The 72,089-nt window shown below is 39.1% G+C and overlaps 2 protein-coding genes across 2 annotated transcripts; both read right to left on the reverse strand.

Annotated features, from left to right (window-relative positions):
- Nucleotides 1-7,793: 7,793 nt before the first annotated feature.
- ACRALDRAFT_212014 (uncharacterized protein) lies at nucleotides 7,794-25,713 on the reverse strand (the record flags this gene model as incomplete). Its single annotated transcript, XM_071023814.1, has 3 exons — nucleotides 7,794-8,039; nucleotides 16,714-16,750; nucleotides 25,703-25,713. 3 exons carry the CDS (start codon nucleotides 25,711-25,713, stop codon nucleotides 7,794-7,796), a joined length of 294 nt encoding a protein of 97 aa, XP_070874275.1.
- Nucleotides 25,714-32,980: 7,267 nt separating this feature from the next.
- On the reverse strand, nucleotides 32,981-42,302 carry ACRALDRAFT_212015 (uncharacterized protein; the record flags this gene model as incomplete). Its single annotated transcript, XM_071023815.1, has 4 exons — nucleotides 32,981-32,995; nucleotides 41,823-41,866; nucleotides 41,971-42,244; nucleotides 42,282-42,302. The coding sequence occupies 4 exons, from the start codon at nucleotides 42,300-42,302 to the stop codon at nucleotides 32,981-32,983; spliced, it is 354 nt and encodes a 117-aa protein (XP_070874276.1).
- Nucleotides 42,303-72,089: the final 29,787 nt, after the last annotated feature.

Raw genomic sequence — 72,089 nt, forward strand, 5'->3', positions numbered from 1 at the left:
AGGGAAAATCTTAAAAACCCTTATTATTTTGGAGTATATAGTTATTGAAAGCAAAGTTCAGAAGACCTTTGATATCCAGGAAAGCCCGAAAGCAAAAAACCTATTTATACCCCCTTATAAAGAACTAAAAACAGTAAGTATTAAAGCCTTGTATATCAAGTCTTTAATATTATTATAAAGTGCAAAATATACTCGGGCGGCGTATCGTCTTTGTAAGCTAGGTTTATATAACTACAAAGAGTATTATAAGTCTCTTTTACTAAACTTTTAGTCATTATATCAGCTATATTAAATTTTATATTAATATATACTATCTTTATAATATAATTATATAGCTGTTACCTATAGTAGTGATACTGCCTGTGAATATGCTTTACCCGTTTATAAAATTCAGGGTTTTCGGCTAGCTTCTATACACTCTTACTATCTATTAAGATAGTAGGAATTTCGAGAGATTTACTATTATTATTATTATTATTATTATTATTATTATTATTATTATTATTATTATTATTATTATTATTATTATCATTATTATTATTATTAAATAAGGTCGATTAAGTAAATAAACGTGAGATTCGGGACCACCGCCGCGTAACACGAGTAAAACTAATAAAACTAATTAAACAAGGAATCTAACTCCCTCCTTTACACCGTGATAGCACCGAGTAGAAGCCGTGACGTAGGCGCGGGGGCAGATATGATAAAAGGGGTAGTAGCGACCGGTCTATTACCTGAAATTCTTTTAAATCGCCCTTACTAATAGCGATAACTACTCGACTCTTACTACCCGAATTAGGGTAAACCCGTAAATAACTAAACCGAGTCCGATATAGGAGCGCCGCGGGCTCCTAGAATAAAACTCTAATTAGTTAAGGCCTTAATCTAAAGTCTACTACCTAATAAGAATATAATCGATTAGGTCGTGGAGCTAATAAAGGAGCTTATTAAACTATACTGCCTTAATAGCTAGAGTCCTATAATAATACCGATTATATACCTTTATACTACTTTAAGAAATATAATTAAGGAGGAACTCCGAAAAGAAATAAAGCCGACCTAGGCTATAATAGCCATAACGCTACCCGCTATAGCACCCCCCCGGGACTTAGCCCCCCTTAAAGTAATCCTAGCTAGATACTATAAAAAACTAATTATTAAATATAGAGATTAGCTAGACCCGGCTTTTTAAGCCCGGTCGCTAAAAGAGATTATTTAAGTAATAAATATAGCTATTAGCTATATCGATACTATAACGGTATAAGGACTGCTTAGCGGCGATATATATCTAACTTTTACTAAAAGGGTATAATAATAGTTTGCCTTTACTAACTATTAGGTCAAGTAAGCCTTTAGCGCTAAAGCTAGAATAGCTACCCGAACCTACTTAGTCCTAATAAAAGCTATCCCTTACTTAATCCTAAACCTACTTTCCGAAAATAAGCTTTTATAATCCATATATATTATTAATCCTAATATAAAAATATACTAAAAAAGAACCCGGCTCCTTAGATATAGTACTAGTAAGGTAGCGATACTATTTATTAAGGCTACCTTACTAGAAGGTATAGAGAGCCTTATATAGAATAACCTCCTTTTTAAAGGAGGTAGCTATCTATATAAGCCTTATAACCTAGATATAAGCCTTTTACGGTGCTTTAACTACTTATAGTTTGGGTATAGAGCCGCTTAGTGCTTAGAGGTAGAGAGGCGGTGCCGTTATTACGCTAAACCCGAGTCTACTTATCAAAATAGGTTTATGAACTATCTAGCGTTAGCCCTAAAAGACGCCTAGAGGTACGCCGCCTATAATAGGACCTATAAAGCCTTTAATAATACGTACTAACTTAGGAAATGAGAAGTTGTGAGAGCCCGGGAAGTATATAAGTACCGGGTAAAAGAATTCGATATTATAACATAAACTAAAGCGGCGTACCTATAATCCCGACCGCCCTAACCCTTACCCTTACCCTCCCTTACCCTATTATAGGCCGCCCCTACTCGCCGCGGCCCTGGCTATTTACTAAAGAGACCCCGCGAGTATCCCTTAGCGTCTAGACCCTTAGAACCTTTCCTAGTCCCCCGCGGGACCGCCTTAACTCCGATATAAGATACCTAAGGGGCTATATAAACCGAATGAACTCTGAACCCCTTCCCCGCTAACTAATAAAACTCTGTGTTTTAATATAGAATATAGGAGCTAAATAGGCCTAAGCGGAGCTTCTGTTATAAGCTTATACCGAGTATAACATAATAGCGATCTAAGAGCTACGGCTAAACCCCATTATAAAGGGCCCTAAAGCCCTAAGTAAGGCCCTATATCTCTTAATCTAAGGAGGCGGTAAAGCCTTACTTTATATCTATAAACGATCCCCCCTTAGTATATAGATATAACGGGCTTACCGGGACTCCTATACGGTTACCTTTAGAGTAAGAGACTAGGCTATTATAATCTAGTTAATTTACTTTAAGAATTACTAATCTGCCTTTATCCCATAGTATACCCCCTTAACTATTAACTTTATAGGAACCCCCCCTAGGGCCGCCACGTCCTCCTTAAGGACTTTAATCTTTATTATCCCCTTTATGCTAATTACCCTAGATTCTATCCTAGGTCTAGCACCCTTTTAGATCTAACCCTTTATTAGAACCTTAACCTTATTACCCTTCCCGGGATAACCACCTAGTATAGGCTAGGTAAACGGCTAAGTATTATCAACTTTATTTAAGCGTTCTAAGGGCTCTGCTATAGCTATAACGGTATAGATAGCGAGGTTATTGGATTAGACTACCCCTCCTAAACTATAACTATTTACTTTAATATAAACCGCCTTACTAATATAGCCCTATAACGGCCCCTTAACCGCCTATACTAGGTCTAAAAGGAATTCATGCCATCCCTCGCCTTTTAGGTAACCCCCGGGATCCTAATATAACTAGGCCCCTTAATAACGCCCCTTAATATAGATAATGCCCTTAACCGTTTAACTAAGGACCTTACTAATATTACCGACTAGGTAGCCCCGCGATACTAAACCGGTCCCCCTAGCCGCCCATCCTACCTATAATAGACCGATAAGTCAGTAACCCTAACCTAGGAAGCCCGTAGGCTATATACGTAATATATATTAAGGAAATCAGGGAATAAGTAGGAAGAGTATAGGTAAGCCGAGCTCCGCTATAATAAAGCTATTATAGTAATAAAGAGGTATTATTAGCGCTACCTCCTTTACTTAACCTAAACGAATAACGGATTTTTTTAAAGGCTTTAGATATAGGCCCGAATTAAAGGATACTAACTGCCTAAGCCCTTTATAATACCGTTATTATACTAAGATTAGGGCGACCCGGCGACCTTTTATAGCGAGAAAGTAGATATCCTATACGCTAAGTTTTTCCCCCCTCCTAGAGACTCGGATCCTAGACCCCTAGGGCGGGAATACCCCCTCGGCTAGGATATAGACCGAAGCATTACCGCCGCGGATATCTAGGGCCGCCTATGCTAAACTTACCGTGGGCCGCGCCCGGCCCGGATAGCTACCTAGTAGGCCTCCTAAAGGCTTATAGCCTAGTCCTATACTAGGTCCTAGCCACGATTCTCTTAGCCTGCTTATCCTTAAGCCACTTCCCGTGATATTACCGTACCGCTACTATTATAATTATCTAAAAGGAGGGCCGTTTATAGAGCGACTATAAGATAGCTAAAGGCTAAAGGCCGATATCCCTCCCTAACACGATAAGGAATCTATTTAAAGAACTTATAACGGACCGCTTTATAGCTATAGTAGAAGAATATCGCCTTCTCCCCAAGGGCTAGATAGGGAATAGGCCAGGGTATAGTATAAAGACGGCTATATAGTAAGCGATAAAAGCCATTAAGGCCGCCTAGGCCCTAGGCGGTACCCCCGCGATACTTTAGCTAGATATACGCGGGGCCTTTAATATTATCCCCTATACTAGACTCTTTAAGTCCTTTAAATATAAAGGATTCCTAGACTAGGCTGTTTAGCTAACTAGTAGTTTCTTTTAAGACCGAATAATCCACCTCCTTTTTAATAGCTAGGCGGTAGCCCTATAGCGCCTCCGCGCTAGCGTCTAGTAGGGATCTTCGGTTTTACTAATTCCTTTTATCCTATATAACTTTACCCTATATAAAGAACTCGAACGCGTTATAAAAACCATTATTATTGGCTTTACCGATAATACGAATATTATTGCTTTTAGCTATATAAAGCCCTAGACGCGGCACTAGCTTCCCTCCGCTTAGCGAATACATAAGATATAGTCCCTTATAAGCGGCCTTTAATTTAAACCCTTAAAATACGTGTTTATCCCCTTCTTAAAATCTTATTCCCCGTCCCCGACGCCTATCCACTTTAATACTATACCGGTCCCGCCCTTAATAAAGACTAAGTTCTTTAGACTATAGCTAGACCGGAAGATAAATTTCTTATAGTATAAAAAAAGGTTTAGAGTAAAATAGGGATATAAAACTATACCCTAACCCGACTCGCCGCGGTAGCCTAGAGCTATAGCTTCGCTAATACCCGACGGTTTTATATCGCCGTAATCTGCTTAGCTATCTCCAACTACGCCTTTACCGTCTATAGAATCACTAATAAGCCTTACTATAGTCTCACCGCGGCTCTTTATACGGCTCAGAATAAATGCCTTAGAACGATTACGGGGGCCTATAAAGCAGCTCCGATTCGGATCCTAGAGAAAGAGACGTATATCCCTCCCCTTAATCTATACCTTACCCGCCTTATAACTAAAAGAGCCCTAGACTATTAGGGAGCCGGAACTAAGGGATTTATCCTAGCCGGCGCCTAAGCCATAATAAGAGTATTTATAGTATTAAGGCGTTATTACCTTACTTAGCGGGCACTCGCCTACTCTAGATATCCTTTATAGCCTAAGACTAAGTAAATAATCGGACCCTAGATACCGCCCTCCGCGAAGAATAAAAGAAAAAGTAAAGAGGTAGCGGGACTATAGGAGATCCGATTTATACTATAACGGTACTAGACCGAGGCCCCTAGAAGAAAGACTTATAGAGATATAGAGGTCTCTTAAAGCTATAAAGTTCTATTCCTACCTAGATCCGCACTAAGAAGCTAGGTCTTAGGGCCTTCCTCTTTAAAGTAAGGGTCCCGGGCGTCGCCCCGCTATAATACCCTTATAGAGACGGGGGATAGAAACGGCGGAGTATATTACTTTATAGTGCTAAGAAACCACCCTAAAGATATAGAGGGACCTTTATAACTCCGTAAAAAGACCGCTTTTAACTAAAGGAGACCTCTTTAACGCCCTAGAATACCTAAAAGAAACTGAAGTAATTACAAAATAGTTTCTATACCTTAGCCGCCTAAATAACTTCTGCCTTACCCTAGAAATTATAAGAAACTATATACCGGGGGCCCTATAATAAGCCGGCTTAAGTATAAAAACTATAGAATAAAGATAGCACCTAACCTTAATTTCGTATTTTATTATATGACCCTATAAGCTAGGGCCTTAGCGGCACTAACGGGGTATAACTATAATAGTATTAACCCGCTTTCTTAGCCTTTATTTTATCGCCCTCCGCCCTATTACTGCTGTTAGAAGCGCTATCGCTATCTACTAGTACTATACCCAGAAAATCAATATATCTATATACGGTATAGTACGATATACGAAACCTCCTGTAAGTCAAAGACTTCCTAAGTCCCCTAGGGACCTCCGGAGTCCCCCAGGGACTTCCCGAGCCCTCCCGAGTCCCCTAAGGACTTCCTGAGTCCTCCAGGGTCCTCCTAAGTCCCCCAGGGACTTCCTGAGTCCTCCAGGGTCGTCCCGAGTCCCCCAGGGACTTCCTAAGCCCTCCAGGGTCCTCCCGAGTCCCCTAGGGACTTCCTGAGTCCTTTAGGGTCCTCCCGAGTCCCCCGGGACCCTAGGTGGACCCACGGATCCTCAGGTAGGCTTACGGACCTCCAGGTAGGCCCACGGACCTTTAGGTGGACCCATAGACCTTCAGGTGGACCCACAGACCTTCAGGACCTTCGGAGTAACCCAGGGACCTTCAGGACCTTCGGAGAAACCCACGGACCCTCACCTATACTTCGAGGGTCTGGATACTAACTCAGTAGCTTAAATAAGCCGTAGGAAACGGTTATATATACCAGGCTACCCGCCTCCCTCTTCCTTTCCTTTTTCTCTCTCTCTCTGTATCTTACTTCTATAGTCTTCACAGTCTTCCATAATTCAAACTGCCTCTTTTCCTCTAGATCTTCCTCTTCCGTTCCATCTCTTCGTGACCGTTATAAACTATCGGTATTATATTCGCGTCCCTATCATATTATATTAGCTTTATTATACCGTTAAAGGACTATAACGACACTTATAGCCACTATTAATAGGATAGCGATTATACCCTCTAGCCGGTTTAAGCGACGTTCTAGACTAGCCAGGGTAGTATTACCGCGGCGGCGGCTACCAGGGCGAGCACGCCTAGCGGCGCGCTGAAAGGAAGCTATTACCGCTATAAGTTAACCTCGGGCCTGCCCTAAGTTAGCGCGGTATAGCTTCGGTACCTCTATGGGCACGACTTATAACCACTCCTTTATTACCTCCGTTAACCGCCTCTATAAACTCTTAATAGTATTCTAAAACACGCTACTATTACCTTATGGCCGTGGCCGGATCCTGCTCTAAATTATTAAAACCCCGTTACTCCGTTTCGGTACCCCTAGGATACCACTATAAAACCGACTTATATCCTTTTAAGGCCGACGGCTATTAGCATATTAATAGCACGCCGCACCCTTCCCGGTAATATTAGCGTAAAGCTTTATATCTTCGGGCTTATCGCCCCCGAGGCGCTTAGTGTATTTAAGATAACTAATTAAAGTTAGTAGCGGTAGCCCAATATTATTACCCTAGCGCCCTAAGGGCACCCCCTAGGAATACCTATAATAGGACTTAAACGGCGCCCGCCTCGTAATAACGAGTATTCTTTTTCTTCTTAGAATTCTTTTTAGGCAGTATCTTAAGAAGCAGCTAGTACCGAACACGGACCTCATACTCGCCCTCTACGGCGCCCCCTCTACTTATATTAACGGAATAGAGTTATTAGTTATTCTTAATTACTTCTTTTAACTAACTATAACCTATCTTATTAGCCCGCCTTAAAGCCACCGGCCTCCTGCCCACGCTATTACGTATAAAAAAGCCATAGCGGAAAAGACCCTATCTAGTACTACGACTAAACGCCAATCGTTAGTAACTACGGTATAGAACCGGCGGAGGAGGCGGGATTAGAGGGGCGGCTTACCCGAAAAACTTATGAAAACCTGAATTAAGGGTTATAAAAGGAAAAATAAATAAAAGGGCGGAGGCCTTTAAAAATTTTAATTAACCTAGCTATTATTATAGAAGGCTACCGAATACAGCAGGCATATATAATAAAGGCAGGTACTCCTACTAAACCCCCGCCTAAGGGAACGCGTAAATAAAACCGGCCACCCCGGTATAAGGAGGAATCCGGGAGCGCGGAACTGCTACGGTCCTTTTTCGGCCCCCTATATAGGGTGCCGCCCCCTAGGCCAACTCGAAACCCCTAGGGTACTACCTTCCCGTTAACTACTAGACTAGAGGTAAGATCTAGATACGTATTAAGTCACCACCGGGGCCACTATAGCCCCGGTGCGGCACTAACCCTTATAAGGAGAGGATAGGGGTTTTTTTACCTAAAAGGGTTTTTCCCCCCTATAACTAACTAAGAAGGACCGTATAGCCTAAACAGGGCTCCTAGATTAGATTAGATAGGATAGCGGAGTAAGAGATTTATTATTATTATTATTATTATTATTATTATTATTATTATTATTATTATTATTATTATTATTATTATTATTATTATTATTATTATTATTATTATTATTATTATTATTATTATTATTATTATTATTATTATTATTATTATTATTATTATTATTATTATTATTATTATTATTATTATTATTATTATTATTATTATTATTATTATTATTATTTTCCACCTAAGCTTTCTACTCTTTTATAGCTATTATAAGCGTCGTTTTAGACTTATTTAAGAGCAGTTATACCCATAGAAACCGGGTGGAACGGTCTAGTATAAACAAAGTCCAACGCTTTTTATTATAAGAAAAAGGTTCGATCAGTCTGTAAAGATCTATATAAACCTTTTCTAAATAGGAATAGTCTTTATATTTATTAACTAAATATTCATTCGTAAGTATAATAGACTTACTTCTTTTATAGGTATCATAGCTCTGTATTTCAGTTAACTCTTCATTCATTATATTATAGTCTGTTTTAAAGAGTATTAGTATAGAGACTTTTTAAGGTAGTAGGGTTAATATATTCTATTCTATTATACCATAGCGTTATATTTTCAGTTATAGCAGTAGTCCTTCGACGGCTATTATGCTCGCTTTGTTTCTAAAGCCCTTCTCAAGGTTAAAGAGGTTAAGGTTTCTTTATTATATTATTTCTTTATTAAGGTTTAACTAACCCCTTTATATTTCTTTATTTATTTAATTTCTTTAAAACCTGTTCTTTGAACTTTTGAAGCTTCTTTATTCTAGTTAAGTCTTAAGACTGTTCTTTAGCTAAAATACCTCTTTATAACACTGTCTTTATGTTTTTTCTAGTATTTATTATATTTATTTTTAGATACTTAGCCCCCCCTGTACGATAGTGCCTGTGCTATAGCATAGTATAGCCTGTTATGAAGCAGAGCCGTTATATAAAGAAAGAGGGACTCTTTATTATTAAATAATAAGAGCTTTTTATTTCTAGTAAGACCGCGAGCTTCACTATTAAGACGAGAGAGACTAATAATATTTATGCCTATTTCCAGTATATAAAGGCACTCTCTTAAAAGCAGAAGCTTTCTAGTATCTCTGAATTTTATCACGTAGTCTCCTTCACCTTATATCTTTATTTCTTTTACCTGACCCTAACAAACAGTTATCTCTTTGGTAGAATAAGTACAAAAGAGTCTTTTATTTACAATAACATACGCCGTAGCCCCGATGATAATCTGATCTATATCTATTAGATCCTTTATAAAAGGATTCGGACGGTTTAGAAGAGGAAAAGGAAGAGGGAGGACGTCTTTAAAGATAACGCCGGCCTCTTTATCTTTATCATCGTCTGCCTATTCTTTTTCTTTTTCCTGCGGTTTATCCTGCGGTTAATTCTTCTAATCTAAAATTATATTAACCGCAGCAGATTCGTCGTTATTCTCTTCTTCGTCTAAAGACATATCTAAGGCGTGCTATTCCTTAGCCTTTAGTACGAGGTTTATTATACGCTTCTCTCTTCCAGAGAGACTTGTCTTTCCTCTTTTCTTTTCCCTATCCTTTTAAGAGGACTAGGATTTATTGACCCTATTTTAAGTATTTTTCCTTAATCCTGAATTATCCTTTATTACCTAGTTCTTAGGTGCTTTTTTAGGATATAGAAAATAATAGTCGGCATATAGCCCGGTTTATTATAGTTCTTATAGAATAAACTCTTCATTTTCTTCCAGGGTTTCTTATTCTTCTATAGTTTTAAACGTTATATAAGGAGAGTATTCGACGGGTAATCGACCTTTCTTAAACCATCTATTAATTACGCTATTAATTTATCTAGTATATAACTGGTTATATCGTGACGGAGAGCTTAATTTATTTATCCTACTATCGATTCGTATCTTTTATTAGGACCATTAAGAATCCAGGTAAAGACCACCCTATCAGAAAAGCATATACCTCTTTACCTTAAGGTAAGTAGTATCTTTTATATTTTATATAAATACGCCTTAAGATTAGGGAATTCTAAAGGCAAGAGGTTAAAGAAAAAGTCGGGATAATATAATCGGCCTAGAATCCCTTTGCTTTATATAAATCCTTTAGTTTCTCCTATATATTTATAAGCGGCTGGTCATAAGTTATTCACAGAGTAAGGCCGAATAATTGAATTATCTAAAGCTAAGGAGAAAAGAAGGAAAAGGAGAAATCTCTATAGGCACTTACGACCTAAATATAATATCGCGGCGACCCACCAGACGCGCGGTATGATTAGTCGGAAGATCCGGTGCTTTACCGGATTATCTCCACGGGGTTAACCCGTAATATTACCCCCCTCCTCCCCTCGGTAAGCCGTTAATTTTCGGTATATTAGTAAAGCGTTATTATTTAATTAAATAACGTCTCTTTATTAATTAAATAATAACCTTTAGCAGCTCCTTTACCTTAAATAACTCTTTTATTCGTTAAAGGGCTCTTAAGACGGGCTTTCTTTATAGTTATAAGGTTAATTAACGTGTTATATAAGGATATTATTATTATTCGTAGACGGGTTATAGGACCGTTCCTTCTATATAAGGAACCGATATACGTAGCTTCCCTAACTATATAACTCGCTTATTAATAATACTAACTTTACCGTTACCTCTATTATTCTGTTTTTTCTTCTTTTCTTTAATAATATCCTTTCCTATTAGTAGTGCGTTTTCTATCGCCCACTACCCTTTCGTACACCGTTTTATCGTTCTAACCCCTTATCTCTCTCTTTAGAAGATATTTAAGTTTTTAGGATTATCTCCGGCCCCTAAGGTACGTTTCCCTATTCTTCTTATAAGCCTTATACGACGTTTACTAACTTATATATATAATATAAGGGGCTAATAATAATAATAATAATAATACCGGTAAGGAGGCACCTACGCCCGCCCCGGCTAGTAAGGAGATCACTACTCCTACCTTAGCTATAGACCGCCGCGCCTAGTTAGCCTAAGCCGCTAAAGCTAAGGGTAAGCGTTCTGCGGGTAAAGCTTTTATAATAGTTAAAAGCCCTATAAAGCGCGCTCGTGGAATAAAATATCCTCCTAAAAGGACCCGTTTAGTCTTTTACTTCGCTTATATAAAGGTAATTACTAATAGCTAGGATAAGCGGCGCTACTATAATTAGTCGGGACCCGGAGTAAGGATACCCGATCCTAAGTGCTATAACTACTTAAAGGGTAGTTATAAGTGTATTCCTCCTCCGCCTAGGATAACTAGTCCGTTAATAGCACTCTTAAAGGCAGCGAAGGTAGTTAATGATAACCCCTTCTATAGTCCTAAGGCGATAAAGGCGCTTATAGCGGCTTATTCTGCCTTCTAGAAAGTGTCCGGGGTTTCGAAAAAGACCTTTAGTATTTCGTAGGAGAATAAGCCTATCTTAACGTCTATTAACTCGGGTACTAATAAGCCTTATTTATCGGTATAAGCCACCGCCTCCCCCCCCCCCCCCCCCCCCGCGGGGACTCCCACGTTATAATAAGTGGACCTATACCTATCACGGCGCCTCCTACTATCATTACGCCTATTCTTAGCGTGATAATTACCTTTACGGGGGTAAAAGGCCTACGCCGGCTTAACCGGTTCCTATAGGTGGTTAGGAATATCGTAAGGGTTATAGTTAAGGTAAAGGATATTAAGTCCTTTAAAGGAAAGAAAATAAATAGGCAGGCCAAGGTCGTAGCGTTTATATTATCTCCTATTATCGCGGAAAGCGTTAATAGTCGCGAGGATATTCGTATTAATATTAATCTCGACGCCTAAACCCGGTAACTAGGGGCGGGGCTTATCCGCCGTAATTTAATTAACCTGGACGGTTTTACTATTATTCTAACCTTTATTTAATCCTTACCGCCTGTCCTATAACTCTTCTTCCTTTCGTAATATTCGTACAGTCCGTTATTAACTTTAATCGGACTATACTTCTCTTTATAGCAGTCCAGGGCGGTTAATTCTTATAAGGAGTCTATCGGTTCCTAAGATATCTAGGCGTATGCTTCCTACTTCACTAACGCCTCTCTTACCACACCTCTACCTACCTTCCTATTCCCAGCGTATAGGATTTCTTCTACTATCTATTCGTCCTCCTCTAGACCGTTACGAATCGGTCCGGGTTAGGGGTTATATAGGATTTAACCAGGGAGCGGGTCTTTACTCGTATATTATAGGAGGTCTATATAAAGCCTCGGGTATATATTCGAAGGTATATCTAATTCTATAATATACGGGTTAATAACCTTAGTAACCCTATACTTTTAGTATAGCTAATTTAATTTACGCGATAATCGTGGAGTAGAATCGTTTATAAGTAAGAGCTATATAAGGTCGCCTTTATAGAGCCGTTTAGTAAGGATATAACGTTTATTCGCTAACTCTTCCTGTTATAGCTATATAGCTGCTATTAAGGCTTAGGCGAACTCCGTGGCTTCTTAGAGGCGACGGAGTATGTTATAGGCTATAAACTCCCGGGCATCGCTATTTAGTTCCTTATAAATCTAGATCGGGTTAATATAATATCCGTGTTCTAAGAAGAACGGACTTTTCTTAGTTATAGAGCTTTCCCGGTTATTTAACGCTAATTAGGCGGCGGGTGGTAACTTATCCTAATCGTCTTAGGCGTAGTAAATAAAGGCTTAGAGGTACGCCTATACTTCTTAATTCGCTTATTCGGTGGCTTTATTAGTCTAGGGGTAATAAGCTATACTTAATCGTTATTCGATTCTAGCTAATTTATAGAAGTATCGCTAAAAGCGACTTATCTAGTTACAACCTTTATCGCTTATAATTAAATAAGGCATACTATAAAAACAAAAGTGATAGTATAGGAACTATTCGGCGCACGCTTCCGCTTTTATAGAGTCTATCGCTTTAAGGGTAATAGCCTTCGTGAGTCGATTAGTTATAACCTAAAGGTACCTACACTTCTTCTCTTTAGTAGGAGGCAGATCTGTTATAAAGTCTATTAATAGGTCGCTCCTTATTTATTTAGGGATCGGGAGCGGTTTTAAGAGACCTTATTAAGTATTCCTCCACGTATAGCTTTAGTTATAAGCGTCGTAGTTTCGTATAAACCTACGTACGTCTTAGTTTATTCCCGGCTAGAAGAAGCGTCTCGGTACGAGGGTAATTATATTATCTTATCCTGGATACCCTCTAATCATAGAGTCGTATATAAATTAGATTACTCGTATTTATAATATACTCCCTTCTTAAGCTCCCGGCACCTATAAGCGATCTCGGAATATTAATAGTCCTTAAGAGGTAGTCCCGTATTCGGTAATCTAGGCTTAGAGACCTAATAAGGGAGGAAACTATCGATCGCCCTTAGATACGGCTTATATAGCTTAGCGATACTATTCGTCTTCTTCTATTATAGCGTCCTATAGCTATTATAATTCGTTATCGGCTTCGAATACCCGTGGGTATTCGCGAAGGAGGCGGATCTTTAGGGGGATTAAAGTCTCTAGGATTAACTATATATATTTTACTTATTCCTGTTTATTAAAGAAGTCTTTTAGTTTATCCTATTCCCTTCGCGAGAGAGCGTTAGTAGTATAGTTATCGGTACCCTTATAGTATTCTAGTATAAAATCGAACTAGGCTAGCTCGCTAGCCTATTAGCTTTACCTCTTATTAAGTATCTTCTTCGTTATAAAGTATTCTAGGGCCTTATAATCGGATAGGATTATAAAGCGATTATAACTTAAGAGCTCCGCTCTTTAATACGTTATATAGCTTATAATCGCTAATATCTCCTTATCGTGGATAGGGTAACTATACTCGGCTCCTATAAGTCGCCTCGAATTATAAGCGACTATATAACGATATCCCTATTCCTCTTCTTAAACTAATACACCTCCTAGTATAAATCCCGAGTAATCGGTTTCTATAAAGGTCTTATTACTTAAGACCTATTACCGTAGGATCGGTTCTTCCTAGAACCTCTTCTTAACTTCTTCGAAGGCCGCTTATTTATTAGGACCCTAGGAGAATACTCGGTCCTTTTTTATTAGTCTTATTAAGGCGGCCGTGATATAGGCGAAGTTCTCCACGAATATACGGTAATAGTTATAAAGCCTAAGAAGCTTCGGACTCCCTTTACTAAGGTTAGGGCTTCTTACTCTCTAATCGCCTTAAGCTTATCGGGGTTACACGAAACACCCTAACCGGCGATAACTATAAACCCTAAGTACTTCACGGTCTTTACGCTAAACTCGTACTTTACCGGATTAAGCGTTAACCCTACGTCGCTTAGTAACTATAGTATTATATTAACCTTCTTCTTATAATCGCGTAGGGATTTACTCGAGTAGATTAGGATATCGTCGATATAGGTAGTAACGAAATCGTTAAGGTAACGCTATAGCGTTTTATTAATATATCGTTAAAAGGACGCGGGGGCGCCGCTAAGTCTAAAGGGGTATACTAACTATTCGAATAAGCCGAATCGGGTTTAGAATACTATCTTCGTTTCGTAGCCGGCGGCTATTCGGATCTTATAGAATATAGTAATTATATTAAGTTTTATAAACCACTTAGCTTATTCTAGGTTTCGGAGTGTCTTTATAATTAGTAGGAGAGGGTAGCGGTCTTTTTATATAATCGTATTTAAAGCGAGGTAGTTATAGCAGAATCGTAGCCTACCCCCCGGCTTCTTTATAAATAGAATAAAAGCTCCGGCGGCCAAACTATTACCTTATATAAACCCCTTATCGATTAGGTTAGTAAGGGTCTTCCGCAGGACTAGCAGTTCTTCTCTGCATATATTATAAAAAGGCCCTTAGGGTAGTTCTGGCTCCTTACCGTCGGGCCCTTATATAAGGTTCACTTTATGGTTTACCCCCGGTTAATAGGGTAGAAGGCGGTTCGTTTACGAATCGGAGAATAAATTAGGGAATCGTTATAGGATCTTTTCCGGGATATACTTCCGGGGATCGACTAAGGACTTACCTCGGAGGGCCTTATCGATATCTTTAATACTAACTACGTAAAGCGCTAGCTCCTCTTTTTTAAACCATTACTTCCTTTATAACCGTTATATAATACCGGCGAACACCGACCCGGTCACTACTTAAGCTCCGCGAATAGCTTTAATATTATCGGGCTCCTTTTCGCCCTAGAGTCGGATATTAATCCGAGCCACTCCGTGGTAGAGGCGACGCCTTTTTACGTAATAGGTGATATCGTTATATTTTATTTAAGGTTTTCCTAGCAATATATTATAATCTAGTCCTGGTATTATATAGGTGAATAACCGTTATATATATTTACCGATCTTAAGATCGTATATAGCGATACCGGAACTCTTAGTGGACCCTATAGTATCGGAGAACCCTAAGAGGGGTCTTCTGGTCTTATCGACTAATAGGAGGCGGAGGGACTTTATAACACGTTCGCTTATAATAGCGTAATAGTTATACCTAGTATCTATAAAAGCGGTAATTAACTTCTTATTTATCCGCGCTTATATAAGAGCTAAATAACTATTTCGCGACTATAATATAAACTCTTTTTAATCCCTTTATTCCTTTATAGTAGGCTCCGGTGCCCGTTTTTATACCAGAGCTATTCTTTTTCCGAGTCTTCGTTATTATCTATAACCCCTGTATAGGTTATCTTATCGTCCAAGGTGGCTAAGACTTTAGCCACGCGGCTCTCCTTTAGATCTTTAGCGTCCTTCTTCTTTAAGCGGTATTTCCTAGTAAGATATCCCTTTTTTCCATAGTTATAGCACTCTCTTATCTCTTTCCTTTTAGTCTATACTCGATTAACCCCTCCTATCTTCATATCGCCGTCGTGATCGCGGGCATAGTTATTATTATTATTACTATTATAGGGTATTAAACTAAAATATAGCCTCGTGGCGAGGGCTTCGAGTCTCTAAGTAATACTCTATACCTTTACCACCTAAGCGTGGTAATTATTTAGGAGTTTCGTAGTAATAAAAGCGGCACGGAGGCCACTACTAAGAGCTCCTTCCAGGAATATGATCTTCGCCGTGTTATCCTATTAACCCCCCCCCCCCCCCCCCGCGATAGCTAGCTATTATTTAAAGCCGGGTATAAAACTACCGAATACTTAGTCTTCGCGTTATCGTAACGTTTATAGGGTATTAGCCGCGCGAGGTTATTCGTTAACGTCCTTATATATACGATTAAGGTAATTAAGGAAGTCTTCGGGGTCGTATTAACTATCGGTTCCGCCCGCCGCCTAGAAGGAGGCGACGACGCGGCGAGGGGCTTTATCTAGGTAGGCGTTAATAAAGTACCACTTCTCGCGAGGGCTCTAGAAGAGGTATTAATCTAATAGGAGCTTCTTATATATTTCGGATAACTAGCTCGCGTACTCTAAGCGTTTTCTATTAAACCTTTATAGTGGTAGGAGTGCTTTGGTTTATAGGTTCATAGCGGGCGTCGGGTTAGGCGTGTGTATAGGGGTAGGCGTTTAGGAGCCTTATATAACCTCCTTTAATAGGGTGGTTAGGCGCGGCGTAGCTATACGTTATTAGTTTTATATCGCTTATAGTAGTTAATTAATAGCGCTCTGTTATTCTTAGATCTAGGTGGTTAAGGTGGCGACCTAAGTCTATAAAGGGTTAATAATCTCCCTCCTCTACTCCGTAGCCTCGGGCGACTCGCCCGCTAGGCGTAACGGAGGGCCGGGAGGTGGATTAAACTAGTAATCTATCTTTATAGGCGTAGCGTATAGGTTTCGCTAAGCTTTAGATATATAAGCGGCTGGTTATAAGTTATTTATAGAGTAAGGCCGAATAATTAAATTATCTAAAGCTAAGGAGAAAAGAAGGAAAAGGAGAAATCTCTATAGGCACTTACGACCGAAATATAATATCGCGGCGACCCACCAGACACGCGGTATGATTAGTCGGAAGATCCGGTGCTCTACCGGATCATCTCCACGGGGTTAACCCGTAACAATATTCGAAGCTTCGTTTATTCCTTAAACCTAGGTTAAAGGACTATCTAAAAAAGCAGAGAGTATATCTCTAGCTAACGTTAAAGATTCCTCCTTCTATTATATAGAAGGATTTACTAGAAGGGGTTTATAACGTCGTCTAGATATATTCCTTTATAAGCAAAGTAAGCTTATATTCCTATAGTCTAGTTTTAATAGTCTATACTACCCTAAAGCTTCCGGATAGAGATTCTTTAATAGATTTTTATTAAGCTATTTTTAACTAGTAGAATGGTATTATTTATTATTTATTTAAGTCAGAATTAACTAAGTTCTTTAACGGTTTATTTTAATATTTTTATTAGTTTTTCTTTATTCCTTTTTCTTTATTATGTTATTAATAAAGAATAGAAATAAAGAATACCGAGCTAAAGGTATATTTCTAGTTAATCTAGCTTCGAAAAATAGGTCTAAAAGTGGGTCTAAACGGTGAAGCTCTTTGTAGATCTCGCGGCACGAAGCAAACCGATACTTATACTAAGTGAATAATAGGATTTCTATAGGCGGACTTTTACTAAAAGCTTATATACTATATTATAATATCCTATTATTATAAGCAGCGCGGTAAGTTAAGTGGCTTAATTATTATAGCTATTATTCGTAGAGTAGTTATAAGAGCTTTCAAACAGCTACTACGTTTAATCCACGTATTCGTTAATTTTCTTCTTTTTTAAAAAGTTCCTTTATAAATAAAGGAATAGTATATCCGATTATAACAAATAGTCTTATTCCGATCCCGTGGTTCTTCCCGGTTAGAAAAAGCTTACTTAGCACGGCTCTTAATAACCGTATTAAGAAGAATGAAGAGGTTTAAACCGTGGTATCGGTATAAATAGTTCGATTCGATTAGCTATTTTCGGGAGATAGAGGAATTTCGTATAGTTAGAAATAAGGATCTACAACTAGGTGAGGATAAAGGGATAGCCTAAAAAGACAGGTAAGAGTCTTTTTAGTATTTCAAGTAGAATAAAAGAGTAGAAAAGAGTAGATTTCCTTCTTTACGGACCCGGGCTTATAACCTTTTAATAAATCAGGCTATAAGTAATAGGCTATATGCGCTAAAAAGAGGATAATTAAGTAAAAGCTATTAAATTCGTAGATCCGTAGGATTACTGCTCATTACGCGAGTTTATAAGTATATATAAAGAGCTGACTTCTAGGATTTCTTCCTGGATCCGGGGCTAGCAAAACACCTGAAACGATTAGGTCGCGGCTATTACGTAAACAGCCTACGCAACGGTTATCACGCCACGTTATTAGCTTAAGTTATAACGAAGATATTGTATTTACGATACCTAGTATATTTATATAATATACAAAGTATATATACACATATAATACTTATAGTATTATAGTATAGCTTAAGCTGGTTACTAAGTACACGTCTAGTTATATAGCTATAACTATATACCATTGATTTTAACTTAGATATTATACTTATAATTATTATAGTTATTACTTATTATATATATAATATTAATATTAATCTCTATAACTAATACTATATATCTTAAGTCACTATATTATAGCTATTTCTGCCTATATATTTAGTAACTCTAAGGTCTTTAGAATATATAATATCGTTATACTAAGCACCTTACTTATAAACGGCTGGTTATAGGTTAATCGCACTAAGTAAGGCCGAATAATTATATTAGCTAGAATTAAGGAAAGGAAAGGAAAAGCTCTATAGAGAAGGGCAGGATTTACTAGGTTTATACGAATCCGCGGTAAGGGTAACGCGAGGTCTAAGCGTCGGATCTGCGTGCTAATTAGCGGTTCCGGCCTTATACCGGAACTATACTCTCGAGAGGTTAACCCGTGATATTCCACCCCCCCCCCCCCCAGGGCTATAATAACTAAGGACCGAATCCGTTTTACTTAAACGTGTCGCGAGCGAGGCGTGTATCCTCCCTTATATCGGGTATATTTAAGTCGCGCGGCGTTCGCGGCGACTTTACTCCTAAGTCGCTGGCGTTCCGTGTTATGCCGAGCGCCTACTCTTTATATTAAAAACGCCTAGTTACTCCTTCTTTTGTATTTATAAACTATTATAATAAATAGCTCTATAAGCTTTTATCGTATTACGTAGTTTAATATTATAGTATAAGCGTAGTTTCGCCCGGTTTTTTATTTATAGTTAATTCTTCTTTCTATAAGCCTATAATATCGTTTTAATAATAAGCTCCGTTATTAGTTCCGTGCTAAGAGTTATACTATTCCTTACTAACTCGCGGAATAATCGATCTATACTTATAACTTTTTATTAATCCTATAATTTTTATCTTTTTAATTATTTAATTAACTATTATAAGCCTCCTAGTAAGTCCTTACGCCGATTTAGTTAGGTCACGGCTAATAGAGTGTGTTTAGATATCCGCCCCCTGCTATAGCGCCTGTTATACCCGCGAGGGCACTGTTAAAGAGCCTCTACCTCCTAGCGACGTCGCCGCTGCCCCCCCTCCCCCTCTATAAAGGACGTGGCCGAGAAGGCTATCGCTATAATAGCGAGTACCGGTAAGCGCCTTAATAAAGAAAAGGTATACGACTAGAGTTTATACTTCGCTGCGAGGGCCCTACTAACGCTCCGGTAGTCTATTACGCTTAATAAGCGATAGCGCGGCCCGAGCCACCCTCCCGGTTATTACTATAATAACTTCTATTACCCCTACGCTAATTATATTACGGGTATTAAAATAAAGTTTAATTAAACGTGTTATAATAAATTTAGGCCTAGCGCTACCTAAAAAAGCCTAAATACTATAACTCCGCTATAGGATCTTATATATACTTACTAATAAGTTCCTTATAATCTATAAGCTAACTAGTCGCGACTAACCCCCTTAGCTCCCCCCCGGCGCCGCTAAGTTTATCTATCCTATAGCCGCCACGGGTCGCGCTATATACGATAATCTAGACCATAATAATATAAGTATTCCTAAGCCTTTTATTAGGTCGCCACTAACTCTAGTCTAGCTCCGCCAAGCTTTTAAGTTAGCTCGTAGTAACTATTATACCTTACTATTTAAGGAGCCCCCCGCCCCCGCCGCCACCACAATTAATACCGCCTCCGCCTCCGCCCCCGTTAATAATAGTAAGGGTCTCCGCCGCGAGGTGGAGGCCCTCCGCTAAGAGGTTCACGACTAAGGTGTCGCGATAACGCGCCTCCTAGAGGGTATTCTCGCCGCCCTTTAGGGGGGTAGTAATCCTACTACTAGTAATAGCAGTAATAGTAATAAGGGCGGCTCGGGTAATAATACCGCCAATTAAAGTCCTTTACGGATGCACTATCTACCTCTCTAGATACCCGGGGGGGGGGCCGGTGAATTCCCTCCCTTTAATTAACTTACGGCTATAAGCCGCGCCCTTTTCGTACTAAGTTCTTTTTATCCTCGCGTATTCCTTATAGTGTATTCGGGTAAAGGTCTGTTATTCTTAGTAGCGGGGCCGTATTCTGCTTTAAAGGCGTCTAACGCTTTAGTCTGCCTTATAGCGTCTAGTGGTTCCTAAGTAGGTTCTATATAACCCGCCTAGTATACTAGTACTTTACGTCGCACGCCGCGACCTTACCGTTTATTCTACGCGTATAGGATACTCTTTATTTCCTACTCCTTATCGCTATTAAGGGTGTCCGGGATCGGTTCGGGCTAAGGGTCGGTCACGACTTATCCGGGGAGGGGGTCGCGGCTAGCTTATTTTAGGATATCGATATAAAAGCGGGGATATATCCCTAAGGCCACGTCTAACTCGACGATATAGGAGTTAATCGCTCTTATTACTCTATACTTTTAGTATGACTAACTTAGCTTATTTAACGGCCTAGGCGTAGAATAATTAGCTATAGATAGCTAAGTAAGGTCTTTTACTTCGAAGCGTTCCGCTAAGAGTCGCCGCTTATCCACGGTTTCCTTATTTTATAGTTACTTCGAGGCTATAACTACCTATACGCACTTTATAGCCCCTTATAAGTGACTTAGTAGATTATAGGCGGTAGCTTTTTTTAAGTATATAGGCGAGGGGTTATAGACTTAGATAGGGTTAATATAGAACCCGTGTTTAAAAAAAAAAAGCTTAGCTAGGTTATTAAGCTTTTCCTGCTATTAAGCGATAACTACGCGGCGGGTAATAGGCGACCTTGGTTATCCGAGGAATAGTATATAAAGGTATAAAGGTAGGCCTAGATATCTTAGTTTAGTTTCTCGGGTCCTTTATTAGTTTAAGGGTAATAAGCTATACTAAGCCGCTATTTAATCTTTATAAGTTTATAAAAGTATTACTAGAACCTCCCGGTCTAATTCGAGCCTTAATCGCTAATACTTAAGAGAGGTATACTGTAAAACCTAAAATAGTAGTGTAGAAAGCGTCTTGCGTAGGCTTCTGCTTTTATCGTTTCTATCGCTTTTAATATTACTGATTTCGTTAGCCGGTCCGTGATTACTTATAGAAAACGCGCCCTATCCTCGCTAATAAATAGCAGGTCTATTATAAAGTTTATTACGAGGTAGCTACGAATTCGCTTTAGTATAGGTAATAGCTTTAATAGTCCGCGCTTTATATTCTGCTATTAATTACTCCTATTATATAGATTATAGTTATAGATAAACTCCCTATAGCCTTATTTATACCCGGCTAGAAAAACTATTAGGCTACTATAGCGATTATATTTTCCTTACCTAGGTAGCCGCCGATAATAGAGTCGTGGATCGCTTATACTAAGCGTCCCCTTAATAGCGAGTCTTCTTTAGAGCTCGGGACCCAGAGACGATCCCGGAAGGTTATATAACCTACGGGGTTAAGGCAGTATTCCGCGATCTATAGTTATAGTCTAAGGGATAGGTCGAAGCTATAAGCTCTCGCGGTGATCGCGGCGAGGATACCTTAATACTAAGGGTCGGTCGCTATAGTCTTATCCTAAAGTCGCGAAAGGTTTTTATTTACTTCGAATATACGCTTAATAGAAGTCCTTTATATAACCGACTTAGGGACCGTTATAGGGATCGCGGTATTAGGTATTAATTAAATCACTTATCCTTATTCTTAATTATTTAAGTAATCCTTTAGGGCGTTCTGTTCGCGATAAGAGAGCGTATCCGCTATAAAGTTCTTAATACCTCGCCTATACTCTAACACGAAGTTAAACTAGGCTAGTTCGCTAGCTTAGCGGTTCTGCTTTTCGGTAAGGGACCGTTTAGTCATAAAGTACTTAAGCGCCTTATAGTCCGATAATATTATTAATTATCCGTAGCTAGTTAGTTCTGCCTTTTAGGTAAGTATATAGCTTATAATAGCTAATATCTCCTTATTATAAATAAGGTAGTTATACTCCGCTAGGGTAAGCTTACGCGAGTAGTACGCGATAATAAGCGATATCCTTATTCGTCTACCTAGGATAGGATACTACCTAACACGTAACCCGAGTAGTTAGTCTTTAATATTGTTTTATAATCGGGGTTCTATAATTATAGGACGGGTTTTATCTAGAAAAGTTGTTTTAGCTCCTTAAAGGCGGCATCTTCTTCGGCTCCCTACCTAAAAAGCCGGTCTTTTTTTATTAATACTAAGAGGGGGGCCATAATACCTATAAAGTCGTAGATAAATATCCGGTAGTAATTCGTAAACCCTAAAAAGCTTCGTACTCCTTTTACGGGGGTAGGCGCCTCTTAGTCGCGAATAGCCTTTAGCTTCTTAGGGTCGTAAAACACTCCCTTATCTATTATAATAATAAACCCTAGATATTTTACTAGTCTTATACCAAACTCGTATTTAGCCGGGTGTAGGTTTAGGCCGGCGTCTATAAGCCTGCGTAATAAGAGCCGGACCTTCGCTTTATAATCTCTTATAAGATCTATTAGAGTAGATTAGGATATTATCGATATATATAATAATAAAGTCGTTAAGGAACTCCTATAGCGTTTAGTTAATATAGCGTTAGAAGGTAGCGGGTACGCCGCTTAGTCTAAAGGGGTATACTAGCTACTTAAAAAGACTAAAGCGTGTTCTAAAGGCTTTTTTACTCTTATATCCGGGAGCTATACGGATCTTATAGAAGGCAGCGACTAAATCGAGCTTTATGGACCACTTAGCGCTAGCTAAGTTATATAGGGTCTCGGTGATTAAAGGAAGGGGATAGCGATCTTACTAAGTAATCGCGTTTAAGACTCTATAGTTATAATAAAAGCGTAACCCGCCCCCTGGCTTCTTCACAAATAGGACTAGTATAGCCACCGCTAAGCTATTAGCTTATATAAATCCCTTATCTATTAGGTTATTAAGTATCTTCTAGAGTATTAGTAACTCTTCCCTTAATATACTATAAAGGGGCCCCTATAATAGGGTCCGCTTAAGTCTATTAGGGCCTTACTTTATGGTGATTTTATAGTCGGTACCTAGTCGGTGGGGGGGTAAGTTATTAGCCTTATTAGGCGTAAAGAGGTCGCCGAACTCTTATAGTATATTCGTAGGGATATAGTCCTAAGGGTCTACTAGTTCCTTTTTACGGAGGGCCTTATCGATATCCTATATATTAACGGCATAGATTAAGGCGTTAAACTCGTCTCTTTCTTTTCCTTTTAACCCCCTTTTTATTTATGATATTATAGCCGTAAACACCGATCCCGAGACTAGCCTTACCTCGCAGATAACTCGTATATCGGCTAGTTCTTCTTCGTCTATTAGTCGTAGGTTAAGATTAGCGACTTTATAGTATAGTCTATAATTCTTCGCGTAATATATAATATCGTTATATTCTGGCTATAGCTTCCCTGGGAATATATCCTAATCTAGTCCTTCCACTATATAGGCGAAGACTTATTATATATAGCCGCTAATCTTAAGCTTAAACGCGGCGATCCTAGCGTTAATAGCCGGCTTAGACGTATCCCAGAATCCTTTTAATAATCGTTTTCTTTATCGACTAATAGTAACTAAAGTCTTTAAGTAAAGCGTTTATTTATAGTAGTATAGTGGTTATAAGCCGTATCTATAAAAGTATATATATATCTTTTATTTACTCGCGTTAATATTAGGGCTAAGTCGCTGCTAGCTAGGTATTTAAACGCCTGCTACTCCTGCCGTAAAGCGGCTATCGGCTCTAACGCCTATTTTTATATTAGAGCTATTCTTTTTCCGACTCTTTATTATCCGAACTATCCGAACTTATAGCGATATCGCTATCCCCGGCCTAAACCTTCCCTACGCGGGCGCCCTTAGCCTTTAAGCCTTTAACCCGGGACTTATAGTTCGGACGGATATATCCCTTTTTCCTATACTCCTAGTATTCTCTGTTATTATAAGGTCGGTCTATAGTTATATCGGGCCGGACCTAATTAATCCTGTTTATCGTAATATCTCCGTCGGCGTTAGTCTCCTAGTTCTGGGTTTAATTCGGTATATAAGTATTCCTGCTAATTACGTATAGGCCTTTTAGCTTTTAGGCGATACTCTAGACTTCGGCGACCTAATTAGGGTAATTATAGGGTAACTTCGCGGTGACTAAGGCGCTATATAGCTTTTGGCTTAGGGCTCCCTTAAGGAATATAATCTTCGCTAAGTCTACTTACTCGCTACCGCCTACTTAAGTAATCTGCTTCTCGAATTTCGGTAGGAACTACGCGAAGGCTTATTCCTCGCGCTATCTAAGGGAACGTAGCGCGAAGGCCGTATAAGGCTATTCGTTCTAGTCCTTATATATACGCTCTAGGTAGGAAAGGAACGATTCTAGGTCGCGGGTACCCCCCGGCCCTTTAGCGGCGTAGGAGGCTAATACCACTTACTAAGCACTCCTTTTTAGGCACGAGTTAATATAGTAATATATTTTAGCTTAGTTATTAAATAAGTGTTTATTTAGCTAAAGCTTTTTATATATTTACTATAACTAAATAGCGTACTCTGCTTATCTTCTACTAAACTTCGCGGGGTACGGTAAAGGCTTAGTACGTAGCGGGCGTGGTTCCTACGGGACTTCGATTTAAGGGGGAGCGGGGGTTACCGGGGTAGGAGGGCTTACTACTAACTCTACGGGTATATCTATAGGGGCTCCCTTTAAGGGAGGCGCGAGGTTAGGAGTAAGTTACTACGGGGCCTAGGCGTTCACGAGACCGTTCACAAGTTATTAAAGTAGCTCTTATTATTACGCCATTTATTCTTATAAGGGACTAAGCGTTATATTAATAGCTTCGGTAATCCTTTTATCCGTCTACTTAGCTAGTTCGGCGGGGTTTATAGGACCGCCGCTACTTACCGGCGCGTTCGTATCTAAGGCTATGCTAATATAGCGCGTGGGGTTCGCTAAATTCTAGCTATATAAATAGCTAGTTATAGGTTAATCGTATTAAGTAAGGCCAAATAATTATATTAGCTAGAATTAAGGAAAGGAAAGGAAAAGGTCTATAGGGAAGTGTAGGATTTACTAGGTTTATACGAATCCCCGGTAAGGGTAGCGCGAGGTCCGAGCGTCGGATCTGCGTGCTAATTAGCGGTTCCGGCCTTATACCGGAACTATACTTTTAAGGGGTTAACCTATAATATTACTATACATTATATAATCCTAATACTCGAGTCACGTAACTATATTATAGATCACGTAATCCTGATTATCTACTCTAACGTGTATAGGTATAAAACATTTATAGCTAAGATCTTACTAATACACGCGATCGTGTTACCTTCTTACTTAGAGTTAAGTGGACAGTAAATACCCAACAGGGGGCATATAAATACCGGTACTCGTTTTTTATAACGGTTCGTATAGAATTAGATCACGGTAATATTAAAGGTATCACGGTAATATAAGTCTACGACACGAGACTCTTTAAATAGGGGGCAGTGTAATAAGATAACCGTAGAGCCGTCGGTATATAATCGGCCCGATAGTCGCGCACAGACCACTCATCCAAATCTATCCCTGTACGCGTTAAGGCATACAGTTTAATCCCTTTAGTTAAAGTCTTGGTTTAAAGTTATGGCTTAGTTAACGAATATACTACAGCTACTCTAGGATTCTAAGCTATCGAGCCTTTTCTGTGATATCTTTTCCTTAACTAAAGTCTGCGGACTTTGCTTTCGTTATACTAAAGAAGGTCGTGCTCTTAGCACTGTTCTGCTAGTATACGATATTTATCTATAGACTCTTTCTATAATAGTTATATAGCCGTTATCGTGGCTTAGGCGAACTGCATAGCCTTTTAAAGACGATATAGTAAGTTATAGGCAGTAAGCTCCTACGCGCCGCTACTTAGTTCTTCGTGGATTTAGAGAGGATTGATATAGTATCCGTGCTTTAAGAAAAACAGGCTTATCTTTATAGTTAAGCTCTCTCGGTTATTTAACACTAATTATACTATAAGTAGTAGCTTATCCTAATCGTCTTAGGCGTGATAAACGAATACTTAGAGATATACTCATGCCTTTCAATTCGCTTATTCGGTAAGGATATCGGTCTAATAGTAATAGGCTATACTTAATCAGTATTCGATTCTAGCTAGTGTATAAAAGTATCGCTAGAAACGGTTTATTTAGTTAAAGTCTTAGTCGCTTATAATTAAACGGGGTATACCGTGGAATCAGAAAGAATAATATAAGAACCGTTTAGCGTAGACTTCTGCCTTTATAGAGTCTATCGCTTTAAGGGTAATAGCCTCCGTTAATCGGGTTATAATAACCTAAAGACATATATACTTCTTTTCTGTAGCGGGTAATAGGTCCGTTATAAAGTCTATTAATAAATCGCTTCTTATTCGTTTAGGAACCGGTAATAGCTTTAAAAGCCTTTATCTAGCGCTCCTTTAAGAATGGCTTTAATTATAGATATCGTAATTCCGTATAAACCTATAGCTATCTTTATTTATACCTAGCTAGAAATAGCGTCTCGCTATAAGGGCGATTATATTTTTTTACCCCGGGTAGCCTCTAATTATAGAGTCGTGTATTCCCTAGATTACTAGGGTTTATAATATATACCCTTCTTAGGCTCCCGGAATCTAAAGGCGATCTCGGAACGTTAATAGGCCTTTTAAGGTGATCCTATACTCCGTGATCTAAGCTTGGAGACCTAATAAAGGGGGAAACTACCGTTCTCCTATAGATACAGGTTAAATAGCTAAGCGGTACTAGTCGTCTTCCTTCGCTATAGAGTTCTATAATCGTTATAATTTATTATCGGCTTTAAATACGTATAGGTTCTCGCGAAGGAGATAAATCTTTATTAGAATTAAGGCCCCCAGGCTTAATTATATATATCGGGCTTATACCCGTTTATTATATAAGTCTTTTAGTTTATTTTATACTCTCCGCGAGAGAGTATCGGTAATATGGTTATTAGTACTTATATAGTATTCTAGTATAAAGTCGAGTTATACTAGCTTACCGGCCTATTAGCGCTATCTCTTATTAAGTATTTTCGTTATTATAAAGTATTCTAGTGCCTTATAATTAGATGGGATCGTAAAGCGACTATAACTTACGGGCTTAGCTCCTTAGTATATTATGTAATATATAATCGCTAGTGTCTCCTTATTATAAATTGAGTAGTTATACTCCGCTCCTATAAGTTTTCGCGAGTAATACACGATTATATAGTAGTATCCTTATTCGTCTTATTAAGTCAGAGCACCTCTTAATATAAACCCGAAGTAGTCGGTCTCTATAAAGTTCTTATTACTCAAGACCTATTATCTTAGAATTAGTTCTTCCCAGAACTTCCTCTTAACCTCTTTAAAGGCAGCCTATTCGTCTAGACTCTAGATAAACGCTTAGTCTCTGTTCGTTAATCTTATTAGCGTGGCTATAATATCAGCGAAGTTCTTTACGAATATACGATAATAGTTTATAAGGCCTAAGAAGCTTCGGACTCCCTGTACTAATATTAGAGCTTCCTATTGTCGGATCGCTTTTAGCTTATCGGGGTTATACGAAATGTTCTAACCAGCTATAACTATAAACCTAAGGTATTGTGTAATTTCCATACTAAACTCGTATTTTATAGATTAAGTATTAACCTGGTATCGCGTAAGAATTATAGCACTAGCTTAACCTTTATCCTATAATCGCTAAGAGATTTATTTAAGGAAATAAGGATATTATTAATATGTATAGTCACGGAATTATTAAGATAGTATTAAAGGGTTTACTTAATATATTGCTAAAAGCATATAGAGGTATTATTTAATCCGAACAGGTATACTAACTACTTAAATTAACCGAACCGGGTCCTAAACGCAGTCTTTACTTCGTGGCCTATAGCTATTCGGATCTTATAGAAAGCGGCGACTATATTAAGCTTAGTAAACTATTTCACTCGCTCGAGGCTCTAAAGTATCTTAGTTATTAAGGGGAGAGGGTAACGATCTCTCTATATAATTACGTTTAGGGTATAATAATTATAATAGAATTATAGTCCGCCTCCTGGTGTCTTTATAAATAGAACCGGGGCTCTAGCGGCCGACTTATTTATCTTATATAAACCCCTTATCAATTATATTAATAAGAGTCTTTTATAGAATAAATAACTCTTCTTTTAATATATTATAAAGAGGGCCCTAGGGTAGTTCTGGCTTTATCCTATTAAGTCCCTATATTAAGTTTATTTTAAAGTGGACTCTGGGTTAGAAGAGTAGGAGCCGGTTCGTTTATAAGTCAGAAAATAAGTCGGGAAATTATTATAGGATCTTCTTTAGACCATAGTTTCCGGCATTAACTAATAACTTACCTCAAAGAGTTTTATTAATATCCTTAATACTAATTACATAGAGCGCTAACTCTTTATTTCTAAACTATTATCCTTTATAGTCGATATATAACATTGGCTGATACCCACCCCGTTATTAGTTAAGCACTATAAATCGCTTTAATATTATCGGGCTCCTCCTCGCCTCCTAGTGGGATATATATACAGGCTATTATATAATAGAGGCGGCGCCTTTTCGCGTAATAAATAATATCGTTATACTTTATCTAAGGCTTCCCTAGGAATAAATCGTAATCTAATCCCGGGATTATATAAGCGAATAGTCGTTATATATATCTACTTATATCGAGATCGTATATAACAATACCGGAACTCTTAGCAGACCCTATAGTATTTAAGAAGCCTCGGAGAGGTCTTCTAGTCTTAGCGACTAATAGGTGTTACGGGCTGACCCCGTGGAGATAATCCGGTAAAGCACCGGATCTTCCGACTAATCACACCGCGCGTCTAGTAGGTCGCCGCGATATTATATTTAGGTTATAAGTGCCTATAAAGATTTCTCCTTTTCCCTCTTTTCTCCTTAGCTTTAAATAATTTAATTATTCGGCCTTCCTTTATAAATAACTCGTGACTAGCCGCTTATATATCTAAAGCTTAGCGAAACCTATATGCTACGCTAATAGAGATAGACTATCACTTCGATCCACCTCCCGGCGCTCTGTTACGCTTAGTGGGCGAGTCGCCTAAGGCTATAGAGTAGAGGAGGGAGATTATTAACCCTTTATAGACTTAGGTCGCGACCTTAACTACCTAGATCTAAGAATAACAGAATACTATTAACTAGCTATTATAGGCGATATAAAACTAATAACGTATAGCCACGCCTTATCTCGCTATACTATCAGCAAAGACTATATAGGGCCCTTAGCCGCCCGTCCTGACGCCTATACCCGATATAACGCCCGTTTTAAACCTTAGGACTAAAGCACTTCTATTACCCTAGAAGTTTAATAGTAAACGCTTAGAGTACGCGAGCTGGTTATCTAAGATTCGCGAAAAGCTCCTACTTAATTAACTCTTCTAGAGCCCTTACGAGAAATAGTATTTTATTAACGCCTATTTAGATAAAGCTCCCCGCCGCGTTATCGCCTCCTTCTAGGCTATAGGCGAAACCGATAGTTAATATAACCCCGAAGACTTCCTTAATTACCTTAACTATATATATAAAGACGTTAATAAATAACCTCGCGCGGCTAACGCCCTAAGAACGTTACGCTAGTATAAAGACTAAGCGTTCGGAAGCTTTATACCCGGTTTCGACTAATAGCTTATTATCGCCGGTGGAGGTTAATAGGATAATACTATAAAGATTATATTCCTAGAAGGAGCTTTTAGTAGTCGCCTCCGTGCCGCCCTTATTACCGCGAAACTACCGAATAACTATTATACTTAGGTAACCGAAATATAAAGTATCGCTTAGAGACTTAAAGCCCTCGCTATAAAGCCACGGTTCGGCTAAGTGCTATATAATAGTAATAATAATAGTCACGCTTATAAGTATAACGGCGATATAAAGATAAAAGGAGTTAATCGAGTATAGACTAAGAAAAAAAAGATAAAAGAATGCTATAACTACGGAAAGAAGGGATACCTCGCTAGAAGATATCGCTTAAAGAAAAAGGACGCTAAGGATTATAAAAAGAACCGTGTAGCGAAGGTCTTAGTAGCCTCGGATAATAAGACGATCTATACGGGAGTTACGGATAATAATAAAGACTTAGAAAAAGAATAGCTTTAATACGAAAACGGGTACTAGAGCCTACTATAAAGGAATAAAGGGATTAAAAAGAGTTTATATTATAGTCGCGTAGTAGTTATTTAGCTTTTATATAAGCACGGATTAATAAAAAGTTAATTACCGCTCTTATAGATACTGGATATAATTATTACGTAGCTATAAGTAAACGTCTTATAAAATCCCTCCGCCTTCTATTAGTTAAGAAGACTAGAAGACCCTTCTCGGGGTTCTCCGATACTATAGGGTCTATAAAGAGTTCCGGTATCGCCGTATACGACCTTAAGATCGGTAGATATCTATAACGATTATTCGCCTATATAATACTAGGATTAGATCACGATATATTCCTATGGAAATTATAGATAGAATATAACGATATTACTTATTATATAAAAGGATATCGCCTCTACTATAGAGTGGCCCGGATAGATATCCGACTCTAAGGCGAAGAAGAACCCGATAATATTAGAGCTATCCGCGGAGCTTAAGTAATAACCGGGTCGGTATTCGCCGGTATTATATAGCGATTATAAAGGAAATAACGGTTCGGTGAAAAGGAACTCGCGCTCTATATAGTTAGTATTAAAGATATCGATAAGGCCCTCCGAGGTAAGTCTTTAGTCGACCCCCGAAAGTATATCCTAAAAGAGATACTATAACGATTTCCGGACTTATTCTCCGACTTATAAATAAACCGCCTTCCCCCTTATCGACCTAGGGTAGACTATAGAATAAACCTTATATAAGGGCCTAACGGTAAGGAGCCAGAACTGCCTTAGGGCCCTTTTTATAATATATCTAGAGAGGAACTCTTAGTCCTATAGAAAACCCTTACCGACCTTATCGATAAGGGGTTTATATAAGCTAGTAGCTCCGCCGCTAAAGCTTTAGTTTTATTTATAAAGAAGCTAGGAGGAGGGTTATGATTTTATTATAATTACCGTGCCCTAAATATAATCACTTAGAGAGACCGTTATCCTCTCCTATTAAATACGGAGATACTCTGAAACCTAGAGTAAGCTAAGTAGTTTATAAAGCTTAATATAGTTACTATATTCTATAAGATCCGAATAGCCGCTAGCTATAAAGCGAAGATAGTGTTTTAAATTCGATTCGGCTTATTTAAATAGTTAGTATACCCCTTTAGACTTAGTAGCGCCCCCGTGTCCTTTTAACGATATAAATAAGACGCTATAGCGTTACCTTAACGACTTTATTACTATATATATCGATAATATCCTGATTTACTTAAGCGGATCCCTACGCGACTAAAAGAAGAAGGTTAACCTGGTACTATAATCGCTAAGCGATATAGGATTAACGCTTAACCTAGCGAAGTACGAGTTTAGCGTAAAGACCGTGAAGTACTTAGGGTTTATAGTCGCTACCGGCCAGGGCGTTTCGTGTAACCCTAATAAACTAAAGGCGATCCGAGAATAGGAAGCCCTAACCTTAGTAAAGGGAGTCCGAAGCTTCCTAGGCTTTATAAACTATTACCGTATATTCGTGGAGAACTTTGCCTATATTATAGCCGCCCTAATAAGACTAATAAAGAAGGATCGAGTATTCTCCTAGGGTCCTAATAAATAAGCGGCCTTTAAAGAGGTTAAGAAAAGGTTCTAGGAGGAACCGATCCTACGATAATAGGTTTTAAGTAATAAGACCTTCGTAGAAACCGATTACTCGGGATTTGTATTAGGAGGTGTATTAGTTTAAGAAGATAAATAGGGATATTATAATATAGTCGCCTATTACTTAAGGCGATTTATAGGAGCCGAGTATAACTACCTTATCCACGATAAGGAGATATTAGCGATTATAAGTTACGTGACGTATTAGAGAGTAGAGCTCCTAAGTTATAGTCGCTTTATAATCCTATCCGACTATAAGGCCCTAGAATACTTTATAACGAAGAAGATACTTAATAAAAGATAAAGCCGATAGGCCGGCGAGCTCGCCTAATTCGACTTTATACTAGAATACTATAAGGGTGCCGATAACTATACTACTAATACTCTCTCGCGAAGAGAATAAGACGAACCGAAGGATATCTCCGATAAACGGGAATAGGCGCGATATATATAGTTAATCCCTATAAGCGGCTAGTCACAAGTTATTCATAGAGTAAGGCCGAATAATTAAATTATCTAAAGCTAAGGAGAAAAGAAGGAAAGGGGAAAACTCTATAGGTACTTACGACCTAAATATAATATCGCGGCGACCTACTAGGAATACGCTATGATTAGTCGGAAAATCCGGTGCTTTACCGGATTATCTTTACTGGGTCAACCCGTAATATTACCCCCCTCCCCCCTTAGTAAGTCGTTAACCTTCGGTATAGGTTTATAAAGCGTTAGTATTCGATTAAATAACGCCTCTTTATTAATTAAATAATAACCTCTAGTAGCTCTTTAATCCTAAATAACCTCTCTATTCGTTAAAGAGCGCTTAAAATAGGTCTTTATAGTTATACGATTAATTCACGTAATATATACGGGTATTATTATTATTCGTAGACGGGTCATAGGATTATTCCTTCTATATAAGGAACCGATATACGTACCTTCCCTGACCGTGTAACCCGTTTATTAATAATACTAACTTTACCGTTATCTCCGTTATTCTGTTTTTTCTTCTCTTCTTTAATAATATTCTTTACTATTAGCAGTACGTTTTCTATCGCCCACCACCCTTTCGCACACCGTTTTATCGTTCTAACCCCTTATCTCTCTCTCTAGAAGATATTAAGTTTTTAGGATTATCTCCGGCCCCTAAGGTACGTTTCCTATTCTTCCTATAAGCCTTACGCGACGTTTATTAACTTATATATATAATATAGGGGGCTAATAATAATAATAATAATAATACCGGCGAGGAGGCACCTGCTCCTGCCCCGGCTAATAAGGAGATTATTACTCCTGCCTCGGCTATAAAGCGCCGCGCCTAGCTAGCCTAAGCCGCTAAGGCTAAGGGTAAGCGTTCCGCGGGCAAAGCTTCTATAGTAGTTAAGAGCCCCGCGAAGCGCGCTTATAGAATAAATATCCTCTTAGAGGGACCCGTTCGGTCTTCTACTACGCTTATATAAAGGCTATTACGAATAGCCAGGATAGGCGGCGCTACCGCGACTAGTTAGGACCCGGACTAAGGATACCCGACCCTAAGTGCTATAACTACTTAAAGGGCGGTTATAGGTGCGTTCCTCCTCCGCTTAGGATAACTAGTCTGTCGGTAGCACTCTTAGAGGCGGCGAAGGTGGTTAACGATAACCCCTTCTATAGTCCTAAGGCGATAAAGACGCTTATAGCGGCTTATTCGGCCTTTTAAAAGGCGTCCGGGGTTTTAAAAAAGACCTTTAATACTTTATAGGAGGATAAGCCTATCTTAACGCTTATCGACTTAGGTACTAGTAAGCCTCGCTTATCGGTATAAGCCACCGCCTCCCCCCCCCCCGTAGGGACTCCTATATTATAGCAGGTGGACCTATACCTATTATAGCGCCTCCTACCGTTATTACGCCCGTTCTTAGCGTAACGATTACCTTTATAGGGGTAGATAGCCTATACCGGCTTAACCGGTTCTTATAGGTGGTTAAGAATATTATAGGGGTTATACGTATTAAGGTAAAGGACGTTAAGTCCTTTAAGGGAAAGAAGACAGATAGGCAGGCTAAGGTCGCGGCGTTTACGTTATCTCCCGTTATCGCTAAAAGCGTTAACGGTTATAAGGACGTTTATAATAATATTAATCTTAATACCTAAACCCGGTAGCTAGGGGCGGGGCTTATCCGCCCCGACTTAATTAATATAGACGGCTTAGCTGTTATTCTAACCTTTATTTAATCCTTACCGCCTTTTTTATAACTCTTTTTCTTTTTATACCGTTCGCGTAGTCCGTTATTAACTTTAATCAGGCTATACTTCTCTTCGTAGCGGTCTAGAGCGGTTAATTCTTATAGGGACTCCGTTAGTTCCTATAATATCTAAGCGTATCCTTCCTACTTTACTAACGCCTCTCTCCTTACGCCTCTGCCTACCTTCCTATTCCTAGCGTATAAGATCTCCTCCACCGTCTATTCGTCTTCTTTAAGACCGTCACGAATTAGTCCTAGTTAGGGGTCGTATAGAATTTAACTAGGAAGTGGGTCTTTGCTTATATATCGCAGGAGGTCTATATAAAACCTCGGGTATACGTTTAAAGGCACGTCTAGTTTTATAACGTACGGGTTAATAACCTTAGTAACTCTATACTTCTAGTATAGCCAGCTTAACTTATATAACGGTCTAGGGGTAGAGTAGTTTACGAGTAAGAGCTATATAAGGTCGCCTTTATAAAAGCGTTTAGCGGGGATATAACGCTTATTCGCTAACTCTTTTTATTATAGCTATATAGCCGCTATTAAGGCTTAGGTAAACTCTATAGCTTCTTAGAGGCGGCGAAGTAGGTTATAGGCTATAAACTCCTAAGCGTCGCTGCTTAGTTCCTCGTAGATCTAGATCGGGTCGATATAGTATCCGTGTTTAAGGAAGAACGGGCTTATCTTAGTACTAAAGCTCTTTTAGTTATTTAACGCTAGTTAGGCGGCGGGTAGTAACCTATCCTAATCGTCTTAGGCGTAGTAAATAAAGGCTTAGAGGTACGCCTATACTTCTTAGTTTACTTATTCGGTGGGTCTATCGGTCTAGGGGTAGTATGCTATACTTAATCGTTATTCGATTTTAGCTAACTTATAAAAGTATCGCTAAAAGCGACTTATCTAGTTAAAGCCTTTATCGCTTATAATTAAACGAGGTATACTATAGAAATAAAAGTAATAGTATAGCAACCGTTTGGCGCACGCTTTTACTTTTATAGAGTCTATCGCTTTAAGGGTAATAGCCTTTATAAATCGATTAGTTATAACCTAAAGGTACCTACACTTCTTCTTTTTAGCGGGAGGTAGATCCGTTATAAAGTCTATTAATAGGTCGCTCCTTATCCGTTTAGGAATCGGGAGCGGTTTTAAGAGTCCTTATTAAGCGTTCCTCTACATATAGCTCTAGTTATAGATATCGTAGTTATATATAAACCTATATACGTCTTAGTTTATTCCCGGCTAGAAGAAGCGTCTCGCTATAAGGGTAATTATATTATCTCGCCCCGGATAACCTTTAATTATAGAGTCGTGTATAGATTAGATTACTCGTGTTTATAATATACTCCCTTTTTAAGCTCCCGGCACCTATAGGCGATCTCGGAATATTAGCAGTCCTTATAAGGTAATCCTGTATTCGGTAATCTAGGCTCGGAGACCTAATAAGGGGGAAAACTATTAATCGCCTTAAGATACGGCTTATATAGCTTAGCGATACTAGTTATCTTCTTTTACTATAGCGTCCTATAGCTATTATAATTCGTTATTAGCTTCGAATACTCGTGGGTATTCGTAAAGGAGGCGGATCTTTAGGGGAATTAAGGTCTCTAGGATTAATTATATATATCGCGCCTATTCCCGTTTATCGGAGAAGTCCTTCGGTTCGTTTTATTCTTTTCGCGAAAGAGTATTGATAGTATAGTTATCGGCACCTTTACGGTATTCTAGTATAAAGTTAAACTAAGTAAGCTTACTAGCCTATTGGCTTTATCTTTTTTTAAGTATCTTCTTTATTATAAAGTATTCTAGGGCCTTATAGTCGGATAGGATCGTAAAGCGACGATAACTTAGGAGCTCTACTCTCTAATATATCACGTAACTTATAATCGCTAATATCTCCTTATCGTGGATAAGGTAGTTATACTCGGCTCCTATAAGACGCCTTAAATAGTAGGCGACCACGTAATAATATCCCTATTCGTCTTCTTAAACTAATATACCTCCTAATACGAATCCCGAGTAGTCGGTTTCCACGAAGGTCTTATTACTTAAAACCTATTATCGTAGGATCGGTTCCTCCTAGAACCTCTTCTTAACCTCTTCGAAGGCCGCTTATTCGTTAGGACCCTAGGAGAATACTCGATCCTTCTTTATTAGTCTTATTAGGGCGGCTATAATATAGGCGAAGTTCTCTACGAATATATAGTAATAGTTTATAAAGCCTAGGAAGCTTCGGACTCCCTTTACTAAGGTCGGGGCTTCCTATTCTCGGATCGCCTTTAGTTTATCGGGGTTATATAAAACGCCCTAGCCGGTAGTAACTATAAACCCTAAGTACTTTATAGTCTTCACGCTAAACTCGCACTTTACTAGGTTAAGCGTTAATCCTGCGTCGCTTAGCGATTATAGTACTAGGTTAACCTTCTTCTTATAGTCGTGTAAGGATCCGCTTAAGTAAATTAGGATATTATTGATATATACGGTAATAAAGTCGTTAAGGTAACGCTATAGCGTTTTATTAATATATTGTTAAAAGGACGCGGGGGTATTACTAAGTCCGAAGGGGTATACTAACTATTTAAATAAGCCGAATCGAGTTTAAAATACTATCTTCGCTTTATAGCTAGCGGCTATTCGGATCTTATAAAACGCAGTAACTATATTAAGCTTTATAAACCACTTAGCTCGCTCTAGGTTTCGGAGTATCTCCGTAATTAGTAAAATAGGATAGCGGTCTTTTTAGGTAATCGTATTTAGGGCACGGTAATCGTAATAAAATCGTAACCCTCCTCCTAGCTTCTTTATAAATAAAACTAAAACTTTAGTAGCGGAGCTACTAGCTTATATAAACCCTATATCGATAAGGTCGGTAAGGGTCTTCTATAGGACTAAGAGTTCCTCTCTAGATATATTATAGAAAGGGCCCTAGGGTAATTCTAGCTCCTTACTATTAGGCCCTAGTATAAGGTTTGCTTTATAGTCCACCCTAGGTCGATAAGGAGGAAGGCGGTTCGCTTATAAGTCGGAGAATAAGTCTGGAAATCGTCGTAGTATCTCTTTTAGGATATACTTTCGGGGGTTAACTAAAGATTTACCTTAGAGGGCCTTATCGATATCTTTAATACTAACTACGTAGAGCGCGAGTTCCTTTTTACTAAGCCGTTATTTCCTTTATAATCGCCGTATAATACTAGCGAATACCGACCCGGTTACTATTCAAGCCCCGCGGATAGCTCTAATATTATCGGGTTCTTTTTCGCCTTAGAGTCGGATATCTATCCGGGCCACTTTATAGTAAAGGCGACGTCTCTTTATATAATAAGTAATATCGTTATATTCTATTTATGGTTTCCCTAGGAATATATCGTAATCTAATCCTGGTAGTATATAAGCGAATAATCGTTATATATATCCACCGATCTTAAGATCGTATATAGCGATACCGGAACTCTTCGTGGACCCTATAATATCAGAGAACCCCGAGAAGGGTCTTCTAGTCTTATCGACTAATAGGAGGCGGAGGGACTTTATAAGATATTCACTTATAGCTACGTAATAGTTATATCTAGTATCTATAAGAGCGGTAATTAACTTTTTATTAATCCGCGCTTATATAAAAGCTAAATAACTACTACGCGACTATAATATAAACTCTTTCTAATCCCTTTATTCCTTTATAGTAGGCTCTAGTACCCGTTTTCGTACTAAAGCTATTCTTTTTCCGAGTCTTTATCGTTATCTATAACTCCCGCGTAGATCGTCTTATTATCCGAGGCTACTAAGACCTTCGCTACACGGTTCTTTTTATAATCTTCGGTATCTTTTCTCTTTAAGCGATATCTTCTAGCGAGGTATCCCTTCTTTCTATAGTTATAGCACTCTTTTATCTTTTTCTTTTTAGTCTATACTCGATTAACTCCTCCTATCTTTATATCGTTATCGTGATTATAAGCGTGACTATTATTATTACTATTACGTGGCGCTTAGCCGAACCGTGGCTTTATAGCGACGGCTTTAAGTCTCTAAGCGATGCTTTATACTTCGGTTACCTAAGTATAATAGTTATTCGGTAATTTCGCGGTAATAAGGGCGGTATAAAGGCGATTACTAAGAGCTCCCTCTAGGAATATAATCTTTATAGTATTATCCTATTAACCTTTACCGGCGATAGTAAGCTATTATTTAAAACCGGGTATAAAGCTTCCGAACGCTTAGTCTTTACGCTAGCATAACGTTCTTAGGGCGTTAGCCGCGTAAGGTTATTCGTTAACGTCTTTATATATACGGTTAAGGTAATTAAGGAAGTCTTCGGGGTCGTATTAACCGTTAGTTCCGCCTATAGCCTAGAAGGAGGCGATAACGCGGCGGGGAGCTTTATCTAAATAGGCGTTAATAAAATACCACTTCTTATAAGGGCTCTAAAACAGATATTAATTAAGTAGGAGCTTTTCGCGAATCTTATATAACTAGCTTATATACTCTAAGCGTTTATAGTTAAATTTCTAGGGTAGTAGAAGTGCCTTAGTCCTAAGGTTCGAAACGGGCGTTATATCGGGTATAGGCGTCGGGATAGGCGGCTAAAGGCCCTATATAGTCTTTTCCGATAGTATAATAAGATAATACGTAGCTATACGTTATTAGTTTTATATCGCCTATAGTAGCTACTTAATAGTATTCTATTATTCTTAGATCTAGGTAGTTAAGGTCACGACCTGAGTCTATAAAGGGTTAATAATCTCCCTCCTCTACTCCGCGGCCTTAGGCGACTCGCCTGCTAGGCGTAACGGAGCGCCGGGAGGTGGATCGAAGTGATAGTCTATCTCTATTAGCGTAGCGTATAGGTTTCGCTAAGCTTTAGATATATAAGCGGCTAGTCATAAGTTATTCATAGAGTAAGGCTAAATAATTAAATTATCTAAAGCCAAGGAGAAAAGAAGGAAAGGGGAAAACTCTATAGGTGCTTATAACCTAAATATAATATCGCGGCGACCCACTAGGAACACGCTATGATTAGTCGGAAGATCCGGTGCTCTACCGGATCATCTCTACGGGGTTAACCCGTAACAATCCCAGAGACCTTAATCCCCTTAAAGATCCGCCTCCTTTACGAATACCCACGAGTATTTAAAGCTAATAACGAATTATAATAGCTATAGGACGCCACGGTAAAAGAAGATAACTAGTATCGCTAAGCTATATAAGCCGTATCTAAAGGCGATTAATAGTTTTCCCCCTTATTAGGTCTCCGAGCCTAGATTACCGAATACAGGATAACCTTATAAGGACCGCTAATATTCCGAGATCGCCTATAGGTACCGGGAGCTTAAGAAGGGAGTATATTACGAATATAAGTAATCTAATCTATACACGACTCTACGATTAGAGGTTATCCGGGGCGAGATAATATAATTACCCTCGTAGTAAGACGCTTCTTCTAACCGGGAATAAACCGAGATATACGCAGGTTTATACGTAACTATAACGTCTATAACTAAAGCTATATATAGAGGAACGCTTAATAAGGACTCTTAAAACCGCTCCCGATTCCTAAACGGATAAGTAGCGACCTATTAATAGACTTTATAACGGATCTACCTCCCGCTAAAAAAAAGAAGTGTAGGTACCTTTAGGTTATAACTAATCGACTTATAAAGGCTATTACCCTCGAAGCGATAGACTCTATAAAAGCAGAAGCGTACGCTAAACGGTTCCTATACTATCACTTTTATTTCCACGGTATACCTTATTTAATTATAAGCGATAAAGGCTCTAACTAAATAAATCGCTTTTAGCGATACTTTTATAAATTAGCTAGAATCGAATAACGATTAAGCAGGGCTTATTACCCCTAGACCGATAAAGCCACCGAATAAGCGAATTGAAAAGTATAGGCGTACCTCTAAGTCTTTATTTACTACGCCTAATCCGATTAGGATAAGTTACTGCCCGCCGCCTAATTAGCGTTAAATAACCGGGAAAGCTTTACTACTAAGATAAGTCCGTTCTTCTTAGAATACGGATACCACGTCGATCCGATCTAGATTCACGAAGAACTAAGCAGCGACACTTAGGAGTTAGTAGCCTATAACCTGCTCCGCCGCCTCTAAGAAGCTATAGAGTTCGCTTAAGCCTTAATAGTAGCAACGTGGCTATAATAGGAAGAGTTAGCGAATAAGCGTTATATCCCTACTAAACGGCTCTATAAAGGCGACCTTATATAGCTCTCGCTTATAAACTATTCTACTCTACGATTATTATATAAATTAAGTTAGCTATACTAAAAGTATAGGGTTACTAAGGTTATTAACCCGTATATTATAGAACTAAATGTACCTTTAAATATATACCCGAGGTTTTATATAGACCTTTTACGATATACGAGTAAAGACCCGCTCCTTAGTTAAATCCTATATAACCCCTAACCCGGACCGATTCGTGACGGTCTAGAGGAAAACGAATAGATAGTAAAGGAAATCCTATACGCTAGGAATAGGAAGGTAGGTAGAGGCGTAGTAAGAGAGGCGTTAGTAAAGTAAGAAGGATACGCTTAGATATCTTAGGAACCGACGGATTCCCTATAAGAATTAACCGCCTTAGACCGTTATAAAAAGAAATATAGTCCGATTAAAGTTAATAACGGACTACGCGAACGCTATAAAAAGAAGAAGGGTTATAGGAAAAGCGGTAAGGATTAAATAAAGGTTAGAATAATAGTAAAACCGCCTATATTAATTAAATCGGGGCGGATAAGCCCCGCCCCTAGCTACCGGGTTTAGGCGTCGAGATTAACGTTATTATAAACGTCCTTATAACCGTTAACGCTTTCCGCGATAATAGGAGATAATATAAACGCCGCGACCTTAGCCTACCTATCCGTCTTCTTTCCCTTAAAGGACTTAATATCCTCTACCTTAACTATAACCCCTATAATATTCTTAACCACCTATAGGAACCGGTTAAGCCGGCGTAGGCCTTTTACCCCTATAAAGGTAATCGTTATACTAGGAATAGGCGTAATAACGGTAGGAGGCGCCGTGATAGGTATAGGTCCACCTATTATAATATAGGAGTCCGCGTAATAAGGGGAGGCGGTGGCTTATACCGATAAGCGAGGCTTACTAGTACCCGAGTCGATAGGCGTTAAGATAGGCTTATCCTTTTATGAAGTGCTAAAGGTTTTTTTCGAAACCCTAGACGCCTTCTAGAAGGCTAAACGAGCCGCTATAAGCGCCTTTATCGCCTTAGGGCTATAGAAGGGGTTATCGTTAACCACCTTCGCCGCCTCTAGGAGTACTGCCGATAGACTAGTTATCCTAGGCGGAGAAGGAACGCACCTATAACCACCCTTCGAGTAATTATAGCACTTAGGATCGGGTATCCTCGCTCCGGGTCCTAATTAGTCGCGGTAGCGCCGCCTATCCTAGCCGTTAGTAATTACCTTTATATAAGCGAAGCAAAAGACCGAACGGGTCCCTCTAGGAGGATATTTTAGGTTCGAGTTATTCCGACTATACCACTTGGTTATTCCGACTGTAGTTCAGACATAGACCCTTCGCAACCACGGTCGTAAACCACTTCGATGTCTTTTTTTTATTAATTTGATCGCTCGGACTTAATTAACGGATAGCTTGTTCGTACGATCGAGCTAGTACTAGCAGTAGCAGTAACTCCTTTGTCTTCCTCTTCGCCTTCGTCTTCGTCTTCCTCTTCCTCTTCCACGTCCACACCCACACCCACGCCCACGCGACCGCGGCTATCTTATTCTTACTTTATATAACGAGGTAACGGAACGCGCTGCCTGTATCTATAGATTGACGATGTAGATTGACGATGTAGATTGATGATGTAGATTGACGATGTAGATTGATGATGTAGATTGACGATGTAGATTGACGATGTAGATTGACGATGTAGATTGATAATGTAGATTGACGATGTAGATTGACGATGTAGATTGACGATGTAGATTGACGATGTAGATTGACGATGTAGATTGACGATGTAGATTGACGATGTAGATTGACGATGTAGATTGACGATGTAGATTGACGATATAGATTGATGAGGAAGATTGGTAGGGAGATTAGAGTCTAGGTCTGAACTATAGTCGGAATAACCAAGTGGTACAGTCGGAATAACTCGAACCATATTTTATTCCACGAGCGCGCTTCGCGGGGCTCTTAACTACTATAGAAGCTTTGCCCGCGGAACGCTTACCCTTAGCCTTAGCGGCTTAGGCTAGCTAGGCGCGGCGGTCTATAGCCAAGGCAGGAGTAGTAATCTCCTTACTAGCCGGGGCGGGAGTAAGTGCCTCCTTACTAGTATTATTATTATTATTATTATTAGCCCCCTGTATTATATATATAAGTTAGTAAACGTCGCGCGAAGCTTATAAGAAGAATAAGGAAGCGTATCTTAGGGGCCGGAGATAATTCTAAAAACTTAAATATCTTCTAAAGAGAGAGATAATAGTTAGAATAATAAAACGGCGTGCGAAAGGGTGGTAGGCGATAGAAAATATATTACTAATAGTAAAGGATATCGTTAAAGAAAAAAAGAAAAAACAGAATAACGGAGGTAACGGTAAAGTTAGTATTATTAATAAGCGAGTTACACGGCTAGGGAAGATACGTATATCGGTTCCTTATATAAAAGGAACGACCCTACGACCCGTCTATGAATTATAATAATATCCTTATATAACACGTTAATTAACCTTATAACTATAAAGAAAGCCCGCCTTAAGAGCCCTTTAACGAATAAAAGGGTTATTTAGGGTAAAGGAGCTACTAAAGGTCGTTATTTAATCGATAAAGAGACGTTATTTAATTAAATAATAACGCTTTACTAACACACCGAAAATTAACGGCTTACTAAGGGGAGGAGGGGGGTAATATTACGGGCTAACCCCGTGGAGATAATCCGGTAAAGCACCGGATCTTCTAACTAATCACACCGCGCGTCTAGTGGGTCGCCGCGATATTATATTTAGGTCGTAAGTGCCTACAGAGATTTCTCCTTTTCCTTCTTTTTTCCTTAGCTTTAGATAATTCAATTATTCGGCCTCACTCTATAAACAACTTATAACCAGCCGCTCACAATTAACTAGGCTCTAAGTAGGTTAGTCGATACGATTTATATAGTTTATTTAGACGATATCTTAATTTATAGTAAGGACCTCGAGGTTTATTAAGTATATATTAAGGAAGTTTTAGGGAGGTTAAGGGAGTGGTTATTATACGCGAATCCCGAGAAGTGTGTATTCGAGACTTAAGAGGTAGAGTTCCTAGGGTTTATTATTAGAGTGGATAGGGTTTATATAGATTAGTCTAGGGTTAATGCTATCCGCGATTAGTAAAAGCCGAACTCGGTAAAGACTATCTAAGCCTTCCTAGGTTTTACTAGGTTTTATCGGCGTTTCATTAAGAACTATTTAAAGATTATAGCGCCGCTGTCGGACTTAACGAAGAAAGGTGGAGTAAAGGGGGTGTTTATATTATCTATAAGAGAGAAGCAGGCTTTTAACGAGTTATATTAAAAGTTCTAGGAGGCTCCGGTTTTACGGTATTTCGATTATAAGTTACCTATTCTATTAAAGCCGGATACTTCGGGGTTTACTTTAGGGGCGGTGATTAGTTAGTATATAGATCGGGTATAGTTGTTGCATAGGCTGGCCCAAAGCAGGTCCGGAGCGGGTTATTCCGGGCCCGAAAGTGGGAGTGGATCTGCCGTAGGAATAAGGGCAGGAATTTAGCACTATAATCAGAGATTTCCACAGAGTTAATTAAATCAACAGATCGATCGCTTATTTTACGTAATTAAGTTATACGCTATTTGCAATAATTAAGAGCCTTATTTTTACTCGATAACCTTTTAAAGCTATTTACGCCGAGCTGCCTATAGCTATAACCATAACCTCTAATACGACTATCTATATAAGCCACGAAGACTAGGAGCTATAGAAGCGCCTTTATAAAGTCAGGGCCCGTAGTAACGGAGTCTGGGATTTTCTACGCCCTAACGATCCAGCCCCTAGGCCGCTACGAGCCACCCGTCCCGAATTTACTTCCTACGCCTCTATCGCTAACGTTAACGGGCAACCTACTAATATCTCCGAGCTAACGGTTATAGGTAAGGCCGCCTATACCGAAGACTACCGCCGATATAAAGAAGATCGTAAGGACTACGAGACCTATTAAAAGGGTATAAAGGGTATACTTAAGTGGGTAAAAGAGTCTATCGTAGCGAAGAGACAGAAGGCCTTAATAAAGGGCACGACCCCTAAAAAGATCTACGTAGCAGTATAAGCCGACGCCGTACCCTATATCGCGACCCGTATAAAGGACTCCTAAAGGAACTACGATATATATAAAAATAAGCCGCCCACTAACCCTCGGAAGGTGGGCGCCTGGCTAGACGATTAGCAGGACCGGCTCTAGGACTCTTATAACGTTAGGATATATAATAAGCCCCAAGAGATTTAGATTAACGATTTCTTTAATGCTATATAACGTGCCCTAGGTAACTAGGTGGATATAAAGTAAGTAACGCTAGACCTTAAAATAATAACGGCGATAACCCTTATCGCGGAAGGGAAGAAGGCGGCAGAATAACTTAATATACCGCCCACTTAAAGCCATAGAACTATAGCCTTCCTGGCCCTAAACCTAGGCGAAGGTAACGATAATAAAGGGCCGTAACGGACCGGGAGGGCTAACCGGAGTAATAACCGGACCGGAGCCTAGCGGGGCCGTAATGCCTATCCTAAAGGGAAGTCTACTAACCGTATAAGCTCTAAGCGCCGGCAATCACTCTTCTATAAGGACAAGTACCCTATATACTACCGGCGCGGCTATAATCCATAGGGCTACTAGATTCTATTCCTAGAGTCAGCGCCAGAGGGCTTTTAAGCTAACGACCCTATTAGGAGGCTTATAGAGAAGTCCCTTAGGATAGACCGGGACCTATAGAACGCTATAGAGAAGATTAGGTCCCGGAATAAAAAAAAGAGGACCGCCGCCACCGCCGCCGAACTAAAAGTAACCGATAATAATAACGGCGGCGGCGGCGGCGGTAGTAACGGCGATAATAATAACGAAGTCCTCGAGGAGGCATAACTATATACGGCTATAAGAGCCGCCGCCACCGAACTCAAAGTAACCGACAATAATAAAGTCGGTAGCGGCGGCAAAGTAACCGATAATAATAATAAGGTCTCCTTTAAAATTAAGGAGACCACGAAGCTAGAAAAGCTTATAAATATATCTAGTAAAAGGTAAGGTAAGGCGTTAAACACCGTGCGTTCTAAGCCACGCCGGCTAGAAGCTCCGGCGGCCGCTCTCTCGGCCACCGTATATCCTTTACGGCAGTCCGCTATATTAGACTCAGGTACTATATCCCACGTTTTCTATAATATAAGCAGATTTACGGATTATAGACCGGCCCGTCCCGATAACGTTATAATCGCCGGTACTATAACGGTGCCGATTTAAGGATATAGAGACATTATTATTATAATAGAAGGAATAGCCGGCCCGATAAAGTTCCGGTTAAAAGATATAGCCCACTACGAAGATTTTGTCTATAACCTAGTCTCTAATAAGAAGATACGGTAGAACGGTTACTAGTAGGACTAAGAGCCACTAAACGATTATATACGCCGCCGTGACCGATTAATCCTTTATAAGCTAAGTGTCTACTACGATTAAACCGTTATAGAGCTGTTTCTAGTCACTAACGCCCCGGCTGCTACTACTCTTCTAGCCCCGAGTCTACTAATCCGAAAACCGATTAAAAGAGCAGCTAGCTAAGCCGATAGTAATCTATAGTATCTCCGGCTAGGGCACGCCGGCCCTAATATAATAAAATAACTAGAAGAGCAGTTATAGGGCGTTAAACTAAAGGGACTAGGAATAGTGGAGTACGACGCCTACGCCTAATCAAAGATAAGCCGCTAAATTAGCCGGCGGACCCGTATAGCTCTAAGCTACGCCGGCGAGAGGTAGGCAATCGATTTCACGGATTTCCTACTAACCGCTAATAAATACGTGCGGATTATATTCTTCACGGATCGATATAGCGGTTTCGTGGCCTGCTACGTTATAACGTTAAAGAGGGCCTCCGAAATCTATGCAGTTATAAACTAATATATCCGATAGGTTTAGAGCTAATTTAACCGGCAGGTACGGGTCTTTAAGTATAATAACGAACTAATATAATCGCTCAAAATACAGGGCGTGGTTAAGGGTTTTAGTATCCAGCTAGAGTCCTCTTTAGCAAAGACCCCCGTACAGAACGGTGGTGCCGAAAGGTCTAGGGCTATTATCGTGGAGAAGGCACGAGCTATACGAATATACTCCCGATTACCCGATTTCCTATAGGTTAAAGTCGTTCCTACTACCGCTTACGTATAAAACAGAACGCCTAAATAACGCCTTAGCTAGAAGACCCCGTTTAAAGTTATCTATTAACATAAGCCGTAGCTAGAGCACCTTCGGGCCTTTAGTTATAAAGCTTTTCCTATAACCAGAGCAGCTCTAATAAGGTCTAGAAAGCTTTAAAACCGGCTAGCGCCGCGGGCCTATATCGGCTACCTTATAGGCTACGATTCAACTAATATATACCGTATCTGGGTTCCTGGCCTTTAAAGGAACGGGATTATCCGTACACGTAACGTTATCTTTAATAAATAAGAATATTTTAACGGCAGACTTAAAGCCCTGAAGGACGATTTACGTTAATTAACGGAAGAGTAGCTAGCGGATATCGTTAATTAGATCCGCCTACTAGAGTTATATATAATTAAGTAAGGCGAGCCGTAAGAAGTAGCCGATACGTTTATAATAGTGTACTTCGAGCCTATTCTTTAGTCGGGTAGCGAGGTTAATAAACCTCTCCTAAGGGCTACGCCTACCGGCCTCGAGGCTCGGGGGTGGAACCGTTTATAGAGCCCGAGAGGCCGGAACGGTAGGAGGAGCTCACAGAGCCTACGAGGCCGGAGCTAGAAAAAGACTCTTCTATGGCCGCGATTAATCACTAACGCCTAGATAATAGTCACCTTCTAACTCCACTAGAAACCCCTCCTTAGGCAGGGCTTACGGCGGTTACTTTTACGGGCTATATACCTATAGAGCAGGGGGGAGCTAAATTTCGAAGCTATAGCAGTAACCGAGTCTGGATCTCTGCTTTTAACGCAGGAAGATATACCCTATTAGTCTGTAATTTAAATAGCAAGCCGCTAATAAAGTTAAAAATCAAAAAGGCACTTAAAAGACCTTACTATAAGATACACCGTAAGTAACTGCCGGCCCCTCCGAGAAATTAATAAGACCTTAAAGACCACCTATACGAAATCCTGTTCCGATAAGCCTAAAAGGACTACCTAAAGAGTTATAAAGAAATAGGCTCGTGGATCACGGTGCCGAAAGACAGGGCGAAGGGGCATTAAGTGCTTGGCTATATATAGGTGATAACCTACAAGTTTAATAAGCACGGCTTTTTATAGAAGTGTAAGGCTAGATTAGTGGTCCGCGGAGATTAATAGTATCAGGACTCGTTAAAAGATATATATATAGCCACGCTCGCTGGTCGCTTTTTTAAATCGCTAATAGCGATCGCCGCTTATTTCGACTCATCCTTAATATAGTATAATATCGTTAATGCCTTCGTGCACGCCCCCCTACCCCACGATAGATATATACGGTTCCCGCCTAGGACCACGGTACCGGGTTAATTACTATTACTAAAGAAGGCGCTATACGGCCTACGGGAGTCTCTATTACTATAGCAAAAGCATATTATAGAAGGGCTAAAAAGAGACCGGTTTAAGATAGTGCCGTAAGAGCCCTGCTGCTTTATACGCCGCGGGTTAATCCTATTCTTCTATATAGATAATATCGTGATCGGCTTTAAGGAAGACTTTAGGGAAGAGATAGAATAGGCTATCGTAAGCTTATAAGAGCACTACGCCTTATAAGGCGGACAGCCACTATAGTGGTTCCTTAGGATTAAGGTTATTCGGGACTATCCCTTAAGGAGGATATAGCTATTATAACGCGATTATATCGTGAAGGTAGGATATCTGTTATTAATAGCATCTAACTATAAACCTATAAGCCATATAAAGCCGGCAGAGCTACTACTATACGCTAGGAAGTCCACTACCGTTAAGAGCTATTAACGAAAGATAGGATCAGTTCTATACGCTATAGTGATTATACGCCCCGATATCGCCTTTATAGTATCACGACTCTATAGATTTAATATAAATCCGAGCCGTTAGCATCACAAAGCAGCTAACTATTTAATCCGATATCTGCTAGCTATATAAACCTACACCCTGGAACTAGGTGGTAGCGACTCTATTAAGGTGTTTACCGACGCGTGTTTTATAGATAACTTAATTAATCGTAAAAGTAGTTAGGTATTTATAATACGCCTATTTAGAGGCATAATAGCCTAGCTAGCTAATAAGTAAGTAACGGTAATAACGTTAATAACAGAGGCAGAGCTGCTCTTGCTAGTATAAGGAGCGAAGGAAGGGATATTCACGAAGAGGCTATTAGAGGCGATAGGTATGATATTCGACGATCCACGATTAAAGATACGATACGATAATAGCTAAACGATACGCCTACTAATGGCGGAGATCGCTTAATTAAACACACGATTACGGCACGTGGATATACATAACTATTAGTTACGAGAGGCGTAATAGTATGGAAGGATTAAAGTCAGCTACGTTATAAGCGCCGATATAATCGCTGATAGATTAACGAAGGCCCTATCCGGGGAAAAGTTTATAAGCTTAGAAAACAGGTAGGAGTAATAGATATACAGGGACGCCTTTATATAAATAAGCTGGAGGAGATCTCACCGGAATATCTGGAAGAGCTGGAAGAGAAATTCAATAGGAGCTACGTGGACGTTATAGAAGGGGATATATCGATGGAAGACGCCTATGAATAACGTTGACTAAGCAACTATTATACAGTTATTTAGTTAGGGGGGTGTGTCGTATAGGCTGGCCTAAAGCAGGTCCGGAGCGGGTTATTCTAGGCCCGAAAGTAGGAGTGGATCTGCCGCAGGAATAAGGGCAGGAATTTAGCACTACGATCAGAGATTTCCATAGAGTCAATTGAATCAATAGATCGATCGCTTATTTTACGTAATTGAGTTGTACGCTGTTTGCGACAATAGTACCTTATCGCGTTCTTTTTAAGGAAGCTTAGGGGAGAGGAGTTAAATTATTCCACTCCGGACACGGAGTTAATAGCTATCGTTAAGGTATTCCGTTATTAGAGACACTACCTAGCCTATAGCCAGACCCTAGTAGAAGTTTTAACGGACTCCCTTAATTATTAGTACCTAATAAATAAGCTAAAGATTAAGCTATAATATACGCGATAGCTAAAGGAGCTATTAGTATTCGATTTTAAGATTAAGTACCGGCAGGAACTTAGAACCCGGCTAATAGTCTATCGCGGAAGCCGTAGTATGTTTCTAATTAGACGGACCTAAACACGTAGCGTTAAAAGCCTATTAAGAGGTTTACCCGTAAGTTTATCTTAAGAGTGGTAGAGAAAGCGGGCAGAGTACCTAGGGTTTCCGAGGACTTATTACTAAGTTTAAAGGAAGAGGTGGCCGATACCTAAAGGGATAATCCCTTTTATATTTCCTTATCTAGGAAGGACCGGTTATCCGACCCGTCGTTAAGGGATAAGGGGGACCTAATCCTTTTTAAAGGTCGCCTCTTTATCCCGAATATATAGGGGTTAAGGAAAAGGATCCTATAGGCCTTCTATAATAAACCTGCCGCTAGATATTATAGTTCTAGCAGAATAATTAAAAGGATTTCGGACTTATTCTATTAGGAGTAGATATCCCGGGATATAAAGAAGTTCGTGCTTATATATAGGGTCTATTAAAGGACTAAGGGGAGGTAGTATAAGCCTTATAGCCTATTAGCTAGCCTTTTAGGTGTATCTTATTTATTCTAGGAGATCTTATTAATTTTATTATAGACCTCCCTCCTATTAATTAGTACGGAAAAAAGAAGGATACGATCCTTATAGTGGTTTACCGTTATACGAAGTATTCCCTTTATATCCCTTATAGTAGTGTATTAACCGCCGAAGGTTTAGCTGATATTCTATAGTTAAGAGTCTTTAGCGTTTACGGGTTACCGAACGGTATTATTTCGGATCAGGGTTCTTTATTCACGAGTAAGTTTTAAAGGACCCTATATAGTTTCTTAAGTATTTACTATAGGATATCCACTACGTTTTTTCTATAAACCGATAAATAGACTAAGCATTAGAATTAGAGTATTAAGCACTACCTTCGTAGCTATTACTCGCGGGAGTAGACCGCGTAGGTAAATAAGCTATCCCTTATATAGTTTACCTATAACACCACGTAGTACTTAGTAATTAAGTAGACGCCTTCTATAGCGTTAATAGGATATAACCCTTATAGCTCTAATAATATCCGGTTACCTAAATCGTTAAACGTTAGGGCGGTATCCACTAAATAACGGGTAAAGCACCTAATCGCTAATTATTAAGTAATAAAAACTTTTATTCGGAAGGCCTAAGAGTTTTACGAGAGGTTCTATAATACCTGGTAGACGTAATAGCGGTTTAAGGTAGGGGATTACGTCTTAGTCTCCTTAAAAAACATTAAGCAGAAACGGCCTAATAAGAAACTCTTAGATAAGTACCTCAGGCTGTACCGTATTATCTTAGTTATTAGTTATTATAGTCTCGCCTATAAGCTAAACCTCTTATAATCGATAAAGATTTATAATATTTTCCCGATCTCTTTATTAAAGTCTTAGCGGTCTAGCGATAGTTAGGCCCCTAAGCCGATAGAGGTAGATATAGAGCTATAGGAGTCGGAGGAGTATAAGGTAGAGGAGATTTTAGCTTATCGATTTAATAGAAAAAGTAGGCAGTATTTAGTTAAGTAGGCGGATTATAGATATAAAGATAATACCTAGGAACTAAGACGTTATATTCCGGAAGGGCTTCTTTAGGAATATTATAATCCGTAAGAGGAGAGGGCTTAAAAAGTGCAGAAACTATTATAACTCTATAGGGTCTTTCGTTGTTATTATTAATTTATTATATTATAACCCCAGAGAGTCTTATTACTATCTTTATCCTTATAAATTTATTATATTATATCCTAAACGCTAGAAAGGAAAACCATTAGTAGTTATACTATATATATATATAGTGCCCGCCTATATTAGATTATTAGATCCACTTCTTATTATATGCCTATAGACTATTAAAATGCTTCTTATCGTCGCTATTATCGTCGTTATCCTTTATACTATCACCGACCTTTAGTAGGTCACGAATTTAACAAAGGGCTTTTATCTGCTTACGAGCCTCTTATGCCTAAATATCGTACTAGAAGATCTAGGCTTTTATAACTATATTAGTCTAATAACGCTTATACCGAGCTATATTAAAGTCTTAGGAGTTATATTACTAACTATTAGCGAGGGCGCGGCGTAGCTCCCCCTGGAGCTTATAGGCGGCAGGCTATTATTAAGAAGTTAGTATAAGGACGCGAAAGAAATAAGGGGGGGACAACTTATAAGTTTCTTATTAGTGAAACCTTCATATTCTATAGCTTTAATAAGCGCGTCTTATATCGATAGCAGTATGAGTGGTAAGGAGGTTTATCTGCGATTTAATTAGTGTCCCGGGGCGGTCTATATTAGACGGGGAGTATAACTATACCTCTTTATACTTCTTACTATTCTAGTCCTCCTGGTAGTAGTGATACTTAAACGATTACCGGCCCGAGTTACGATACGAGTAAAAGATAATAGGACCTTAGCTATCTAAGATAATATTAAGGAATCCATAGTAGCACCGTTAATAGGGTGGATTATAAAGGTCTCCCCCTATACTCACTTCCTAAACCGGGTAAAGGCCCGAGGGATCGCCGTTATTAGGAGGCGTAGCGTCGTTATCACCCCCGTTAACCCCTAGACCTTTATCAGTAATGTTATTATTACTAAAGATATTATTACCCAGGGAGCTCTTACCTCCGCTAGGGACGAAGTTATTATCCTCGCTCTTATCGTTACTAATATAAAGGATACCGTCGGCGCTACCCGATATAGTTATATCTCTGTTATAGTCGATAATATTATTATTAATATTATCGTCATCGTTACTCTTATAGCCTACTAGCGCTAGAGTCGGAGTCTTTTAGTTACCGGCGGACTAGCTACCGGGCTAACTATGATCCGACCCGAACACGGAGAATATCCGAGTAAGAATCTTACTAACCTAGTAGTTAGGAACCGCGAAGGTCTTCTTGGTAGGGTGGGCTGGGCCCCTCGCTTTAATAGGAGTTATAAACGACCCCGTACTAAGTACGGCTAACCCCTTTATTTTAACGGGTATTTAGGATACTATGCCGGGTATGGCGAACCCTTTATTAGTAGGGCGCGCTTTAGTAGGAGTTATAAGTGACTCCGTACTGAGCGCGGCCGGCCCCTTTACTTTAGCGGGCGTCTTAGACGCCGTACCGAGTATAGTTAACCCGTTATTAGTGCCACCTTTCTTAATGGACTTTTTAATAGGGCTATCCTTAATAATAGAGGACTTATTATTAGTAGTGTTAAGGCCACCGCCGGCCTTTTTACCGTTTTTTATAGGAGTAACGGTCTTCTTAACCAGGGAATTACTAGTAGACTTAAGCTAATAAGCTAACTTATTAGCCGTATATAACTAGTATGTCTAAGGAGCTATACTAAAATATAGGGGTTAGCCGAGCCTAGACAAGTATACACGATAATCACTTATATTATTATTCTATATAGGATCGAGGTATATTATTAATAGGGGTTATTATTATTCGTATAAGGGATAATTATAATAAGCTACTTTAGATATTAGATTCATAGACCTAAGGAACTGCGGGGAACCTCACGCGACGCGATAAGAAGGCCGTAAGAGAACTCGAGACGAACTGCTAAGATAATACCCTACGAGAGGCCGAGATATAATAATAAAGAATTAACTTATAGATAGAGCTTTAGAATAAGGCTACTGTAATAATGACTCGAATAAGTAAAGAAGAAAAAAGGAAAAATAATAATAAGCTAGGAGGACTACCTAGGATATATTCTATAATAGTCACCGGACTTTAAGTAAAGCTTATATAGTTATTCCTGCCTACTCTACGATCTAGGTATGCCTGCTATATTAGGAGCGTACCTATAGTTTATTATTTAGGTAATAGTAAAGCATCGCGTGCACCTCTTTAAGTCTATAGGGCTTTATACTTAACTAAATAGTACGATTATTTAAGGATTATTTATAAGGTCTTCAACGATAGCTTAAAGGTAGAGCGTTAAAGGATCTATGAAGCTTTATTTAGGCTTTATCTCGATAGCTTAGAGGTTTAGGGGAGGTTAATCTTTATATTTATATTTAGCTCTGGCTTTAGTGAATTATTTATAAAAGGCCCTATAGTAGGATAGCTATAGCCTAGATACGAATAGTGGCTTATAAGCCAGAAGCCTGGTATAGGCTAACTTAAGCTATTCGTCGCCGGGTACCGTCCCGGGCCGAGTCATCTCTTTTAGGAGCTATATCCGGGGGATAGGAGTTAGACGGGAGAGGGTCCTTATAAGGGTACCCGCTTAACTATATCGCTCCTAGGGGTATAAGCACTAGAAGAGGGGGCGTGATATTATGGGTATAATTTATTAAAGTCAGTAATAGCCTAAATAGGAGGAAATAATATATCTTAATAGTCACGAAGGGGATTAGAGGGGATTATAGTACTAGGAGACGGATAGTCGAGTCGGCTCCAGGACTAGTATTATCCGGGCCGACCTGGTATAGTATAATACGGAGGACCACCGACGGATAGATCGAGGTCCTTAAGATATCTTCGAGGAGATTCCCCGAGGTTCTTAGGAAGGAAGCTTCAGTTATCTATAAAAGGGATAGGAGAAGCTAAACTCCTGACTTAGAGGTTTAGCGCATAATTTAACTCTTAATCTAACCTATTAGTTTATATTGCCTTTTCTAATTATCTTATAACGTCTCTTTACTCTTTATATAAAAACCCTTAATAGGTCAACCCGTGATATTACCCCCCTCCCCCCCTCCCCCGGGAGCTATAATAACTAAGGGCCGATGCCTCTTTACCTGAACGCGTCGCGAGGGAGACGTGTATCCTCCCTTATATCGGGTTGGTTCGGGTCGTATAGTATTCGCAGCGACTTTATTTATAAGTCGCTAATGCTCCGCGCCGCGCTAAGCGCCTACCTATTATATTAAATAACGCCCGGTTACTCTTTCTTCTTTATTCGTAAACTATTATAATAAATAGCTTTATAGGCTTTTATTATATTCCGTAGTTTAATATTATAATACAAGCTTAATTTCGCCTAGTTTTTTATTTATAGTTAATTCTTCTTCCTACAAGACTATAATATCATTTTAGTAATAAGCTCTGTTATTAGTTTTATACTAAGAGCCTTATTACTCCTCGCTAACTCGCGGCGTAATCGTCTTATCCTTATCGTTTTTGTTAGTTAATTTTATAATTTATATTATTCCGCTTAATCTATTAACTATTATAAGTCCCCTAATAAGCCCTTATATTAATCTAGCTAGGTAACGGCTAATAGGGTGTGTTTTAGATATCCGCCCCCCGCTATAACGCCTATTATACCCGAAAAGGTATTATTAAACAATAGCCTATCGCCTATAATATCACGCCCCCCCGCGCCTTTAAAAGAGAGGAATAAGGTTAATTAGTTAAAAGCGTAGCCGAAGAAGCCCTTACCGGTATAAGGGATACCGGTAAGCGTCTAGCTAAAAAGAAGGTTTATAATAAGGCCTAGTACTTCGCTATAAGGGTACTACTAACTCTCCGGTAAGCTATATCGCCTCCTAAGCGTTAGCATAGCCTAGCCTACCCCCCCGGCCGCCCCCGCGACGCTTTTTATTATCCTTATACTAATCATATCGCCGGTATTAAATAGAAATTTAACTAAACGTGTTATAACTAGTCCGGGCCTAGCATAGCCTATAGTAAGCCAAAATACCATAAATATACCGTGGGATTCTATATATACCGCCCTATAAGTTCCCTGCGATTTATAAGCGAGGTTATTATAACTAACCTTCCTAGCACCCCGCCACCACCGTTAAGTTCGTATAGCCTATAGCTAACGCGGGTCGCGTTATACACGATAATTCTAATAATAATAATATAAGTGTTTCTAAGTCCCCTCTTAGATCGCTATTAACTCTAGTTTAGCTCCGTAACGCCTTTAAGCTAGCTTATAATCACTACTACGCCTCCTTATCCGAGGTAGCCCCCGCCCCCGCCGCTACTAACTCCGCCCCCGCCCCCGTTAATAATAACAAGGGTCTCCGCTATAAGGTAGCGACCCTCCACCGCGAGGTTCGCTTATAGGGCGCGGCGATAACGCCCCTCCTACAGGGTATCCTCGCCGCCCTCTAAGGAGGTAGCGGTTATACTACTAGTAGCAGTAATAATAATAGTAAGGAGGGTTCGGGTAATAATATCGCTAATTAAAGTCCTCTATAAAGGCATTATCTGCCTCTCTAGAAACTGGTAAGGGGCCGGTAAATTCCCCCCCTTTAATTAACTTATAGCTATAAGTTATACTCCCCTTATATCAGGGTCCCCTTATCTTCGCGTGCTCCTTATTGTATAATCTTATAAAGGCCCGTTATTCTTATTAATCGGGCTACATTCTGCTTCGAAATTATCTAACGCTTTAGTATCCTTTACGGCGTCTAGTAGCTCCTAAGTAGGTTTTATATATCCCGCCTAGCGCACTAATACCTTATATTATACGCTATAACCTTACCGTTGGTTCCGTGTATATAAGATATTTTCTACCTCTTACTCCTTATTATTATAGAGGGTATCCTTAATCGGCTCGGGTTAGGGGTCGATTATAAGTTACCCGGAGAGGGGGTTATAGCTAGGTCGCTTTAAGATATTAATATATAAACAGGGATATATACCTAAGGGTATATCTAGTTTAATAATATAGAAGTTAATCACTTTTATTGCCCTATACTTTTAGTATAGCTAGCTTAGTTTTCTTAAAGGCCTTGGCGTAGAGTAATTAGCTATAAATAACTAAGTAAGGTCTTTTATTTCGAAGCGTTCTATTAATAATCGCCGCTTATTCGCGGTTTCCTTATCCTATAGTTACTTTAAGGCTATAGCTACTTATACGACTTCCATAACTCCTTATGAGTAGCTAAGTAGATTATAGGCGGCGGCTTCTTTCGGGTATATGGGTAAAGGGTTATAGACTTAGATAGGGTTAATATAGAACCCATGTTCTATAAAAAAAGGGCTTAGCTAAGTTATTGAGCTTTTCCTGCTATTTAGCGATAACTACTCGGCGGGTAATAAGCGACCCTAGTTATTTTAAGAGTAGTATATAAAGGGGCGGAGATAGGCTTAGATATCTTAATTTAGCCTTTTAGGCCCTTTATCGGTTTAGGGGTAATAAGCTATACTAAGTCTTTATTTAATCCTTACGAGTTTATAGAAGTATCGCTAGAACCTACCGGTCTAGTTCGAACCCTAGTTATTAACGATTAAGAGGGGTATACTATAAAACCTAAAATAGTAGTTTGGGAAGCGTTCTACGTAGGCTTCTACTTCTATTATCTTGATCGCCTTTAATATTACGGACTTTATTAGCTAGTCTATAATCACCTATAATAATCGCGCCTTACCCTCGCTAATAGGCGGCAGGTCTATTATAAAGTCTATTATAAGGTACTTACAGATTCGCTTTAGTATAGATAATAGTTTTAATAGTCCGCGCTTCGCGTTCCATTACTAATTATTCCTATTATACGGGTTATAGTTACGGATAAACTTCTATATATCTTTATTTATGCCTAGCTAAAAGAACTACCGGGCTATTATAGCGATTGTATTCTCCTTACCCGTGTAGCCGCCGGTAATAGAGTTATGGATCGCCTATACTAAGCGCCCCCTTAGCGGCGAGTCTTCTCTAGAGCTCGCGATCTAAAGGCGGTCCTAGAAGGTTATATATCTTATAGGGTTAAAAAAGCACTCCGCGATCTATAACTATAGCCTAAGAGATAGGTCGAAGCTATAAGCTCCCGTAGTAATCGTAGGAAGGACCCCTTAATACTAGGGGTCGGTCGCTATAGTCTTATCCTAAAGTTATTAAAGGCTTTTATTTACTTTAAATACACACTTAATAGCTATCCTCTATGCGATTAGCTCGGGGATTAGTATAGGGATCGCGAAGTTAGGTATTAGTTAAATCACTTACCCTTATTCTTAATTATCTAAGCTATTCTTTAGGGTATCCTATTTATAATAAGAGAGTATATATGTCGCGAAGTTCTTAGTACCTTGCCGGTACTCTAGTATAAAGTTAAACTAAGCTAGTTCGCCGACTTAGCGGCTTTACCTTTTAGTAAGGGACCGTTTAGTTATAAAGTACTTAAGTACCTTATAGTCCGATAATATTATAAATTGTTCGTAGCTAGTTAGTTCTGCCTTTTAGGCGAGTATATAACTTATAATAGCTAATATCTTTTTCATAATAAATAAGGTAGTTATACTCTATTAGGTTAAGCTCATATAAGTAATACGCGACCACGTAGCGATATCCTTACTTATTCACCTAGGATAGGATACCACCTAACGCGTAGCCTAAGTAATCGGTCTCTAATATAATCTTAGTGTATAGGTTCTATAGTTATAATACGGGTTCTATCTAGAAAAGTCGTTTTAGCTCTTTAAAGGCGGCGTCTTCCTTAGCCCCCTATTTAAAGAGCCGATCCCTTTTTATTAATACTAAGAGGGGGACCGTGATACCTATAAAGTTATAGATAAATATTCGGTAATAGTTTATGAACTCTAAGAAGCTTCGTACTCTTTTCACGGAGGTAAGAGCCTCCTAGTCGCGGAAAGCCTTTAACTTGTCGGGGTTATAAGACACTCTCTTATCTACTATAACGATAAATCCTAAATACTTTACTATTATTACGCTAAACTCGTATTTCTTCGAGTCTAGGTTTAGGCCGGTGTCTATAAGCCTATATAGTATTAGCTGGACCTTCGTTTTATAGTTCTTATAGAATCTACTCGAGTAGATTAGGATATTATCGATATATACTATAATAAAGCTATCTAAGCACTCTTATAGCGTTTAGTTAGTATAGCGCTAGAAGGTAGCGGGTATACCGTTTAGTCCGAAGGGATAAACTAGCTACTCGAAAAGACTAAAGCGTGTCCTAAAGGTAGTTTTGCTTTTATATCCGGGAGCTATTCAGATCTTATAGAAGGCGGCGATTATATCGAGCTTTATAAACCACTTAGTGCTAGCTAGGTTATATAGGGTCTTATTAATTAAGGGGAGGGGGTAACGATCTTACTAAGTAATTGCGTTTAGGGCTTTATAGTTATAATCAAAACATAAAACCCCCCCCCTTAGCTTCTTTATAAACAGGACCGGCGTAGTAGCCGCTAAGCTACTAGCTTATATAAATTCCCTATCTATTAAGTCGTTAAGAGTTTTCCGGAGTATTAATAACTCTTCCCTTAATATACTATAAAGGGGGCCCTATAGCAGGGTCGGCTTAAGTCTATTAGGACCTTATTTCAGGGTGATTTCGTGGTTAATACCTAGTCGGTAGGAGGGTAAGTTATTAGCTTTATCGGGTATAAAAAGGTCCCCGAACTCTTATAAGATACTCGCGGGGATATAATCCTAAGGGTCTACTACCTCCTTTTTATAAAAGGCTTTATCGATATCCCGTATATTAACGGCGCGGATAAAAGTATTAAACTTATCCTTTTCCCTTCCCTTTAACCCTGTCCTTATTTATCGTATTATAGCTATAAATACGGATCCTAAGACTAACCTAGCCTCGTAGATAGCTTATATATCGGCCGGTTCGTTTTCGCCTATTAGTCGTAGGTTAATATCGGCCACCCTGTGGTATAACCTACGGTTCTTCGCGTAATATATAATATCGTTATATTCTCGCCACGGCTTCCCTAGGAATATATCCTAGTCTAGTTCTTTTATTATATAAGCGAATACTCGTTATATATAGCCGCTAATCTTAAGCTCGAACACGGCGATCCCGGCGCTAATAGCCAGCTTAGACGTATCTAAGAATTCTTTTAATAGTCGTTTCTTCTTATCAACTAACGATAACCGAAGTCTTTAGGTAAAACGTTTATTTATAATAGCATAATAGTTCTAACCCGTATCTATAAAAGTATATATATATCTTATATTTACTCGCGTTAATATTAGGGCTAAGTCGCTGCTAGTTAGGTATTTAAACGCCTCTTACTCCTACTATAAGGCAGCTATCGGCTTTAATACCCGTTTTCGCGCTAGAGCTATTCTTTTTCTAACTTTTCGTCGTCTAAGCTATCCGAGCTTATAGCGATATCGCTATCTTCGGCCTATACCTTCGCTATATAGTCGCCCTTAGTCTTTAAGCCCTTAGCTCGGGACTTTTAATTTATATACATATATCCCTTTTTCCTATATTCCTAGTACTCTCGGTTATCGCGAGGTCAGTTTATAGTCGCGTTAGGTCGGACCTAATTAATCCCGTTTATCGTAACGTCTTTTTCGGTATCAGTCTCCTAGTTCCGGGTTCGATTCGGTATATAAGTGCTCCGGCTAGTTAGGCGTAGGCCTTCTAGCCTCTAAACGATACTCTAGACCTTAGTAACCTAGCTTAGATAGTTATAAGGTAACTTCGTGGTAACTAAGGTGCTATAGAGCTTTTAGCTTAGGGCTCCTTTAAGGAATATAATCTTCGCTAAGTCGGCCTACTCGCCGCCACCTATTTATACAATCTGCTTTTTAAATTTTAGTAGGAACTACGCGAAGGTTTATTTCTTACGCTATCTAAGGGAGTATAATATAAAGGCCGCGCGAGGTTATTCGTTTTAGTCCTTATAGGTGCGGTCTAGGTAGGCAAGGAACGATTCTAGGTCACGGGTACCTCCCGGCCCTTTACCGGCGTAAAAGGCTAATACTATTTACTAAGCATTCCTTTCTAGGTATAAGTTAATATAGTACTATATTTCGGCTTAGTTATTAAATAAGTGTTTATCTAAAAGGAGCTTCTTATATATCTACTATAACTAAGTACCGTACTATGCTTATCTTCTATTAAATTTTACGGGGTACGGTAAAGGCTTAGTACACGGCGGATATAGTTCTTATAGGACGTTAATTTAAGGGGGAGTAGGAGTCGCCGGGGTAGGAGGACTCGCTACTAACTCCGCGAGTATATTTATAGGGGCTCTCTCTAAGGGTAGCGCGAGGTTAGGGAAAGGTCGCTATAAGGCCTAGGCGTTCACGAGACCGTTTACTAGTTATTAGAGTAGCTCTTATTATTAAGCTATCTATTCCTATAAGAGACCGTGTATCGTACTAATAGCTTCGGTGATCCTTCTATCCGTCTATTTAGCTAGTTCGGCGGGGTTTATAGGACCGCCGCTACCTAATACCGTGTTCGTATCTAAGGCTATACTAACATAGCGCGTGTGTTTCGCTAAATTCTAGCTATATAAGCGGCTAGTTATAGGTTAATCGCACTAAGTAAGGCCGAATAATTATATTAGCTAGAATTAAGGAAGGAAAAGAAAAGGTCTATGGAGAAATATAGGATTTAGTAGGTTTAGGCGAATCCGCGGTAAGGGTAGCACGAGGTCCAAGCGTCGGATCTATATGCTAATTAGCGGTTCCGGCCTAGTGCCGGAACTATACCTTCGAGGTGTTAACCCATGACATAGAGGTCTTTACTATCGAAGTATTAGTCGTAGTATTTAGGCTTTATTATAATATAGTCGTAATGGCTTTATTATTATGGTATCGGTCAGAGCACTTTAGACTTTATTATAGTATAATCGTAGTAAGGGAAGATAGATAAAGGAGACCTAGGGGAGTTATAATTTATCTACAGATAACCAGGTCTCGCTGTTTATAAAGACCATAGTTATATTATATAAGGTAAAAGGGATTAATTAGAGGAAGATTAGGTTAATAAGGGATTAGACTAGTTCGGCTCGGAAGAACGAGGAGGAAGTTAATGGCCCCGATAAGTGGAGTTTAGGCCGGCCTGCCTATCCCTAGGTCGGGATAGATTAATAGACGGGCCGGACTAATAATGGTTAACGGCTCCTATGGATAGGAGCCTTAGAAAGAGTGGCGTGATGTTAAGGATATTCTATTTAGGGGATTCGGATAGGACTCTAGAGGCGTTAAGGAATACGTTAAGGGTCCGGAACTAGGCCTAAGGTTAGCCCTAGGGATATTTAGGACCGAGTTATGTGTTAAGATTATTAAGCTGGCCTAAGACCCATGGTCTTAAGGCCTTAGGTTATTATAAACAGATCCTAAGGAGGGTAGTCACTAGTCCTTAAGTAGTGTATTCTCAGTTAAGCCCTAAGCTAAGGGGCTTAACGAATAATCTTATAATCATTCCCCCCTAAGGTTAGCTTCGTGACCTGTTATTGTGATAGTCTTAACGACTCTCTTCACTCCTTAGATAAACCCATGATAACTACCTCCCGGTCTTAAAAAAGCGATACTATTATAGCTCTGCCTAATAATTAGGAGACTATCGTCCCGTAAGACCCTCCGGGGTAATAGCCAGAACCGCCTTTAACGCCTTAGCGGGAGTCTGCTATGGCTTCCCCGCCGAATACTTTAGGTCTATAGTCTAATGTTTAGTCGGGTATACGTTATAATATAGAGGAGCTAGAGCGTTACCCGTTGGAGTAGCTGCTTCTCGAAGAGCTGAACTTCCTCTTCAACTATTACGAGGAATATAAGGAGTGTCAGCCTAAGCTAAAGCGCTTAGAGGCTATTCGTTAGAGCCAAGACCCGGATACTACCCCGTCCACTTATAAACTATTAGTCTATCACTATACTAAGGGCGGTTACGGCAATTCATTTAAGGTAAACCTCTTAACCCTAAAATGGAACATAAGTTATTCGATTAGTTTACAACCTTTATAGAAGAAATCAAGGACTACTTTTACCTTAATTTAACCAGTTTCACGGTAAAGGCGAACAAGGTTTATTTTATTACTAGTTCCCTTAAAAAGAACACGAATTCCTGTTAGTGTACCTACTAGAGGAGGACCTATGGTCTTTTAATAGACGCGACGTAGGCAGAGTCAAAGGCCTTTTTCACCGAGTAAATAGTTAATAGCGAAACTCGCGAGCTATCGGTCACGGAATAGATCTTTTCGTAATAAACCTCCTAATAACCCGGTTAGACCTATAACTAATTTCTCGATAAACGGGATTCCTTATTTAATAAGGTGTTTATACTCCTTTCCAATAAATAGCATATGAGTTTATTATAACTAAGCTAAGTAGACCTTAACACGATTAAACTATTACTAGGATTTTACCTAAAGCCTTTTTGGAGTTAAATATCCCGGCTCGCTAAGCTAAAGTCAAGTTAATACGTAAGGGTAAACCGTCCGATTAGGATCGTGGCTATTACTTATATTATACACCCCGCGACTATGGTTATAAGAGGAAGCGCGGAACCGGTAATAAATCCTTATTAACCTAAGCTAGCGGTTCCCGCGAAGAAGAGACGCCTACGCCCCCTGCTACTATGGCCGCGGCTATGACTATTGCCCCTAGGTAATAGCGGGATAACTATAATATAACCTCGGAACCCTCGGGCCCTTAGAAATATTATTAATACGGTGAGGAAGGCTATATTCGCCCTTTCTATCCTGGCTTACAGAATAGACGGGCTGGATAAAGTGTTACCTTGGCTCCTAACCCTAATCAGGAAGCAATAGCCCTTAGTTAACCCACTTTAAGTTAGGTTTAGGCTACACCCTAGCCCCTATAGGGTCAGGCCTAGGATAACATACCATTGGAGGCGTCTACGCCCCCTAGTCTAGTCAGGACATAGCTTAATATATGACTTAACGGTAAATGGGACTGTTAAGGGATAATTTTAGATACCGTTACCGACTTCGATAATATTGAGAATTATATAGTGCCCCCTAGTAAAGGAATTACTAGACCTCCTAAGGAGGTTAGGTATTTAAATAAGGAATATATAGCCTAGATACTCGAAAAGACCTTATCCATGGTTCGGATTATAGATAATTAGAATCTTATACGGATATAGTATATAGAGTTATAGTTTAATAAATTGGGCTCCGAGTAGTAGGCTGTACGCGCGGAAGAGAGGAAAATCAAGCAAAAAGCTGTTGAATTCGTAGAACCGTAGGATTACTGCTTGTTGCGCGAGCTTGTAAAGTTATGTGTAAAGCGCTGACTTCTGGGATTTCTTCCTGGATCCGAGGCTGGCAAAAGACCCTGAAAAACTTGGTGGCGACTGTTACGTAAACAGCCTACGCGACAGTTATCACGCCACGTTATTAGCTTAAGTAATAACTAAGATATTGTATTTATAATACCTAGTATATTTATTATATATAGATCGTAAGCCAAGGATATATACACATATAATACGTATAGTATTATACTATAGGTTAAGCCGGTTATAATATAGACATCTAATTATATAGCTATAACTATATACTGTTTATTTTTACTTAGATATCATACTTATGATTATTATGATTATTACTTATTATGTGTATAACATTAATACCCCTCTGTAAGCTGCCTTTTATTTAATGAGTGCAGCTTAGTCAGATTATACTTATGTTATAGCGCAGTAATCCAAGTCTATCTAAGACTAGAATATATAGAGGAAAAATTAGAAAAAGCCTCTTCTTTTTAATTCAAGGGAAAATTTCAAAAAACCCTTATTATTCTTATAGTGTATAGTGTATAGTTATTCAAAGGAAATTTAAGAAAACCTTTAATATCTAGGAAAACCCGAAGGTAAAAAAACTAGTTATACTCCCTTGTAAAGAACTAAGAATACCAAGTATTAAATTCTAGTATTGTAATTCTTTAATATTATTATAAGGCGGTAAATCATACTCAGGCAACGTATCGTCTTTATAAGCGGGGTGTATATAATTGCAAAGAGTATTATGAGTCTCTTTTACTAAACCTTTAGTTATTATATTAGCTATATTATATTTCGTATTAATATATAGGATCTTTATATCAGTATTATATAGCTATTACCTGCAGTAGTGATACTCCCTGTCGATATGCTTTACGCGTTTATGAAATTCAGGGTTTTCGGCGAGCTTCTTTGCACTCTTACTACCTCTTAAAATAGTAGGAATCTCGACTGTTTCATTATTATTATTACCTCTTATATAAGAATCTAGACCTAGATTCTATAGTATATCTTTATATAGATTATAAAGATAGATTCCTTTTTAGAAGCTTCTGTGAGAGCTATATATTCGGCCTCCGTTATTAATAAAGCAACCACTTTTTGTTTAGTTAAGGTCTAACTAACGGGGTGATTCACTCCCACGTAGTAAATATATCCCAAAGAGGAGGTTCTATTTTCGATTATATCTGAAAAGCTGGTATCAGAATAACCGTAAATACTAAGGTCTTGTTTATTATAGTTATATAAAAGACCAATATTAGGATATAGATTGATATAAGCTTAGATTCGATTTAAGGCAGTAAAGTGATCTTATAAGGGATTACTTATATAACGAGAACACTAGTTAACTGCGTAAGTTATATCTAGTCTTAAATACAAGGCTAAATATAATAAAGCCCCGATTTCCTGTTAGTATTTATTTATATTATTAGTTAACGCTTGTTCAGGATTTAGTACTAGGACCTTCTTGTGTATATAAGGGGTATTAACCCTTTTCAGACTTCGTTTATTATACCGTTCGAGTATCTTATTAGTATAAGGCAACTGGCCTATAGAAAGAGACTTATTTTCTTTGTTTATATTTATGATATAACCTAGAAAGGTTCTTATTTCACCTAAATCTTTAAGTATTATAACTTTAAATATCTCTTCAAAGAAATAACGTAAAGTGTCTTCCGAAGGGCTCAGAGCCTCCATATCGTTAACGTGGCATAAAAGAACATCTCGTTGTGCTATTCTTTTAATTTTATTATATTTATACAAAGTAAAAAGTCTGTTATCGTATTGAGACACCCGGCAACCTAGCTTAGATAATATCTTCACTAGGTAATTATACCAGAGTCTAGGACTTTATTTTAACCCATACAGGGCTTTATTAAGCTTATAGACAGTTATATTATTATTTTCTAAACTGTCTTCTTTCTCGAAGTCTATAGCTTATATAGTATAAATTAATGTATTTATATCGGCATAAACAAACGCGTTTTTAACATCGAACTGCCTGAGCTTCTAGCTGTGGGACACGCCTAGTATTAAGGCTAGTTTGTAGGTTTCTGGTTGGCAGGTAGTTAGAAAGGTTTCTAAATAATTAAGACCTAGAACCTGATTAAACCCCTAAATAACACACCGAGCTTTATATTAAATAACTTCGCTAAAGCTATTATATTTAATTCTAAAGACCCAATAACCTCCTAGTACGTGGTAGTCGTCTTTTATTTTATTATAATTATTAGGCGTATTTTGTATAGTTATTAAGTCCCAGCTCTTCCTCTTTTCGAGTTCTATTATTTCTGCTATCATCGCGTCTATCCATTTATCTTTATCTAGGTAGTTTATAGCCTGTTTATAGGTAGCTGGTTCGTTGATCGAATTTATAGTTAAAAGAAATAGGGAATTTTCTTAAAACTATAGGTTTCTAAGTATAGTATGTTTTACATAATATAATAAGTGCGCACTATTATTATAGAATATTGAATCCTTATAGTCCGGTTTTAGAGGATATACAGGTAGTTAGACTTCTAGCCTGGTACTCTGGTTATTATTATTAGCCGGGCTATAGTTAATATTATTATTATTATTATTATTAATAGCTAGAACTTCATAGCCCGCTGCCCGTAGACTCTTTCGTCTATTATTATTTTCCTCTTCATTAGGTTGAATAGACTTAACAGAATGTTTCGAAACGCGCGAAGGAGTATTTTGTGAAACTTGACCTGTATTTTCACTAAAAGTGATTCCTTTATTATACTTAACAAGTTAATAAGGCCCGTGGTTAGAAACCTCATGATATGCCTAAGTAATAATATAAGGCGGGAGGTTATTATTATATTTATTTTCAGGCGTATAGTTATTATCATAGTTCGCTAGAGAAGAGTGAAGAAACTGACTTTCTAAGACATAAACATCTCGAAACCAACTAGTCTTTCTAGTTACTGGGTTATAAACTTTATAGTTATAGTCGTTAAAACCTATTAAAGCACCTTGTAGTGCCCTTATATCTAGTTGCTTTATATTCGGGTCGTTATTTTTATAATATATAATAGAGCTCTAAACCCGTATATTATTAATATTAGGTTTCGGACCTTATAAAAGCTTATAAGGACTCTTAGAATTAAGAGCTGAATTGGGTAATCTGTTGTATATATAAACAGCTAAAAGAATACTTTTACCCTAAAGATATCTAGGTAGCTATGAGTGGAAAGGAAAAGCTCGGAACTTTTCTATTATACTTCTTATAACTTGTTTAACAGAGCCTTAAGCTTTATAAGTGTACGGTGGTGTGATATTATGCTTTATACCCATAAAGAGGCGTTAAGAAGAGGCGTTATTAAATTCTTTCTTACCGTCTATATCTACTTCTTTAATAAAGAAGTGATATTTATTATTATTATTATTTTCCACCTGAGCTTTCCACTCTTTTATAGGGGTCACTACCGTCGTCCTAGACCTGTCCGAGAGCAGTTATGCCCATAGAAACCGGGTAGAACGGTCTAGTACAAACAAAATCTAACGCTTTTTATTATAAGAACGAGGTTCGATCGGTCCGTAAAGATCTATATAAACCTTTTCTAAATAGGAAAAGTCTTTATATTTATTAACGAAATCTTCATTAGTAAGCGTAATAGACTTACTTCTCTTATATGCATTATAGCGCTATGTTTTAGTTAACTCTTTCTTAGTTATATTATAGTCTTATTAAAGAGTATTATTATAGAGATTGTTTAAGGTAGTAGAGTCTATATAACCTATTCTATTATGCTATAGCGTTATGTTTTTAGTTATAGTAGTAGTCCTTCGACGGTTATTATAGTCTTTTTGTTTATAAAGCTCTTCTTAAGGTTAAAGAGGTTAAGGTTTCTTTATTATATTATTTCTTTATAGCTAGTTAGTTGTGCCTTAAAGATTATTTTATTAACGGATAGGATTCCAGACAACCAACGCGTAACTTAAGTAAAAACGACGAAACTAATTAGAGAAAGAACCTAACTCCCTCCTTTACGCCGTGATAGCACCGAGTAGAAGCCGTAGTGCAGACGCCGGGGCAGATACGATAGAAGGGGTAGTAGCGACCGGCCTACCACCTAAAAATTCTTTAAATCGCCTCCACCGATAACGACTACTACTCGACTCCTACCGCCTAAATCAGGGTAATCCTATATATAACCGAACCGAGACCGATATAAAGGCTTTATAGGCCCCTAGAACGAAAATCTAATAAGTTAAGGCCTTAATCTAAAGTCTACTAGCTAATAGGAACACGATTAATTAAGTTATAGAGCTAGTAAAGGAGCTTATTAACCTTCGCTGCCTTAATAATTAAAGTGCCGTAACGATACCGATTATATACCTCTATGCTATTATATAAAGTACGATTAAGGAGGAACTCCGAAAAGGAATAAAGCCGACCTAGGCTATAGTAGCCGTAACGCTACCCGCTATAGCACCCTTATAGGACCTAGCCCCCCCTAAAGTAATTCTAGTATAATACTATAAAGAACTAATTATTAACTATAGAGACTAGCTAGACTAGGTACTCTAAGCCTGGTCGCTAAAAGAGATTATCTAAGGTATAAATATAGCCGCTAGCCACGACGATACTATAGCGGCTTGGAGACTACTTAGCGGTAATATATACCTAACCTTTACCGGAGGGGTATAATAATAATTTACCTTCGCTAACTACTAGGCTAAATAAGCCTTTAGCGCCGGAGCTAAAATAGCTACCCGAACCTACTTAGTCTTAGCGAAAGCTCTACCCCGTTTAATCCTAGGCCTATTAACCGAAAATAAGCTAATATAGTCCCTATATACCTTTAACCCCGACACGAAAATATACTAAGCAAGGACCCGGCTTCTTAAATACGGCACCGGTAAAGTAGCGATACTACTTATTAAGACCACCTTACTAGAAAGCGTAAAGAATCTTATATAAAATAGCCTCCTATTAAAGTGCGGTAGCTTCCTATATAAGCCTTATAACCCTAATATAAACCTCCTATAATACTTTAACTACCTATAGTTCGGGTATAAAGCTATTTAATACTTAAAGGCGGAGAGGCGGTACCGTCATTACGCTAAACCCGACTCTATCTACTAGAATAGGTTCGAAAACTGCCTAGCGTTAGCCCTAAAGGCCGCCTAAAGGCATGCTATATACGATAAGAACCACGATACTTTCGATAACGCCTACTAAATTAAGAAATAGGAAGCCGCGAGAGTCTAAGAAGTATATAAGTACCGGGTAAAAGAATTCGATATTATAAGATAAACTAAAGCGGTATACCCGGGACCCCGCCTCCGCTATCCTTTACCCTCCCCCTCCCCTACCCTATCGCAGGCCGCCCCTATCCACTATAGCCCCGGCTACCTGCTAAAGAGACCCCGCGAATACCCCCTGGCCTTTAGACTATTAGAGCCGTTCTTTATCCCCCGCGGGACTAACTCGATACCGATATAAGAGACCTAGGAGGCTATACTAGCCGGATCGACCTTAAACCCCTCCCCCTCTAAATAATAAAACTCCGTGTTCTAACCTAGAATATAAGAGCTTAATAGGCCTAAGTAAAGCTCCCGCTATAGGCCTATACCGAGTCTAACATAATAGCTATCTAAGAGCCAGGGCTTAACCCCTTTATAAACGGACTAAAAGCCCTAAGTATGGCCCCGTACCTCCTAATTTAGGGAGGTAATAAAGCCCTGCTTTATATCTATAAATAACACCCGCTTAGTATATAAATATAGCGAGCCTACTAGGACTCTTATACGGTTACTTTTAGCGTAGGCGACTAAGCCGTTATAATCTAGTTAATCTACTCTAAGAATTACTAATCTGCCTTTACCTTATAGTATACCCTTTGAATTATAGACCTTATAGGGGCCCCCCCCTAGGGCCGCTATATCCTTCGCGGAGACTTTAATCTCTATTATCCCCTTTAGGCTAGCTATCCTAGATTCTATCCTAGGTCTAGTACCCTCCTAAAGCTAACCTCCTATTAAAACTTTGATTTTATTACCCCTCCCGGAATAACTACCTAGTATAGGCTAGGATAACGGCTAAGCACTATTAACCTTATCTAGGCGTCCTAAGGGCTCCGTTACAGCTATAATAGTATAAATAACGAGGTTATTAGATTAAACCATGTCTCCTAAACCGCGACTATTTACCTTAGTATAAACTGCCCTGCCGATATAGCCCCGCCTTAGCCCCCTAACTATCTATACTAGGTCTAGAAGGAATTCGTACCCTCCCTCGCTTACTAGGTAGCCTCCGGGATCCTGATATAACTAGGCCCCCTAATACCGCCCTCCGATATTAATAGGGCCCTTAACTAGCTAACCCAGGACCTTACTATCGTTACCGACTAGGCAGCCCCGTGACGCCGAACCTGCCCCCCTGGTCGCCTACCTTACCCGTGGTAGATTAATAAGCTAATATCCTTAACCTAAGAAGCGCGTAGACTATATAGGCGATATATAGCGAGGAAATTATAGAATAAGTGGGAAGAGTATAGGTAAGCTAAGCTCCGCCGCGATAAAGCTATAACGGTAATAAAAAGGTAGTATTAGCGCTACCTCCTTTACTTAACCTAAGCGAATAACGGACTCCTTTAAAGGCTTTAAAGATAAGCCCGAATTAAAGGATACTAACTACCCGGGCCCCTTATTATACTACTACTATACCGTGACTAAGGCGACCTAGCGACCTCCTATAATAAGAAAGCAGATACCCTATACGCTAAGTTCTTTCCCCTCCCTAGAGACTCGGATCCTAGGCCCCTAGGGCGAGAGTACCCTTTTAGGTAGGATATAAACTAGAGCGTTACCGCGGCGGATATATAGGGCCGCCTCCGCTAAACTAAACTATAGACCGCTCCTAGCCCGGATAGCTTCCTAGTAGGCCTTTTAAAGGCCTATAGCCCGGTCCTATACTAGATCCTAGCCTTTATCTTAGCCTGCCTATCCATAAGCTATTTCCTATATTATTATTATACCGCTATCGTTATAATTATCTAAAAGGAGGGCCGCCTATAAAGCGACTATAAGATAGCTAAAGGCTAGAGGCCGATCTCCCTCCTTAATATAATCGGAAAGCTACTTTAATGTATTATAGCGGACCACTGTATAGCCGTAGCGGAAGAATACCGACTTCTCCTTAATAGCTAAATAGGAAATAAACCTAGGCGTAATATAAAGATAGCTATATAACGCGCGATAAAGGCCGTTAAAGCCGCTTAGGCCCTAGGCGGCGCCCCCGCGATACTTTAGCTAGATATACGCGGGGCCTTCGATACCGTCCCTTATACTAGACTTCTTAAGTCCCTTAAGTATAAGGGATTCCTAGACTAGGCCCTCTAGCTAACCGGTAGCTTTCTCTAAGACCGGATAGTCTACCTCCTTTTTAATAGCTAGGCGGTAACCCCGTGGCCCCTCCGCGCTAGCGTACTATAAGGGTCCCCGGTCTCCTTAATTGTTTTTATTTTATATATTTCCACCTTATACAAAGAACTCGAATACGCCGCGAGAACTACTATTATCGGCTTTACTAATAACACGAATATTATTACTTTTAGCTATATAAAGGCCTAAACACGGCATTAACTCGCCTCCGCCTAGTGAATATATAAGGCTTAGTTTAAAGTAAACGGCCTTTAATTTAAGCCCTTAAAATACGTATATATACCTTTCGCGAAATCCTACTCCCTTTACCTATCGCCTCTTTACCTTAGCACTATACTAGTACTACCCTTAATAAAGACTAGATTCTTTAGGGTATAGCTAGACCGGAAACTGAATTTTTTATAGTATAGGAAGGAGATCTTAAGTAAACTAGCGATAGAGAACTACGCCCTAACCCGGCTTATTATAGTAGCCTAGGGCTATAGCTTCGCCGATACCCGATATCTTTATATCACCGTAATTCGCCTAGCTATCTCCTATTACGCCCCTACCTTTTATAGAATCACTAATAAACCCTATTATAGCCTTGCTACGGCTCTTAGCTTAGCCTAAAATAAGTGCCTTAGGACTATCGCGGGAGCCTATAAGGCTACGCTAATCCGGATCCTAGAAAAAGATATATATATCCCCCCCCTTAATCTATATCTTACCCGCCTTATAGCTAAAAGAGCTTTTAATTACTAAAATACCGGAGCTAAGGGACTTATCCTAGCTAGCACCTGGGCCGCTATGGGAGCACTAGCGGTACTAAGGCGTCGCTATATTACCTAGTAAGTACTCGCCTAGCCCGCTTAATCCTTTACCGCGTAAAACTAAATAAATAATAGTAACCCGGACGCCGCCCTTTAAAAGGAATAGAAGAAGAGGTGGAGGGATATAGTGTTTACACGGAACCCTACGTTTACCGCGGCGGTACCGGACCAAACCCCCTAAAAAAAAGACCTTTAGAGATATAAAGGCCTCCTAAAGCCGTAAAGCTTAGTTCTTACCTAGATCTGCTCCGAGAAACTAGGCCTTAGGGCCTTTCTTTTTAGAGTAAGGGTTCCCGGCTTCGTTACTGTCCGGTACCCTTATAGAGATAGAGGGGCGGAGATAGCCGAATATATTATCCTGTAGTGCT

This window comes from Sodiomyces alcalophilus, assembly GCF_042370955.1.
Source record: "Sodiomyces alcalophilus JCM 7366 unplaced genomic scaffold ACRALscaffold_5, whole genome shotgun sequence".
Lineage (NCBI taxonomy): Eukaryota > Fungi > Ascomycota > Sordariomycetes > Glomerellales > Plectosphaerellaceae > Sodiomyces > Sodiomyces alcalophilus.